Source organism: Bos taurus, chromosome 19 (genome assembly GCF_002263795.3).
Source record: "Bos taurus isolate L1 Dominette 01449 registration number 42190680 breed Hereford chromosome 19, ARS-UCD2.0, whole genome shotgun sequence".
Taxonomy (NCBI): Eukaryota; Metazoa; Chordata; class Mammalia; order Artiodactyla; family Bovidae; genus Bos; species Bos taurus.
In genome coordinates, this window is record NC_037346.1 from 7704897 (window position 1) to 7776985 (window position 72089).

At 45.8% G+C, this 72089-nt stretch overlaps 2 protein-coding genes across 3 annotated transcripts in view; both read right to left on the reverse strand.

Annotated features, from left to right (window-relative positions):
• Positions 1-12099: 12099 nt before the first annotated feature.
• On the reverse strand, positions 12100-32324 carry TRIM25 (tripartite motif containing 25). Its single transcript, NM_001100336.1, is given in 9 exon segments — positions 12100-13098; positions 14813-14911; positions 14990-15067; positions 15423-15449; positions 18273-18332; positions 20375-20546; positions 23205-23438; positions 26664-26759; positions 31697-32324. Coding segments are annotated over 9 exon segments (1896 nt in total). The 5' UTR covers positions 32297-32324; the 3' UTR covers positions 12100-12568.
• A 28101-nt stretch (positions 32325-60425) lies between these two features.
• Positions 60426-72089, reverse strand: part of COIL (coilin) — a 21355-nt gene continuing 9691 nt past the window's right edge. The window contains 6 exon segments of one of the 2 annotated variants that reach the window (NM_001038512.2): positions 60430-61386; positions 62618-62706; positions 65651-65720; positions 68631-68678; positions 69171-69257; positions 69376-70486. In NM_001038512.2, coding sequence (NP_001033601.1) covers positions 61321-61386; positions 62618-62706; positions 65651-65720; positions 68631-68678; positions 69171-69257; positions 69376-70486 — 1471 coding nt within the window. In that variant the 3' untranslated portion in view covers positions 60430-61320. 2 annotated transcript variants of the gene reach the window in all.

The following is a 72089-nucleotide window of genomic DNA, read 5'->3' on the forward strand; positions in this document are numbered from 1 at the left end:
TAGCTTCTGCTTCCGTTAGATCCATACTGTTTCTGTCTTTTATTGTGCCCATCTTTGCACGAAATGTTCCCTTGGTATCTCTAATTTTCTTGAAGAGATCTCTAGTCTTTCCCATTCTATTATTTTCCTCCATTTCTTCGCATTATTCACTTAAGCAGGCTTTCTTATCTCTCCTTGCTACTCTTTGGTACTTTGCATTCAGATGGGTATATCTTTCCTTTTCTCCTTTGCCTTTAGCTTCTCTTCTTTTCTCAGCTATTTGGAAGGCCTCCTCAGTCAATCATTTTGCCTTTTTGCAATTGTCTTTCTTGGGGGATGGTTTTGATCACCACCTCTTGTACAATGTTGATGAAATAGGAATCCAAGTTCTTGTTCATGAAGCTGAAGGATGAACTTTAAGAACACACAAACACTCAACGTAACAAGCAAATAGGATTTATTAAAGAGAAGGAAAGTGCAAAACTCTCAGCACAGACACTGAGATGGGGTAAAGAGTCCCCCAAAGGTGGGACTTACAACAGTTTATATCTTTACCATTATTAATCTGTACATCTTTGATTGGCTCCTTTCCTTAAAACAGGTCATTTTTAACCAATCAGTTTAAAGGTCAACTTAATATCTCTATGGCTTCTCTTAATCCTCGGATTGAAGAAATGCCCCCTGGCCATTTTACAATGGAACAGAGGTATGGGCTAAAGATTAGTGATCACCAGTTGTTTTTCCCTCAGGCACATGGAACAGAAGTTAATCACAGCCTTTCCCTGGATCTGAGTGCTGATAATTTATCAGACAAAGGACACATTCCAGAAATTCAGGACAAGGGGTACAGCTTTAGGTTAATGGTGTGAGATGTTTATTGAAAACAAGACTGAGGTCTCAGAGTCCTACACTGATGGCCTAGCAATTTCTACCTCATTACAGACCTCTGTCCATGGTTCTTCAGGCACTTAGTCTATCAGATCTAATCTCTTCAATCTATCCCACTGTATAATCGTAAGGGATTGAATTAGGTGATACCTGAATAGCCTTTCAACAGTACATGAACCATGAACTTCCAGATGTTCAAGCTGCATTTAGAAAAGGCAGAGGAACCAGAGATCAAATTGCCAATATCTGTTGGATCATTGAAAAAGAGAGCTCGAGAAAAATATCTACTTTTGCTTTATTGACTATGCCAAAGCCTTTGACTATGTGGATCACAACAAACTGGAAAATTCTTAAAGAGGAATATCAGACCACCTGACCTGCCTCTTGAGAAACCCGTATGCAGGTCAGGAAGCAACGGTTAGAACTGGACATGAAACAACAGAGTGGTTCCAAGTAGGAAAAGGAGTACATCAAGGCTGTATATTGTCACCCTGCTTATTTAACTTATATGCAGAATACATCATGAGAAACGCTGGGTTGGAGGAAGCACAAGCTGGAATCAAGACTGCCAGGAGAAATATCAATAACCTCAGCTATGCAGATGACACCACCCTTAGGCAGAAAGTGAAGAAGAACTAAAGAGCCTCTTGATGAAAGTTAAAGAGGAGAGTGAAAAAGTTGGCCTAAAGCTCAACATTCAGAAAACTAAGATCATGGCATCTGGTCCCATCACTGCATGGCAAATAGATGGGGAAACAGTGGAAACAGTGACAGACTTTATTTTTGGGGGCTCCAAAATCACTGCAGATGGTGACTGCAGCCACGAAATTAAAAGATGCCTACTCCTTGGAAGAAAAGTTAGGACCAACTTAGCATATTAAAAAGCAGAGACATTACTTTGTCAACAAAGGTCCATCTAGTCAAAGCTATGGTTTTTCCAGTGGTCATGTATGGATGTGAGAGTTGGACCATAGAGAATGCTGAGTGCCAAAGAATTGATGCTTTTGAACTGTGGTGTTGGAGAAGACTCTTGAGAGTCCCTTGGACTGCAAGGAGATCCAACCAGTCCATCCTAAAGGAGATCAGTCCTGGGTATTCATTGGAGGGACTGATGCTGAAGCTGGACCTCCAATACTTTGGCCACCTGATGCAAAGAACTGACTCATTGCAAAAGACTCTGATGCTGGGAAAGATTGAAGACAGGAGGAGAAGGGGATGACAGAGGATGAGATGGTTGGATGGCATCACCAACTCAATGGACATGAATATGAGTAAACTCCAGGAGCTGATATGGACAGGGAAGCCTGACATGCTGCAGTCCATGGGGTCACAAAGAGTCACACACGACTGAGTGACTGAACTGACTGACTGAATGGTCTAGCGGTTTTTCCTACTTTCTTCAACTTAAGTCTGAATTTGGCAATAAGGAGTTCATTATCTGAGCCACAGTCACCTCCAGATATTGTTTTTGCTGACCGTATAGAGCTTTGCTCTCCCCTTACTTTCTTTATAGTAGTTTTATCCTTAGCTAATACTTTGTGTATTATCTGTATCCTCTGCTAGAGTGTAGGATCCATGAAAGCAGGGGTTTGGGGTTTGTTTGTTTGTTTCCATTGTGTCCCCAGCATGAGAACAATGCCTGGCACATAACAGGAACTCAAAAAATGCTCACAGAATAAGTCACCTGTCCATGAGGCCACTGTAGCAACAGGAGCATTGTTTCAAGGGGGGTGGTGGGCCAGGGTTCCAGGTGAGGACGCACTAGTGAACCAGAGCCGTACCTGGGGGAGAGTGGGGACAGGACAGGTCATACGGAGGTGACACAGCACAACCCTGTGACACCCTCCTGGGTGCAAGTTCTCTCTGTGTCCACTGTTCTTATTGGTAGGCAATAGGTTTCATTCAGCCTCCTTAACCTTCCCAGAGTTCCAAAGGGCAGATTCAAACAGTTGCTAATCAGGGAAGGGAAGGAATACAGAAACAGAGGAGGAGCAGTCAATAAATAATAGTACAGCCTCGGGGCAGGGTCCTGATTCCTCCTGATGAATACACATAACAGTATCTTTGAGTTCTTCTGCTCAAACAAAGGTCTCTACCAAGGTGGAGGACAGTAACTTCTCGATACCTCACCATCAACCAATCAGAAGAAAGTCACACGGCCTGCAGCGCTTACCCCAAAATTTGCCTATAAGAAAACCTTCTCCCAAACCATCAGGGACGTCAAGGTTTTCAAGCACAAGCCACCCGTTCTCCTTTCTTGACACTGCCATAAACCTTTCTCTGCTCCAGACTCTGACGTTCCCATTTATTTGGCTTCACTGTAGCAGGGAAGAGCAAAATCTGACTCTGTATTGGATCTGTCTCTCTGAGTTTTTTCTCATTGCTTTTGTTATTACGATCACACATGATGGCCTGCCCCAGGAAATGTGCCCCTCTGTCTGAATGTTAAACTAAAGTGACTTTGTTTATCTCAAAGACAGACCATCTGACCCTGCCCACCCGTGAAATAGCTACAGAAAAGAATAAATTGACATATCCCCTCCCTGACGCTGGTCAAGCCAGGAGATGTTTTGTAATATTAACTGCCATTTTACTTTACGTTCTCGTCTTCCTTTTTGTTCTATAAAAGAAACTGGCATCCAGACCCCAATAAAATGGTTCCTGGGGGACCACTAGCCCTCCCCCTTCTTGGTCTGCCAGCTTCCCAAATACAGTTGTATTTCTTGCCTCAACACTTCACCTCATGATTTACTGGCCTGTTGTGCAGGGAGCAGAGCAAGCTTGGGCTCGGTAACATCACTGTGCATCAGGCACGTGTACTTGTGTTCAGTAACAGAGGAGCAGCTGTCCTACATGGAGCAGCTGAAGATGAACCATGACCTGGCAGGCAGACCCTTGTGTCAGGGGAAGCACACGGACTGCAACCGCCCACCCTGGCCAGGCACCAGAGTAACCACTGCGAGAGCTGTTTTATGACAGGAGGTCCTGGTAAGGAACACGGAACTAATAGGCCACCACCTATGGGAAGAGTTTGGGAAAGATCAAAAGGAGACACCACGTGTCTGACCACCTCCCAGAATCCTCCTCGCTGGCATCCATGTTGGCTGAGCAATGCGTGCACCACCAGGGAGGGCCTTGAGTCAGAATGATTGGTCAGAGACAACCCAAAAACTAATCCCATCACCGTAAAAGCCAAGACTGCGAGCCACATGGGAGAGCTATTCTCCTGGGTTCCCTTACCCTACTGCTCTCCACCCGGGTGCCTTTCCCAATAAAATCTCTTGCCTTGTCAGCACATGTGTCTCCTCAGACAATTCATTTCCGAGTGTTAGATAAGAGCCCACTTTCGGGCCCTGGAAGGAGTCCCCTTTCCTGCAACACTTGGGCTACAACAGAATTAGCAAGTTAGTGCAATTTTTCATTAAATATTGGTGCTTTTTACAAAGTGTAGTGGCAGGGGAATTCCCTGGTGGTGCGGTGGGTAAGAACCTGCCTGCCAATGTAGGGGCACAAGTGAGATCTCTAAACCAAGGAGATTCTGCATGCCAAGGAGCAACTAAGCCCGTGTGCCGCAGCTCCTGAGCCTGTGCTCCACAAGCCGCAACTATTAAGCTCCGTAACAAGAGAAGCCCCGCAACGCGAAGCTCATGCACTGCAACGAAGAGCAGCCACCATTCACAGCAACTAGAGAAAGCCTATGCAAGGCAATGAAGACACAGCACAGTCAAAAATAAAAAAAAATTTTTTAAGAAAGAAATGTAATGGCATAATTGGCAGCATACATGCATGCTGAGTCGCTTCAGTCGTGTCCAACTCTGCAACCCCATGGACTGTAGCCTGCCAGGTTCCTCTGTCCATGGGATTCTCCAGGCAAGAAGATGGAGTGGGTTGCCATGCAGCAGAGGGAAAAGGGAAAGATTAAAAACACACAAGAGAAAAGATGACTGTGGAATAGAATTCCAACCTCTACTTTTCCATTTCTCTGAGTCTCCATCTTGACATAAAATTAGGAATCATCACTTCTATTACCCTTTCTTTTCCTCATGGTAGAAACTACTATTTCCTAAAAGTGTTCAAGAGTGCCCAATACCACCGTAGTTTTTGATAGTTGGCTACCTTTCAGAAAGATGACAAAGGTCACTGCGTGCCACTGTTGCAATCTGCTAAGCAAATCTGACGAGGCATACTAAACAGCTAGGCGTAAAGAATCATGAGTCATTATGAATCATTTAGGGTTAGAAATACAAAACAGAAACCACTCCACCTAACAGGTGGGGCTCCTATTTAATAGACCAAAGGGCTGCTCACAGAATAGCACAAAATTGTGCAGCAACCCACAACAGGAAAATAAATGCAGCTTTTTTGTTTACACTTCATAGAATTGTGTTGCAATGACGTCACTGGAATCTATTTCCGACTAAAGATAGTTGGCACTTCCTACACCATTAGAAAATTTAGACTTACAGGTTTTAAAACTTACAGTTTTCCAAAAAGGGAACACAGCACAGATTGCATTCAGCCTTTTCTAAGTGTTGTATAAAGAGATGCCATTTCTTACAGATAAGCAATGACTGTTTTATAAAGTGGGAATAAATTTTTGAGCTTTTTTTTTTTAAAGTAGTTTCTGTTAAAAAAAAAAACAAAACGTTGATTTTGGCATGGCATTTTAAGAAATTAGTTTTTGTGCTCTAAATAGGTGACACGATTCTTTTTATAACTTCAAGGGTTATTATATCTGATAGTCCCAGTGGCATCAGAGGGTGATTGATAATCTAACATTATTCATGGATATTGGTATTAAAAGTCAAATGCCATTTGTATGTGTATCTGGATCTTTTACACAAAGATGAATGTAAAGTTGCAAACTGAGTAATTATAAATATATATAAATGTTCCCTTATACTCAAAACAACAACAATATTTTCATAGAACAATACTAAATTATTACAGGTGTTGGCAAGCTGAAACCAGTGTGTAAGTGAAACAGGAAGGAAGGGGGCATGGCCTAACCTTTAAAAGAATGACATAGCCATTGAGTATGTGCTGAAAACTGGTTAGAACCAACTAGGTTCTGGTTGGCAGAATATATCACTTTCAGTGGCCCTGGGCCTCATCATGTGTTCATCATCATATATTAGCATGTGTTAAGTGATACACTCATCAGCACCTTGTCAGTTTCGAGGCCAACCATCAAAGACCAAAAAGTGGGTGGTGGCCTAATTCCTGCAAATATCCACCCGTTCCTCAAAACAGTTGGAATAACCCTCCCACTTATTAGCCTATGAAATTACCCACCCCATAAAAACTAACCATGCCATACTTCGAGGCTCTCTCTCACCTTCTAAGATGGCCCACACACTGTGGTGTCTTTTTCTAAGTAAATCCACTTCTTACTGATCACTTTGTCTCTCACTGAATTCTTTCTGTGATGAGACATCAAGAACCTCAGATTCATTAAGCCCCGAGACCAGGTGTGATCTCGGTTAAAAGACTGTGGGTTCAAGTCCCAGCCTGGGTTTTGGCCGGGTTAAAGTCCCCATATGAGTCACACGGTTTCATCTGTTTTCAAGGAGAAAGAAGTGACTCAGAGGATTATGACAGATTTTTTTCCCCAGAGATGACCACAGCGTTATTTCCCATTCTACATGCTCAATTACATTAAAAGTAAATAGTCTAAGCATACCAATTAAAAGCAGACTGTCAGATCTGCAAGACCAAAATACACGCTGTCTATAAAAACACACTTTAAATAAAATGACACAGGTTAAAAGCAAAGGAATGAGAAAGAGATATGTCACACTAACATTAATCAAAAGAAAATTAGACTGTCTATATTAATATCACAAAAAGTGGTTTTTCAGAGCAAAAAATAGTAGCAGTGTAAAAAGGGTCAGTTCATAAAGAGGTCAAATCACCAAAAGGACATCAAAATCCTAAGTATTTATACAGTTAGTAAGGCAGCTTCAGGCAGACCCAGGTTCAATTCCTGGGTTGGAAAGATCCCCTGGAGACGGAAATGGCAACCCACCCCAGTATTCTTGCCTGGAGAATCCCACGGGCAGAGGAGCCTCGCAGGCTCCTCCTGGGGTTCCAAGAGTCAGACATGACTGAGCGATTAAGCACAAGGCAACTTCAAACTACACAGAATGAAGACTGATAGGACTTCAAGGAAAGATAGACACATTCAAAGTTTCAGAGATTTTAACACCCTTCTCCCAGTGATTAATACAAGTAGACACAAATCAGTAAGAATATAAAAGACCTTGGAGAAGGCGATGGCACCCCACTCCAGTACTCTTGCCTGGAAAATCCCATGGGCGGAGGAGCCTGGTGGGCTGCAGTCCATGGGGTCACTAAGAGTCGGACACGACTGAGCAACTTTACTTTCACTTTTTCTCTTTCATGCATTGGAGAAGGAAATGGCAACCCACTCCAGTGTTCTTGCCTGGAGAATCCCAGGGATGGGGGAGCCTGGTGGGCTGCCGTCTATGGGGTCACACAGAGTCAGACACGACTGAAGTGACTTAGCAGCAGCATAAAAGACCTGGGATTTCCCTGGTGATCCAGTGCCTAAGATTTCATGCTCCCAGTGCAGGGGGCCTGAGTTCGATCCCTGGTCAGGGTACTAGATCCCACATGCCGCAACTAAGGTGAGAGCTCACCTGCTGCAACTGAAAGACCCCACACACCACAACTAAGACCCAGCACAGCCAGATACCATTTTTTAAGAGTGTAAGAGACCTGAACGTTTATCAACCAACTTGAGCAGCTGACACAGAACCCTCCACCCAACAACAGCAGCATAAACATTATTTTCTTTTTTTTTCATTTATTGAAGTATAGTTGATCTACAATGTTATGCCAATCTCTGCTGCAAGCAAAGCGACTCAGTTATACAGCATATGAACATTCTTTTTTACATTCTTTTCTATTGAGGTTTATCCCAGGATGTTGAATATAGTTCTCTGTGCTATACAGTAGGACCTTGTTGTCCATCCATTCTATCATATTTTGCATCTACTAACCCCGAACTCCCAGCCCATCCCGTCCCCACAAGCCTGTCCTGTGTCCATGAGTCTGTTTCCATTCTGCAGACACGTTCAATTGTGCCATATTTTAGATAACACATATAACTTACGTCATACGGTATTTGTCTCTTTTTCACTTCACTTAGTGGGACCACCTCTAGTTGACGCATGCTGCTGCAAATCACATTTTTCATTTTTAACGACTGAGCAGTATCCCATCGCGCCACCTGTTCTCATCCATCTCTCTGCCGATGAACTTTTAGGTTGTTTCCATGTCTTGGCTATCGTGAGCAGAGCTGCTATGAACACAGGGGTACGTGTATCTTTTTATAGTTTTATCCAGACACATGCCTAGGAGTGGGACTGCTGGGTCATACGGTAATTCTACAGTATTTTTAGTTTTCCTAGGAACCGCCCCCGGAGAAGGCAATGGCAACCCACTCCAGTACTGGAAAATCCCATGGACGGAGGAGCCTGGTAGGCTGCAGTCCATGGGGTCGCTAAGAGTCAGGGATGACTGAGCGTCTTCACTTTCACTTTTCATTTTCATGCACTGCAGCAGGAAATGGCAACCCACTCCAGTACTCTTGCCTGGAAAATCCCATGGACATAGGATCCTGGTAGGCTGCAGTCCATGGTGTCACTAAGAGTCAGACACGACTGAGGGACTTCACTTTCACTTTTCACTTTCCTGCATTGAAGAAGGAAATGGCAACCCACTCCAGTGTTCTTGCCTGGAGAATCCCAGGGAAGGGGGAGCCTGCTGGGCTGCCGTCTCTGGGGTCGCACAGTTGGACACAACTGAAGTGACTTAGCAGCAGCAGCAGCAGGAACCGCCCCACCGTTTTCCACTGTGACTGCACCAGCTTACATTCCCAACAGCAGTGCAGGAGGGTTTCCTTTTCTCCACACCCTCTCCAGCATTTGTTATTTATAGACTTTTTAAAGATGTTCATTCTGACTGGTGTGAGATGCTACCTCATTGTAGTTTTGGTTTGCATTTCTCTAATAATTAGTGATGTTGAGCATCTTTTCATGTGCACATTGACCATCTGTATGTCTTCTTGGGACAACTACTTATTTAGGTCTTCTGCTCTTTTTAGATTGGATTTTTATTGTTGTTGCTCTTGTATGAGGTGTTGGTCTGTTTTGGAAATTAAGCCCTTATCTGTTACATCATTTGCAAATATTTTCTCCCATTCCATAGGTGTCTTTGTTTTGTTTTCTTTAGGGTTTCCTTTGCTGTGTACACGTTATTTTATTTATAATCTCATGGCTGGTCTCTCTGATGACCAGCCCCGATCCTGGATCATCTCACCTCTTAGCATAACCTCAGATGTGATCCAAGGGGCTGGTGAATAACAAGGACATTCCTATTGCCGAGGGCAATTCCAAGGATTTAGAATCTCCCCACCAGGAACAAGAGACAACAGCCAGTCAAGTTATTATACAACAACCTCAAATCCACACCTCCCACAACTCCCTCCCCTTTTCAAACAAAGATAAAATCCGGGCCCCCTGCTGGTTAGTTTTGTTTCATTGTTTTTAAGTTTTTATTATAGGGATTTTCAAACAGAGACAACAGCAGAAGGAATAATACAGTAAACACTCATCTTTCCACCACTGTTTCCTTGATTACTCACTCATAGCCCTCCCCTGCCTCCCTACCCTCATCCTCTGATCATCCTGAAGCAAAGCCCAGAAGGACATTTGGCTGAGAATTCGTGGCGAGCTTCCTGAGGGGCTGCCCCACCCACGCAGCCTCAACTAGGCTCCAGCTCTGCTGAAACCTAGCAGGCAGCTGAGTGGGGGGTACCCAGAGGCCCTTGGGCACCTCATTTGCTGACTCCTGCATGACAGTTAAGGAACACTTTCTACACACACTGTAATGTGTGCAAGAACACCCAACACCGCTTTATTGCACTCAAAGCTTCTAAGGCACGTAAGCCAGCCTTGGTCCTGGTATTTCTCATGCCTTTCCAAAGAATGGTGTCTACAACACTGATAATGTCCTAAAGAATCAACGCATAAAAATACAAGCTGAAGAACACAGGCTTAAATACTCCTAATTAAAACCAATGCAGGGTCGGACAGAATAAGGTAAGAAATAATGTATCGGTATTATTTTATAGATCACAGACCCATCTCAAAATAATTAAAACAGGCAAACCAATCAACCAGTCTTTGAACAACAAAAACTTGACCCTGATCTTTGATTTATCATGTCAGAGTGGTGGAGACAGTCCCTGCTACCTAGGTTGGGAGAACATTTGTATGTTTATCTGGCAAGTTCTGACCCTCCCCCAGGGTACCAAGGGGCATCTACAAGGTACCTCCTCCAAGACAGGATGGCAGGAGCAGTGAGTGGATCCATCCAACACCTGCCCATCTGACTTACTCTGCAAAACAGGAAGTCAAATGAATGCAAAGTTCCCCCAAGTCTAGGACTTGAGCACTGGGTACCAGCCCTGCAAGGCAAGAGGGGACATGAAGTCTCACCACTGGACACAGTATGGTTTGAGACAGCGAGGGCGTGCTCCTCAATTCATGTCTCCAAGGCACCCGCGTAAGCCTCAGCTTGGGTTACCTGCTTGCCTTTCATCACAAGAGGGGCTCAGGCTCCTCTGTCCTGAGCTGGACGATGCACTATCAGGGAAGCGCCCCCCCGGCTGCCCTCATTTCTAGAGGAGAGCCCAAGCAGGACCTGTGGTTTAATCTTGGGCACCCTCCTCAACCCAGCTGTTCCCCAAGCATGAACTGGCTCTGAACAAGGCTTTTGTTTCAGGAGATCAATGAAGGTGCTTTGAACCATCTCCAAAAGCAGAGAAGAATCACCAAAGAACTTTTCTTCCTAGTAGCAAAGGAAGAAAATCTTCAAACACCCACAGTTCAGCTATTGCAGGGGATCTTCCCTACAAAGATGAATTCTCTCCCAAGGAAGTAATAGTTCGTGTTGGAAGGTGACACACATCAACACTTCCGTCGGGAACATCAAGTGCTCTGGGCCTAACTAGAATGCCCTGGGGATCCTGCCAAGACCAGAGATGAGCTGACATAATATCAAACATCTATATGGAAGGCCTGAGGTGCATGTCTCCAGTGGTATGGTCCTTTTCAGACCATTAGGAGTAAGGAGCCTGACTTCAGCTCCCCTGCTGGGAAAGTCCAGAGCAGGACTCATTTCTTCACAAGCTGTTACATTTCTCCCACTTTGGGGATGAAAACTTACATACTGACAATGTCAGGATGTAAGGAGCTCGGAAAATTCCAGCCATCCACTCCCTCCAGCCCTCAGTGGACTGAGGCTATTTCCACTGCACAGAAACACTGCAGGAAAAATAGCCCCTTGTACTTGATCCTGGCAGCTGGTTTCCTCCCTGGTTTGTCTTTCTGACCCTTCTCCTGGTCAATTCCTACATCTGCATTTGGCTCAAATGAGGAAGAGTAGAAAGGGTTCGGGCCTCTCTGACTCACAAGAGGACCAGCGCTGGGTTGAACAGGAATGTTGCTGCTTCCCATGGATCTGCTAGCAGGCCCTTCTGGCCACAGGTAAGCACCCCAGCAGGTGACTAGGGTGGTCCTGGAGGCAGCCGCACCGGGCCTGTCTGCGTGGCAGCAGGCTTAGCTAACCGATCAGCTCTGCTGGCCACGGTGGGGTCTCCACCAGCTAGGGCAGAGTCTCACAGTCCTGGAGGAAGGAGGCTAGCACTGAGGAGAGCCAGTCAGTAGGCGAGACACTCTGATGAGAGCAAAACTGCCGACTGCTAATGCCCTCTTGTGTAGGGGGACCGCTGCTCCACAGCCTGTGCAACCAGAAGGTTCTGGGGCCGCAGTCAAAGCCAAAGGCATCTGCGGAAACGCCTTTCATAATACACGGGAGTGGGTGGGGCTTCTGGCCACATGGGGACTGGGTCATGCTGACCCGGAATCACAAATTCAACACAGGCTGATTCAGATTATGGTTTGAAACCTTAGACCGAAAGTGTGGACTCAACATTTTAAAACCGTGGATGGGGTGATGAGGTGCAGGACAGGAAGGGACAACAGAGGGGGAAAAGGACATACTTCTTTGGGAAACTCCGGTCTGGGTGGAGACCTGCTGTGGGTCGCTTCCCTCGAGCACAGAAAATAATCCGAAGTCTGAGCATTCATCCCAACTCCCACGTGGAGGCAGTGGAGGAGAATGAAATTCACTAACTTTGGCTTTTTTTTTTTTTTTAATCTACAGACCCAAATAGCTCTACAAAGAGTCATCAGAACTCCAAGATTTGAAGGCTACTTCGGAGAAGAAAGAAGCAGGCACCAGAGGCCTGAGGAATAACCCACAGTGGCTACAGATTATGTCCAGCAGGAAAGAGACGCTTGTGACTTTGACTCCCCGGAGACCCGCTCAGCCGCCTGGAGATCTACCAGAACCGAGAGGGGTGCATCCGGCCAGAGAGGCACCAGGAAGTGGGAGCCTTCCTCACCCACAAGGTAAACACCCCACCCATCCCCGGCCAACCCTGACCTCTCACCCCATCTGCCCAGCCTCCCGCCCTCCGCAGGTCCCCTCCCATCCCTTTGGCCCTGGGGGACCTAGGGCAACTTCCCGGGGGTCCCACCTGCAGCACCCTCCTGGGGGGGGACCTGGAGAAGTGCGCGGGTGGTCCGGCCGAGCATCTGTGGCCGGCCTACTTGGAGGAGCAGATGGAGAGCGTGGCACCCGTGGAGAAGAGCCAGAAGGCGGGGTACACGGCCTCAGTGAAGTCCACCTTGTACTTGTACAACAAGTGGACCTTGTCAGCCGCAGCAAAGAAGAGGACGAAGCCGTGATCGCAGTTGAGAAGCACCCCGACCCGCGTGGCCTTGGTGGAGGGCAGGGTTTTCTCCACATTGTTGTGCCAGGCGGAGATCTTGGTGTTGAACCACTCCACACACCAGGATGCGTTGTTGCGGCCAAGCCGGCTTTCGGGGCCCTGCCGCTCCATGCTGCCGTAGCAGATACCCACCCCGCAGAAGTTGTTCTTCTGCAGCTCCACCTCCCAGTAGTGAATCCCTTTCTTGTAGCAGTGCAGCCCCAGCACCTGCGAGCAGTATGTGAACCTCTGGGGATGCGGCCGGTAGTTCAGGGATGCGTCAGCCACGGACGCGACGGTGTAGTTCTCGGACAGGGCCACCTTGCTGTGGGCGGTGTTGTAGTCCAGGACAACTTTAACCACATCTAAGGAAGCATCAAGGAGTCAATCACGAGGAGCTCCAAGCACTCTCACGTTTCATCCTTTCCCTGGCTGGTAGTATTTATTCATTTGTTCCACCCATCCATTCAACCACCCTTCCCGTCCATTCGTTCTGTCCAGCTCGTCAGACATTTGTCCATGTCTCTAACCACCAATCAAGCCATCTGTGTGTCTATTAGTCACCCATCTGTCTGTCTATTCCTCCACCCAGAACCATTTACTGAGCCCCTGGCTTATGCCAGGCTCTATACAGGACGCACAACCATGAACCAGATGTGGTGCCTGGCCTCGTGGAGTTCCCACTCCCAGAAGTAAGGCAAGCGCATCAGTAATGACAACAGTGAAGACTCCATGCGCCACTAAAGGGCAGGCACTCTACTGGAGAGACACAGCCATGGGGGTAACGAGACAAGGGAGGGGAGAGCACAGAGGAACACTTACTTCATGGGTGGACTGGAATCTGAGCCAAGCAAAAGGGAGATGAGAAGAATTAAACAGGAGAGCAGAGGAGGGAGAAAGGCTACGCTGGACAGAGGAGACAGTGAAGGCAAGCATGGAGTGACGAGGATGACAGACATGTGCTGGGAACACGGAAGGCTGGGCAGCTGGGAACACAGAGGCTGCAGCAAGAGAAGAGGGACCTCTGAAGCCACGAGTGGCGAGCCAAAGGGTCTCGACTTTAACTGGGGGCAGCGGGCAGCCAACTGAGGTCTGCCAAGCACAGCAATGACCTGAATAAAATCCTTGATCAGGACACAAGCCTGGCCTCCACCTCCTCCCTAGGACACAGCCCTCCCTGCCCTTCCACTCACGGAGGACCCTGGACCAATGACAGACAGCAGGGCTTGAGAATTTGGGAAAATCCTGAGCTTGAGAATTTGGGAAGCTAGAGACCAGGGCTCTCTGCCACCCCCTGGCTCAGGGAAAGATACTTGGCACCTGGCCCTGGGCCTCCCCCAGGGCAAAATGAATGGCCTGGGAAAATGTCCTCTGAATACCCTAAGTCCCTAGAACTTCTTTCCCCTGCTTAAACAGCTGTACCGCAGAGTGCAGGGGGCTCCACAGACATGTGACTCAGCACCTCCCCCAGCAGCTGGCATCAGTCATGGGGGCTGGGGGCAGGGGAGGCCTTTCCCAGCCAGGAAGCTCCAGGGAGGCCGGCCCTGATAACCAAGTACCAAAGTTCCAGCAATGGGTGAACCACGCCCACTGAGCCAGGACCACGCCCACAGCACCAGCAAGGGTGAGCCACGCCCACTGAGCCAGAACCACGCCCACAGCACCAGCAAGGGTGAGCCACGCCCACTGAGCCAGAACCACGCCCACAGCACCAGCAAGGGTGAGCCACGCCCACTGAGCCAGAACCACGCCCACAACACCAGCAAGGGCGAGCCACGCCCACTGAGCCAGAACCACGCCCACAGCACCAGCAAGGGCGAGCCACGCCCACTGAGCCAGAACCACGCCCACAGCACCAGGAGGGCCAGAGCGTACTTTGCAGAGAGAGATTTCTGCAAGAAAGCATTAGCGGAGAGTGCTCCGTGGGTTAAAGCTATGGGTGGCCCGAGGCCTGGCCTGGAGGAAGGAACTGCCACCACTTCCAGGCTGGAACCACAGAGGAGCAGTAAGGACAGCCTCCAGGGGACAGGCTGACCACGCCAGACAGAGGCAAGGACAATCAAGGCAGCAGCTACTCACACTCCAGGAGCTCCGGCCTGGACTTGGTTAGGAAGTTCTCCAGCACCTTGGCGTTGAGAGACGCTGAGGTCGGCGGCACGGGAGGGGCTTTGGCTGCACCTGGAGGAGGAACAGAAAACCATTTGCTAAACAAATTCAGAGCAGGCATTCCACTGTCCACGGCCCACCAGAACTCACCCTCCTGGACAGTTAGTTTGGGATTCACTAAGTGTTCCGAGGATCCAAAGGTGACAGGCTTGTTGAGTAAGGCAGAGCCTGGGATAAGGGAAGAGAGGTATGAGTTGGGGAAACAACAGAGTGACCTGATGGCCTGGAATCCCTCCCACACTATTTCTCAAGAGCTGCCTCCACAAACACACACCTGGACCGCCAGGGTGACACAAGAGAGTCCAGACAGGGCAACATGCATCATACTGGTCTCGTGCACGTCCACTTATCCTCACCCCCAAGCCCAGACCCAGCGGCCAGCACAAGTCAAAGTCATGGAGCCCACGCCCATCTCAGACCCTCCCCCAACACACACCAGCCCACAGCTCAGCTTTCCTTGCTGGCATTTAGTTCTGCACTCGGGCACTCAAGGAACTAAAAGATGCAGAAATGCATAACTTACCAGGTTTCCTGGGCTTCTTCTCTTCTTCTGAAAAACAAAATTTTCAGAATTAAGATGTTTCAAAGCAGAAACAACCATACTTTCAAACACCATAATAATAATCGCTATGTGAAGGTGACCCATACAAACAGAGCTAGTATGTTTTAAGTTGAAAAATGTAAGGGGGTCAACAGGCAAATTAATCTACAGTCCAATCATGGTTTTGGTGGGGAGGGGCTAATAAGGAGCATGAATGGATTTCCTGGTGAAATGGAAATCTTTATCCCGATTTGCATAATGGGAACACAGATGTATCGGAGAAGGCAATGGCACCCCACTCCAGTACTCTTGCCTGGAAAGTCCCATGGATGGAGGAGCTTGGTGGGCTACAGTCCATGGGGTCGCTAAGAGTCAGACACGACTGAGCAACTTCACTTTCACTTTTTGCTTTCATGAACTAGAGAAGGAAATGGCAACCCACTCCAGTGTTCTTGCCTGGAGAATCCCAGGGACAGGGGAGCCTGGTGGGCTACCGTCTGTGGGGTCACACAGAGTTGGACACGACTGAAGCGACTTAGCAGCAGCAGCAACACAGATGTGTGTGTTTGTTAATCTAACTTTACTTTTAAGATCTGGACATTTTACTGTAGGTAAACCATATCTCCACAAAAGAAAAAATGCAAAAACAAACACACAAAAAAACCCCACATAGAAAACCAGCCAAAAAAAAAAAAAGTGCTTGCCAGATACCACTATAGTCTTTATAAAGTATCTGCAGTATATATCTATGGGGACTGAGTTTAGCTAAAACAACTATCCTCAAAGCACACACACCAAGCCAGCAGTGTCAGCATCACCTGGGCAGCTGTAAGGACTGCAAATTCCCAGACCCCTCAGACCAGCTGAAACTAACAATCTGGGTTACTAGCCACTGGACTCTGATGTGTGCTCAAGTCTGGAGGGCCGGAAGATTTCGGGTCCACTCTTCACCACCACGACTGAAATGAAAAGGGGAGTCCTGGATCTCATCCCCGCCGGCCTGAGGACCTTGCACATTCCAGACCAGCCCCACCGGACCCGCCCACGGCCCCACCTGGCCCCTGGCCGCCCCTTCCTCTCACTCAGAGCCCTGTCTCAGGGGTCATTTTCACTCTCCCCATCTCCCCACCTGCGTCTCCCCCCGACTCCCACTGGACCAGCATCTTGGGAGGACTCCAGGCCGTGACCTCGGCTGTGGGCACAGGGCTCCCTCCCAGTGACCACGGGAGCCTCACCCACACTGTGACGAGTCCACCCACGAGCCAGCCTGATGCCAGCATCCTCGGCTCACGCATGCAGAGCAGGCTTGTGGAGGGGGGGTGGTGGGAGGGAGGCTCTCTGGGCCGGAGCCTTGAGAAGGACACAGGTTGGCAGTGCGCGTCACCTCGTCTTCACATCGGGTGCTCTGCACGTGTCAGGCTCCCGACGGCCCCCTCCTCCCCTGCCCCAGGCATGCCAGCCCCGGACTACACTCCACTCCAAAAGCACACACTTGTCTGCCAAAGACAAGCACTAAATACTAACGACAAGCAAACAACAACAAAAACTAGCCCAGGGTTCTCTCAGCCCCTCACCACCCCATGGCGTCGAGCAGCCCTCCTCCGTCCTCACCGACTCTTTCGGTCAACAGTTTGATGACATTTATTGCTGTTGTCCCGTCGCTCAGTTCTGTCCCACTCTGCGACCCCACGGGCTGCAGCACACCAGGCTCCTCTGTCCTTCACTGTCTCTCGGGGTTTGCTCAGATTCATGTCCATTGAGTCGGTGATGCTTTCTAACCATCTCATCCTCTGCTGCCCCCTTCTCCTCCTGCCCTCAATCTTCCCCAGCATCAGGGTCTTTTCACTCCATGCGGCCAGAGTGCTGGAGTCTCCGCTTCAGCATCAGGGACATACGCCTGGCCTTTAAAGAGCTTTCGCCATCAGTGTCCCACATAAACCTCACACAACAGTCCCGTGAGGTCAACGCCGTTATGGTCTGCATTTGATACATGAGGAACCTGAGGACCATTCTGCACCCAGCCCGCATCTCAACAAGGGTTCCAACATCCCCAAGTGAAACTGAAAATGACAGTCACTCAGTCACGTCCGACTCTTTGAGACCCCACGGACTGTAGCCCCCCAGGCTCCTCTGTCCGTGGAATTCTCCAAGCAAGAATACTGGAGTGGGTTACCATGCCCTTTTCCAGGGGATCTCCCCAACCCAGGAGTCAAACCTAGGTCTCCTGCATGGCAGGCAGATTAGGTGCCATCTGAGTCATCAGCCAATTACCCCCAAAGTGGAGGACAAAAGTTGATCTTTAGGGACTCAGGGAGAGGTAAGGAAGGAAAAATCTTCTTTTTATGGATCAAAGCACCATATGTAAAAGACCCACCATATGTGGGGTATTAAACTTCATGTATGGGGTGACTAGGAAAATTCTGTCTAAAAGGGCTTGAGGGGTAAAAGCAGAGGGTAATAATGGAGAAAAGGCTGAGAGGCTCTGTGAGGGCTGACTCACGTCACACCCAGGACTGAAAAGAGACAGCCTCTGCTCGGGGTGCTGCCCCCCAGGCCAGAACTTGGCATCACATTAAGTATTTCTCAAGACGAACCAGCTTTGGTCACGTTGCCATCCCAAGCAGTGGGAATATCCAGCAGGTCCTCCCAGGAACCCTGCAACCTCCCCGCATCAGGGTCGGTTGGTACTTGCCCCCAGACGCTTCCAGGCCACCCAGAACCCGGGGTGGGCTGGGCCCCCCGGGAGGAGCCGTGACATCCTCTGGTGCCTCAGCCTGAGCGCTGATGCCCACGGCTGCCGCCGCCCACGGGGATAGAGGTGCGACTACTTACTCACGACCTTCTTCACAGGCTTCTTCTGTGTGTGTGGTGCGCAGGGTCCTCCAGCGTCCCCTGGGCCAAAGAAGGAGAGGTTAGTTTAGGCAGCTCTTCCACACCCAGCCAAGGAGCCAGCCTCACGGTGGAAGGGCAGTGAGCTGCAGGGAGCTTACAAAGGTGACTCCCACCAGCCTTCCCCTCTGATCACTTACAAGCACTAGAAACGAGGCAACAGAAACACAAATTTGGTGTGTTCCCTCTCTTCTCTGCCTTAAAGTGTAACTGGGGTGGAGTCTTTGCCAGCACTCCGCTCCACACCGCTGACCTGTCTGCGAGCTGTGCTTGCTCTCCTGAACCGTGGGGAAGATTCCTCACCCAGGGGGCGAGACCAAGGCGCCTGCTGTGCCCAGGAGGTTCCTTTCCCCCGGGAGTCTCTCACCACTCTGTCCCCAGGCCAGCGAGCACAGGTGTAGCAGGAAAACAAACACACGGGGCTAATGCACCAAATTAGCTTCCCCTTGGCCACGGCCGCGGCACACCGGTTGCAGAGGCTCTTCAGCAGGGCCATTCGGCCAGCCAGGCTGGGACTCAGGCCTGCTCCCTGGATTACAGACCAAACACCCAGCGTGTGCTGGGCTCTGTGCCAGGCACTGGGGACAGTTCTGGAAGAAAAACAGACCCAGCCCCTGCTCTCATGGGTCACAAGCTGGCAGGGGAGGCAGACGGCGATGGCAAGGAGGAGTAAAACGACAGGTGTGAAGGAACTTCCCAGGTGGCCCAGTGGTTAAGCATCCACTCTGCAAAGCAGGGGACGAGGGTTCAAGCCCTGGTTGGGGAACTAAGCCTGTGAGCCTGGGCACTCCAGGGCCTGCAAGCCACAACTAGAGGGTCCGTGCGCCTCAATGCAGGAGTCCGCATGATGCAACTAAGACCCAAGCAGCTACGTAAATATATAATATTTTTTTAAGCGACAGGTACAAAAAGGACCCCAAGGAAGGATAAGGACCTGGGACCTTGTCTGAGGAGCCGGAGTGGCAACAGGGAAGGTTTGCTGAGAAATGTTAACGTTTTAACTGATCTCCAAGGGAGACAGGAGTCACCTGGTGGAGTCTGAGCCCTCTAGGCGGCGAGGAGGGGGGATATACAAAGACCCCGGGGCAGGGATGTTAACATATTTGAAGAACTGAGCGTAAAGGGATGTACTGGGGGGAGGGGGCCGCTTCAGGGCTGGAGAGGTGGACAGGGCCTGATCAGGCAGGGGCTTAACAGCCAGACTCAAGAGTGTGGTCTGCAATCTAAACAAACGAAATTCTCCAAAGAGGAGGCAGGGGAGAGGGTGCCAGGAGAGCAGACTGTCATCCTGAGGTGCTCTCTCCAGCTGCGACAGGAGCAGCTGCAGAGGAGCTCGTTAGGAAGTTGACGCAGGTGATTCAACCGAAAGCAGGCATGTGGCGGCTGCAGTGGAATGAGCTGAGTCCGGAGATATTTAAGAAGAAATCTGACAAGGGGCTGGATATAAGCAGAAGGGCATGGGGTGGCGGTTGTTTAGTTGCTAAGTCGTGTCCAACTCTTTTGCAACCCCATGGACTGTAGCCTGCCGGGCTCCTCTGTCCATCGGATTCTCCAGGCAAGAGTACTGAAGCGTTGCCATTTCCTTCTCAGGGGATCTTCCCAACCCAGGGATCAAACCCATGTCTCCTGCTTGGCAGGTGGATTCTCTACCACTGAGCCACCTGGGAGGCCCCAAGGAAGGGGATATCAAGAAAGAATTTCATGTTTCTCTGACCTCCAAACTAGCTGCTTCCTTACCAAACAACACTGACAACCCAGAATCCACTCAGCCCATCTGAGCCAGCCTCAGATTCAGACCAAATAAAAGCCTATCCAGAAAGGCCCTTCATAACACCTGGCCACAAAAGACACTTTAGGAAGGATGGCTACAGTCTCAGGATGAGGTGAAGACTGCCCACCGCCTCCTAGATGAGGGCAGTGGTCTTTTAACATCTGAAGCTCAAGCCCCAGTGCTCCAGAGCAGGACTTCCCTTCCCGAACCGCAGAGGGGACCCATCCCGTTTCTAGAACCCCAGTGGAAAGCCTGAGAGGCTGCCGACAGTTACCTGGGATGGTGAGCTCCTCAGGCTTCTTGTCCTGGGGCTGTCTGAGGCACCGCTTCAGCTCATTCTTCAGGTCGGAGGTGCCCTGATAGATTTCCTTAATCAGCTCGTGGTTCAGCTCCACCTTGGGGACAAAGACTGGCTTCGTGGTGATTCCCTGCAGCTTTGTCGCTTTCTGCAATGAGCCAGGGGGTTAGTTCAGGCAGGTCTGATGAAGCTAGGGCCCGGACTCAGGCCTCATGAACCCCGGAAGGAGCTTCCCCGTGCCCGTGGGCACTCAATCTAATCAGCCTCTCAAAAGTGGCTGGGGGTTGAAGTGCCCCTTTAAGACAGAGCCATCTGGAGGTGGAAGAGCCCTCACCTTACAAAGGGAAAAACTGCAGTCAAGAAATGACAGGTGTCCTGCCAGGACCTCTGCCGATTAGTACCAAGGACACAACTGGGACCCAGGCCTCCTAACCCATGGATAATGCTCTTTCCACCACCATCGCCCCTCAAAGACCAGCTCTGAATGCACGTTCTGAACACAGAACAGGAAGGCCCCGAGGGCTGCAGGATTCAGCCACACATCCAGTGAAGGAGAAGAATCTTACGGAAGGTCTCCCAAGCTTGGAGACCAAATCAGATCATATGGTATCAAGAGGCCCAGACGTGGACTCAGAATCCTTCTGGGAGAGCTCGAGGCAACTGGATCAACAAACAGGAGTGAGCATGTGAGAAGAAAATGCCATCCTGCCCAGGCGTGGCTAGAAGACCCTGCACACAGGAGAGAAGGTTCCTGGGCACTCCTGTGCCTCCCCAGGGCCTGAACGTGGAATCTGGGCCTTTGAGGTGTCAAAGCAGCATGCCACCCAGTCACCTGGGCTCCCAGAGACACCCGTTGAGTACCTGGCACTCTGCTGTACAGCAGACACACTGGGAGGGTGAAGGGCCCCTCTTGAAAGGCTCAGACAGCCTTCAAAACAGACAAGGAAACAAGCATGTCTAGACTGAGGTCATCAAGGGAGAGAGCAGAGGCAGGTCACACGCTCTGGATCACCAGCAGTGGGAAAACAATGGGATCCCAGGAAGATGGGGGAACTGGGGCTGCCCTGGACAAATGACAGGGTTTACGAGGCAGAGGCCAGTCTCAGAGTTCCCTGCCCACACTCAGGGCCTCTGAGGAGCACCCTGCTGTGGTCAGAGCCCCAGGCATGGGCTGGGGGTGGCTCGCAAGAGATAAGACTGCTGGCAAAGGCAGGCAGGTCACCGAGGGCCCTATGGGCCACGCTGAGGAACACAAAGTCAGAAAGGGTGTCCATGCTGTAGAAAGATACTTCCGGGGACCATGCAGAGGCGGGATGGGAGGAAGAAGGTGGAGGCCTAATGCAGGCAGCATCCCAAGATGGACCCCGAGCCTCCTGACTGCCCTGGGTGCACACGTTACACATCCTCGCCCCCAGATTAAGGGCAGGACAGTGAGTATGAAAGGGTATCACTCCTGTGAGTAGGCTACATTACATGGAAACACTGAATGAGTACTGCGGATGTAAGTAAGATCCCAAATCTGTTGATTTTGAGTTCTTCAGAAAGATGATTCTTCTGGGTGGGCCTCACCGAATCAGGTAAAAGCCCTTAAAACAGAAAGTGGGCCTTCCCGGAAGGAGAAATTTTCTGCTGGTTCTGAGGAAACCAGCTGCCCAGTCGAAAGAGGACCACATGCTGAGGAATCGTGGCAGCCTCTAGGAACCTCAAGGACACAGGGCCCTCAAGCCTGCACCATGAGGGACTGAACTCTGCCAACAAGCATGTGAGCTTCCCCAGAAGGAAGCGGCAACCCCCTCCAGCATGCTTCTCTGGGAAATCCCATGGAGGGAAGGGCCTGGCGGGCTACTGTCCGCGGGATTGCCAGAGTCAGACACAACTTAGCGACTAGAAACAGCAACGGCAGAATATGCTCCTTTCTTCAACAGGACAGACTTCCTATTTATGAGTTATTAGAACTCACAGGTACCAAACACACTGGAACCCAACAAAGGAGAATTAGGCTCTTTTCTAAGGGGGAGAGAAATGCATGTCTTGGGGGAGATGTCCAAGGGACACAGGTATTCTGTCTGTGTTTGTCAGACAGGCAAAGGAGAGACATCAAAGAGCAGAAAATACTGAAAAATGGGTCTTGAGCTAAAACTTCCCTGAAGTTGGTAGATTTCTGGGAGTATGAAGCCCTCTGAATGAAGAGTTTAAGCCGTACACAAAGATGGAGCTCAATTAGGACTGGATATCCACAATGACCTTGCTTATTCCAAGTGATTTGACCAGACACTGGCTGAAGAGAGCTTAAGCCTAAAAGGAATTAGTAACGTTGTCACGAAGATTCTGACAGATGTGAATAACAGAAAGAAGAACTCTGGGGCAATCCAGAAGAATAAAAGTGGAAAAGAGGCTGAACGGATACAAACTGCTGACTGTGTTGATTGAATCTCATCCCAGCTATGAATTCAAACAGTAGATCTATCATTTCAGAGAAACAAATCTCTTTTAATAAAGAAAAATTACACAGTGGAAGAAAAAAAAAAAAGCATGTCAGCTTAGAAGACAACCCTGAGCTCCAAAAGGAACATACAGCCTAGTGAGACCACAGCCTCAGCCACACAGAGTGTGAGGTAACGGACAGCTTTTCTTCTAAGCCACGCAGTTTGCGGTAAGTGGTCACAAAATATAGAAAACTAATATAGCCTGTGTGTCTCGGGGATGCGTCCCAAAACCCCTTACCGCCCCAACCCCTTGAGAGTCCTGCTCCACACTGTAATGCAAGGCAGAAAGAGGATTCAACAACGTGCTCATCATGACCCACCTCCAGAAACTCAAACTCGTCCCCCTTAGTCAGGGCCAGTTCAACCTCCTCCTTCAGGGTCTGGATCTCACTCCTCTTCTTGAGGATGATCTGGTAAATGTTGTCGAACTTGCTGGTGACCCTCTTCTCCTCTTCCTTTATCTTCCTTGTGGTGCTGGCCTCGGAGGCATCAATGAGAGCCTTCATCTCCAGGTATTCCTGTCTCAGCTGGTCCAGCTTCCTATGTGCAGCGTCCTGAGAGGCCAGGACAAGAGGGCATCCGTCAGACGGGCAAAAGGGCTGGGCCTGACACACGGAGCACCACAAGCTCTCACCTGGACTTCACGGGAATTCAGACGGGTGCAACCACTTTGGAGAGCAATCTGACAAGATCAGTGAATTTCATACCTTATGACCTAAATCCTAGAGGAAATCAACCCTAAATATTCATTGGAGGGACTGTTGCTGAAGCTCAAATACTTTGGCCTCCTGATGCAAAGAGCTGACTGATTTGAAAAGACCCTGATGCTGGGGAAGTTGAGGGCAGGAGGAGAAGACAGATGCTTGGATGGCATCATCAACTCAGCAGACATGAGTTTGAGCAGACTCTGGGAGATAGTGAAGGACAGGGAGACCTGGCGTGCTGCAGTCCATGGAGTCGTAAAGAGCTGGACATGACTGAGCAACTGAACACCACCATTACCACCAGCACCTTAGGACCCAGCAATCGAGTCCAAAGAAGGTACTCAAGAAATAGACTCTGCTCCTGAGACACCCGAGAATGCTCTAAGCAGCACTGCTGAATAGCAAAATCAAGGAAACAGGCTGAGCGTCAGTCAGCAGAAGACTGAAAATTATTCCCTGGGATGGAATATTAACCTATGATAAGGGAAAAACAACTTATAGAAGACACACAGTAAGAGGCACCGGACACAAGACTTAGAAAGAAATAGAATGGCGCACGTCTGCGCGCTCAGTCACTTCCGTCGTGCCCAACTCTTTGCGACCCCATGGACTCTCTGCAACTTCTGGACGAGAGGACGAGGGATACAAAAAGGGAAAGACGAAGCCAGGCCTATATTCTCTTTGGCAATATTTTACTTCTTAAGCTAGAAAGCGGTTCGTGAGTAATTTTTTTAAAGGGCATGAAGCTGCCCTAGACAATTTCCTCTAGAGCTACACTACATGCAGCTGAAGTGCCCTTGAACTATGGCCAGTCCAAGTTAAGATGTGAGATAGTGTAAAATAAGAAGAGTATGAAACATCTCATTAATACCTTATATTGATTAAAATAACACTTTGGATATACTGAGTTAAACAAAATATACTAACAGAACTAGTCTCGTGCATTATTCAGATTAAAGTTATATATAAGGTTCGCTTTATATTTCTACTGGACGGCACTGCTCTAGAAGCTGCCGTTTCCTTTTACAGGTTTGGTAACCTCATCAGCTCAGAATCGAACGTGACAAAGAGAAACACACACAAGAGGGCCAGGGAGACTGGAATTCAATTTTTTTTGGTGGGGGGAGCCACACCATGTGACATTCAGGATCTTAGTTTTCCTACCAGGGATTTAAACCCAAGCCTCCTACAGTGGAAGCTCAGAGTCTTAATCATTGGACCACCAGGAATTCCTGAGAATTCAATTTACTTCTTAAACCAGTACCTGACCCTGCCACTTCCAATGTGACTATCAATGTCCCCGAGTAGTCATCCTCCTTCTCCCCTGTCAGTAAGAAAACACCCCTGGGTTCAGATGGGCACACGGCTGCCCAGCCACAGACTACATCTCCCAGCATCCCCTGCAGCTGGTCACGTGACTACGCTGCTGCCTAGGCAACGCAAACAAAAGTGACAAGTACAACACTCTCCCCCCTTGTCGCTCCTTCTCACAGGCTACAGCAAAGATCTAATGGTGTCCCAGTGGCAGCTAGACACGAGGAAGGGCAGGAAGAAGGCAAGGTCCTGAACCCTGAAGGGTCACAGGCCGCAGACCATCCCATAGCCTGCCTGGGTTACTCAGGTCCAGCCCTGAGCCATCACAGTGAGGAACTCACACAGCTATCTTATTTAAGCCTCTGATTCGGAGGGGTGTCTCTGCTACAAGAACTTAGCCTGCCCGCCAATCAATACAGGTATTCTCATCTGCATTCTTTCACTTAAGCCTCAAATTCACCTTCAGAAAGAGGTTCTGGAAGTAGATGGAAAAACTAAGGCTCAGAGATTTGCCAACATGACCACAGCATCACAGGCTAGTATTCTAATCTAGATCTCATCTAATCTAACCACAGCGGTGGCAATGAAACCAGATGCTGCCACCCCAGAAAGGATGCTTAAAAATCAAACCTTCTCTCAATATAAAAGCACTGTAACCTTATAAAAATTACAAACCTGGAGGGGAAAAAAACCTCTATAATTCTACCACTCCAACACTTGCTCTACTGCTCCTTGACTATATTTCCTTCCAGTCTTTTTTCCTACACTTTCTGTAATGGGTTTAATGGTGGCTCCCTAAAAGTTACATCCATGTTCCAGAACCTGGAAATGTGATCTTACTGAGAAAAGGAGTCTATGCAGATGTAACTAAGGTAGAAATCTGGAGCCAAGATGATCCTGGCTTACCCAGGTGATTCTAAATCCACTAGCAAGTGTCCTTATTAGCGACAAAGAGCAGACACAGAGGGAGGAGGCGATGTGAAGATGGGGGCAGAGACTGGAATGATGCAGGCACAAGTCAAGGAATGCCTGAAGCCACCAGAAGCTGGAGAGGCGGGGACAGACTCTTCCTCGGAACCTTCGGAAGGAGTGTGGCCCTGTCGACACTTTGGATTTGGACTACTGGCCTCCTGGAGGTCATTTTACAGATGATAAAACTGAGGCAGAGGGGACAGCACGGGGGTCAAGTTCACAAAGATAGAACGAGCTGAGACAGTGGCTTCAGTAAGTGGCAAATGCGGTCGTTCAAACCAAGCCTCTGCCTGCAAACAGCCAGAAAACTGAACTGTGAGAGACTACATTTCTCGGAACCCAAGTGTGTGGTAATCTGTTACAGTAGTCCTAGAAGACAAATACACTTTTTACAAACAAATAGATGCAAGAACTTTCCTGGTGGTCTGGCGGTTAAGACTCTGCTTCAAATGCAGGGGACATGGGTTCAATCCCTGGCTGGGGAACAAAAGTTGCTCCATGCTGCATGCAGCGCAGCCAAAAACTAACTAAATAGATAGATGCAGCTTTTGCTTCCTGTTTCTCTCCCATTTAAACGGTAATTACTTTTTATGTTGCTATGTTTTAACCTTAATTTTCAGTGATTCCTCCCACCCAGGTTGGACTCGTAGTCTATTAAGAATCTCTCTGGGCATGTAGATTTTTGCATGTTTTGTTGAATTCTGACTCTGTGAGTGGACCCAACAGGAGCTGTTCGGATGCCAGAGCTGTGCTCGCCTCCCCGGAGGGACGGGGCGCCCCATCTCTCACCTGCACCTCCTGCTGCCTGGCTCTCACGTCCTCCAGCGCTCTTGACGCCCCATTGATCTGGCCGTACATGACAGTCAGTTTTTGCCTCAACTTGTTCTGCAGAGAAAACGAACTGGGTAAGAACACACCTTGTCCCAGCCCCCCAGAAGTGCCCAACACCAGGGACCCACAGCTGTTTCCACCACCCAAGTCTCGCCTGCTTGCAGTTTTCTGACACATGCTCGTATTTACTGCCTCCATCCTTTCAGGGGGACAGCACAGTGAAGAAGTTATAAGGACAGGACTTGGAGCGAGACATAGCAGACTCAGTTCTCAGCTGTCCAACTGTCTCTCACCTGTTTCTCTGGTCAGGAAACAGATATAGCTGTTCCTACCCTGCAGGGCTAGAAGGACAATTAACTGAAGCAGTGTCAGCCCTCAGCCTAGTGCCTGGATCTTAGCAAGGACAAATGTCCTTAGTAAACGTCAGCTTGGATTATTACGAGCTTCTTCACTAGAACCCATTTTACAGATGATGAAACTGAGGCAGAGAGGAAAGCAAGGGGGCCAAGCTCACCCAGACAGAATGAGCTGAGACAGCCGCTTCAGTAAGTGGCAAATGGAGTTGTTCACACCAAGCCTCCCACTACAAACAACCAGCAAGCAGACAAAATACTGGGGGAGGGGGGACCTACTGAAAACCAATGGGGGGCTAACAAAGAAAGGGAGGACCACAGGAGAAGGAAACCCAAAGAGATAAGCCTGGCATCTGGGGTTCTCCCAGGGCCATCTGCCAGTTCGGGAACACAGCTGGGAGAGCCTCTGTGCGCCTTAGAGAGGCAGGGAGACAAAAACCAAAGTCCACGGCTCACCTGATAAGCCCCACAGACCGAGCCCTCCAAGGACTACACCCTGGAATAAGGATGAACCGGCGGCAAACCAGCTCAGTCCCTGAAACTGAACTAGGGTAATTCAGAATCGCTAGGCCCCAGGTCACGTTCCGATGCACCAAGGCAGCTAATGCCACCTGAAGCCCCCAAGTATTTTCGTAAATTTTCATAATCACCAGCCGACTTGCACCCAACTCAGGCAAAATGCTGCAGTGTAGAAATGGGTAGGAAAATCACCACCACCTCCACCGTAATAACGGCAGCTGGTGTTGGTCATGAACTTACTCCAAGTCAGACACTGTTCTAGTACTTTCCACATATTAACTTCGTAAAGCTAAAAACAACACTAGGAGGTAGGGGATTATCCGCCCTTTACAGATGACGTCGCTGAAGCAGAATAATTAAGGGGCTTACCTAGGCCACATCACTATTAACTAGTGTTACAAGATGCTGGTATTACAATAACAGACTTATGTCCAAACTAAGCACACAGGAAATTTCTAGGGGAAAAAAATGCACGTCCCTTAACTAGCTGGCTCAACAATACTCTGGCCTTCCCTTCCTGTCCTCTGGCTCTCCCAGGTCACTGACCTTCACCCTGGATTTGAATAACCAGTGACAGTCACATGGAAAGGCTGGAAGCACAAACCAAGGCCACACCAACTCAACCTCGAAAGCCCGAGTCACTCATGGTGTTTCAGATGTGACTTCTGTGACAATAACCTCTGACCCAGCCTCTAGCAGCGGCCAAGATAAACTGCGGCCAAAGGCAGAAGGCCAGCCCTGGGCACATCCAGCCTCACGGGTCTCAGATCTGGAAGAGACCTCAGGACTCCTGGGGGCTGCCAACTGTTTCCAAGACCCACTCTCAGTGGTCATTCTTGTAGCTGTTCAGTCTCCCAGTCGTGTCTGACTCTTTACAACCCCATGGACTGCAACACATCAGGCCTCCCTGTCCCTCACCATATCTTGAAAGATTTTACACATATTGATCAAAGGCATGCAACAGTCCCTGTTGGTACACAGGGGCCCACATGGCTATAGACCAAAGGAAAGCCACCCAAGGCCTTTGAGAGCAGCCAATCAAGGACAGGGAACATTTCAAAGTTCTGAGCATCCCTTTACAGGCTGGGGACTTCGGTCCTCCAAGTAGGCACCAGAGTCCTGAGTCCACCTTACCCCAGTGATCAAACCCAGCTGGGCTGGCTCTGCAGCCAGTACTGACCAGCAGCAGGGCTGGGAAAGGAGACGGGTTAAAGCAGGAGTTCCCAACCCTGGGCTGTAGGCCGGTACTGGTCCAAGGCCTGCCACGAACCAGGCCGCAGAGCAGGAGGTGAGCAGTAGGCAAACAAGCGAGGCTTCATCTGCCGCTCCCCACACTGCCTGAACCACCTCTCCCTGTCTTTCACGAAACCATTTCCTGCTGCCTGCCAAAAAGGTGGGGGGCCGCCGGGTTAAAAGACGCAGCAGGCCAAGAGATGGAGGGCAGGCAAGGCTTGTTAAAAGGATTAAAAAGCCGAGTGTGTATGGCATACAGATAATCTGGGCACAGATTTCAGCTCCAGGCCCTGGAGGTCGAGTGGAAGCTGTGGCTCCAGACCAGACTACAACGGGTCCTTCTGCCCCTCCCTGCCTTCTGCCTCCTGGATAAGAACTGCTACCAGGCCTTCTGAGCAGATCTAGGCCGCCCAAGTCCTCAGGCCCACACGTCTTGAGAAGAAGAAAATCTGGGCAGTCTAACACCCTCCATGCGGCAAACTCTCCTCGGGGAATTTCTGAGTAACAGAAATGTTAGCAGGAGCTGCTAGCGAGCTATAAAAATGCCATGCATGGGGAATTCCCTGGTGGTCCAGTGGCTAAGAATCCACCTTCCAATGCAAGAGACACAGGTTCAATCCCTGCTCAGGGAACTAAGATCCCATATGCCAAGGAGCAACTAATCCCGTGCACCACAACTAGAGAGGCTGTGTGCTGCAACTAAGACTGTCAGAGCCAAAACTTAAAATAACTATTTTTTTTAAAAAAGCAACTCTGATCTCTGTCAACTGAAAAGAAAAAAAAAAAAAAAAAAATACACAGCCTAAAAGCTAAGAAGTGAAGTGTTAGTTGCTCAGTCGTGTCTGATTCTTTGCAACCCCATGGACTGCAGTTTGCCAGGCTCCTCTGTCCTTGGAATTCTCCAGGCCAGAATACTGGAGTGGGTAGCCATTCCCTTCTCCAGGGGATCTTCCCGACCCCGGGATTGAACCTGAGTCTCCTACACTGAAGGCGGATTGACAGCTGTGTTTAAAACAAATAAACAAAACCCGCCATTTATGGATCACCTCATTAATCCTCCCAACCACCTCCTCAGATAGGCATCATTATTGGGCCCTTTGATGGGTTCCCAGCCAGGAAGTAGAGCCAGAATTCAAACCCAGGTCTCAACATTCAGCTCCGGTCAGAGTCCGAGTCAACCAGCTGGGCCCTGGGGCCTGCCTAAGAAGAACTTCCCAAACAGCTCAGCCCCGTGGAGCCTCCTGGCCACTCTTGGATGTGCAGAGGGAATGCTATTAATTCCATTTTAGGGATGAAGAAGCTGACCCTCAAGAGAAATGCAATGACTTGCCCTGAACCACAGCTGATGTACGCAGAGCAGGCCTCCAGGCTCTGAAGGCCAGGCAGGTTCTTTCCTATAACAGGTGGAGACCCAAGAGGGCTGGGCCTGAGACAGTTGTACCTCCCAAGTCAACGTCAGGCAAGGCCTGAGGGACTCAGGGAAGCAGGCCGCAGGAACCCAGCTCAGCCTGGACAGGCAGACGAGGCAGGGAGGGTCCTGCCCAGGCCAGAGCAGCACCTGCCCCCGAGCCGTGGAGCCACTGCAAAGGTCCCCAGGCTTCACATCTCTTTAGACAGCACAAGGACAGCCCCGGTTTTCCCTGAGAGCCTGGGAGAGAGAAAAGAACCCAGGCCTGACCCTGAAGTTTGACTGAAGCAAGGAAACGGAGTGGGACTACGCCTGCTCAGCCTCTGCCTCCATTCCAGACGGGACATCAGGGTCCTCGAACCACTGAAACCATCTCAGACCAAGAAGGGCCCTGAGGAATCCACCTGATCCCCCTCCTCACACTGCTGATGAGGACCAACCCCAGGCAACCACTGAAACCATCTCAGACCAAGAAGGGCCCTGATCCCCCTCCTCACATTGCTGATGAGGACCAGCCCCGTGATTTAAAGTGGCTCAGGCAGGAGAAAGGGCACAGCAAGCGTGCGGCTGGGCCTCCTGTCCAGGGCTTCCGGGGACCCTGCCCACCCTCCCCCTCATAATGGTTGGTCCTCCCTGGTCACCAGAAGTCTCTGGCTCACAAAGACTTTATCTCACATGACCTCAGAAATGTCCTGTGCTCTGAATTCCAGGACTTGGCTTTGAGGCTCATCCACCAGAAGAAACAGCAACAATGGTGTCAGACCAGCTGGCCAATGACCACTTGGCCACTTGGGTTAACTCAAGTGAAATGAACTTCTCTGAATGTCCATTTCCTATTTCCTCAGCCGTAAACAACTCATTATACCCACCACCTGGGAGCTAGGGGAACTTAAGAGAACCGAGGTAACCTCTAGCCCTCATATTTGATGTTCAAAACCCTCTACTAAACATGTCAGACCACTGCTAAAGTGAAAGTGTAGTCACTCAGTCGTGTGCCACTCTTTGAGACATCAGGGACTGTGGCCCGCCAGGCTACTCTGTCCATGGAATTCTCCAGGCAAGAACACTGGAGTGGGTTGCCATTCCCTTCTCCAGGGGATCTTCCCGACCCAGGGATAGAAGCTGAGTCTCCAGCATGGCAGGCAGATTCTCTACCATCTGAGCCACAAGGGGACCCCCAGATAACTGCTAGACTTAATGCAAACAACATGTCACCTGTGTCTTAAGTAGTTAGTTCCCTCTGTAAAATGGGCGAGTGGGGTGAGCCGCGAATACGAGGGCTGTATGTTCTCACGGCCTTTTCTACCAGGACACTAGCTGTGCCCCTGCCCCCATCTCAGGCACAGCAAGGCCTGAGGGTGCCCCTCCACCGCCCCCACGGGAATCCGCCTGGTCGGCCACACTGCCCACAGCGGGGCCCTGTGCGCCACCCAGCCGGCCCAGGCTGCCTCTCGGCGCCGCCGCCCGCCGCCCCCTACCTCCAGGTCGGTGCTGGCCTCGTTGAGGGGCGCAGGGGAGCAGGTCTTGTGGTCCACCACGCAGACGTGGCAGATACACTCGCTGTGCTGGGGGCAGAAGAAGTCCCGCAGGCGGTTGTGCCGGGCGCACTTGCGGCGCATCAGGTCGCGGACAGGCGGCTGCAGCGGGTGGTCCTGGAAGGCGGGGCTGTCCAGGTGCGGCCGCAGGTGCTCCTGGCAGAAGGAGGCCATGCACACCAGGCACGTCTTGACGGCGGTGGCCTGCAGGCAGTGGTCGCAGGCCACCTGGCCGGCCGCGCTGGGGGCGGCGGCACGGGTGGGCGGCGTCCAGTCGTCGGCGGCCAGCGCGGGCCGGGCCTGCTCGGCCTGCAGGAACTGCTCCACCACCGCGCACAGCACCGTGTTCTTGCGCAGCTGCGGCCGCGCGGCAAAGCCGGTGCGGCATTGCGGGCAGAGGTACGGCGCGCCCTGGACGGCCCACGTCTCGTCCAGGCACGCGCCGCAGAAGTTGTGGCCGCACGGCGTGGTGACCGGGCCCTTGAAGGGCTCCAGGCAGATGGAGCACGACAGCTCCTCGGCCAGCGGGCACAGCTCCGCCATGGTGTGTCGTGGGCGCCCGACGGGACGTGCGGGGACGCGGCGGCGCAGTGGCCCCGAGGCCGCCGAGGAAACGAAACCAAGAGGCGGGGCGGGGCCCCGGCTTCCAGGAAGTCACGTGGGGCAGGCGGGGCGCCCCGGGCGGGGGCGTCCCGGGGTCCCCGAGGTCCCGGCCGCCGCGCTCGGGCCCCGGCGACGGGCGCTGGGTGGGCGCGGGGCGCGCGGTGCCGGACCCCGGGCGTTCAGGCCGGCCTCTCGGCCCCCGGGCCGTTCCCGCGGCCGCGCGGCGGAGGAGGAAGCGGGCCGTCGCGAGGAGTGAACCCCGGGTCCCGGGCACGCCGGGGCCCCCGGGGGGACGCGCCTGCGCGGGTCCCTGCCCTCGGGGAGCCAGGCCGGACGCCAGCCGCCCCCGCGAGCCAGGCGGGCTTATCGGACGGACCTGTGAAAAAAGCTACAGCAAGGGCTTTCCGGGTGGCCCGGGACTCTCTTCCTTTTTTAAATTTTTATTTATTTCATCCTTCCTTTCTTTTCCCTGGTTCTGAGCCCTGGCGTTTGGGCAACACGATCTCCGCAGGCAGGAACTCGTGATCACACTCTGAGGCTTCAACTTGGGAGATTTCTTTCCCCGCCGGACGATGTAACACGCTTTCCCCTCTACGCCCCGCCCCGCCTTCTAGTTTCCTGGAGTTTGGAGATACCCCAGTCTCAACAAAAATCTCCTGTCTCATACATACCCACTTTCACGCGCGCCTGTGCACGCACACAAATATAATTTTGAGACATTGTTCTCAAAATTGTTTATTTAGTTATTTTCTTCTAATTGTAGATTTGTTTCCCTGGCTGCTCTAGCTCGGTGCAGGACAAGTGTGTGTACATTAGGGGAGACGTGTTCAAGAGAGGAGATGCGGAGCGAAAGGAAAGGTAGTGCTTTGGGAGGATTGAACTGGAGTTTACTTTGGGGACAGGGTGGGCGCCAAAAAGGGAGGAAAGGCAGCTTCTAATTCTGATCACTACCATTTATCAGTACCTCTGGGTGCCAGGCGAGTCATAGATATCCTTATAATCTCCCATAATCCTTGTTAGCACTGCAGGAGGGACGTCATTATGTCCATTTTATAGATGAGGGTCACGTGTTTCATACAAAAGAGGACTGGGGTACTAGCTCAAGATTGCTTTATTCAACATCCTAATTCCAGCTTTCTATTGCTCCAGGACTATTTACCCCATTTCTTCTCTTGCATATGACGATGTTATTTGCATGAGAAAAAGAAGACTGAAGAGGGTAGGAAATTAAGATATATTTAGCATCTAAATCCTTGAGGTATAAATACCTTATGGTACAGATGAGAAAGCTGAGGCTTAGGAAAACTAAATAACTTGTCTAAGGTAATGATTATTGGTATCCAGACTATGATTCCAAAAACCAAGTATGTCCTACTGTAAAATGTTGTCCCCCATGGGGAGCATTTTCCAGGAAATAAACATTATGAAATTCCCTCTGACCTAGCTCTTGTGGGTGAGGTGACCTGACTCATGCCAGAATGCTTGTAGAACTCTCCTTCCAGGAAGAGAAGTTTAGAAAGGCTGATTAGTCAGTGAATTACATTAGGAGGGACATGGCGTTATTAACAAATTCCATGCAGTGGCTATTTACTAAGACCTACCTAAATACATTCCATTATGGAGAGAGAATATACTTTGTATTATTTCAATCCTTTAAGTTTATTGAGACCCAAATGTGGTCTACCTTGTTATTGGTTGCTATTTGCCTAGTTTCTCTTTTTGTGTCCTTTTATTTTCAACCTATTTGTGTCTTTGAATCTAAAGTGTGGTTCTTGTGGACTGTATATGGTCAGATCCCATTTTTTTGTGATCCTGCCAATCTCTGCCTTTTAATTGGAGCATCTGGCCCATTTACATTAAATTCCTAAGAAAGTGAAGTCAGTCGTGTCCGACTCTTTGGGACCCCGTGGACTGTAGCCCACCAGGCTCCTCCGTCCACGGGATTTTCCAGGCAAGAATACTGGAATGGGTTGCCATTTCTTTCTCCAGGAGATCTTCCCCACTCAGGGATCGAACCTAGGTCTCCCACATTGTAGACAGACACTTTACCCTCTGAGCCACCAGGGAAGTCTCTAAATTCCTAAGAAGATAGGATTTATATCTGCCATTCATATCTGCCATTCACTACCTATTTTTATGTCATATATCTTTTGCACTTCAGTACCTCCATTACTGGGTTTCCCTGGTGGCTCAGCCACAAAGAACCCGCCTGCCAGTGCAGGAGATACGGGTTGGATCCCTGGGTTGGGAAGATCCCCTAGAAAAGGAAATGGCAACCCACTCCAGTATTCCTGCCTAGGAAATTCCATGGACAGATAAGCCTGGTGACCTACAATCCATGAGTCACAAAAGAGTTGGACGTGACTCAGCAACTAAACAACTTCCCAATTACTGTGTTAAATATTTTCAAGTAAACTGTTTTATTCTTTTGTTATTTCTTCCAGTATTCTTTCCTCCCTCCTTCTCTCCTCTCCTTTAGGAATTTCCATCATGTGTATGTTGAAGAGCTTGTTGATATCTCACAGGTCTTTGAGCCTGTATTCATTATTCTTTTTCTTTTCTACTTCACCGACTGGATTGTCTCAATTAATCTATGTCCAGATTCATGAATTCTTTCTTCTGCCTGCTCAAGTCTGATGTTGAGTCCCTCTAGTGAATTTTTCATTGCAGTTATTGTACTTTCCAAAACTGGAATTTTGATCTGGTTCTTTTTAAGAAATAATAATAATTTCTGTTTCCATCCTGATATAGTAAAGAGACATCACTCTCATGCTTTATTTCTTTAGACATGATTTCCTAATGTTCTTGGAACATATTTTGCATAACTGATTTAAAGAATTTATCTAGAAAGTGCAACGTCTGTGCTTACTCAGGGACAGTTTCTGTTTCTTTTTCCTTATATGGGCCATGACTTCTTCTTTGTGTGTGTCATCAATTTTTTGTTCAAAACTGGACATGGACATTTAAAATAATACAGTGTGGCACTGTGGACACCACATTCCCCCATTCCCGGGGTTTGTTGCTGTGACCATCTGTTGTTGTTATTTGTTTAGTGACTTCTGAATTAATTCTGTAAAGTCTGTATTCTTTGTCATGTGTGGCTCTAAACTCTGCTTGTTTAGCTTCATAATCAGCTAACAATTAGATACCCATTTCCTTAAGTGCCTAAAACCAGTCCCAGTGTTTTCTAAGGAGTTATTTGCAGACCATTACCTTTTTAGACTACCATGGAACTAGGGTGGGGATATTGGGAAAAGGTCAAGTTAAAACCCCACAAAACTTGCTGTTCTTACCAAGATTCAGCCACTTTCTTTGAGTAAGCATTTTTCTGAGTTGTTGCAAGCTTTTTGCTGATTTATAGAGTGCTAAAAACATTTATCCTGAGAATTTTTGCTAGTTTTCTTTTATAGAGGCAGAATTTTCAGAGGTCTTTATTTCTACCATATAACTCTTTTAATGTCAGTAGAATCTGTGGCGGAGAAGGCAATGGCACCCCACTCCAGTACTCCTGCCTGGAAAATCCCATGGACGGACAAGCCTGGAAGGCTGCAATCCATGGGGTCGCTGAGGATCGGACACGACTGAGTGCCTTCACTTTCACTTTTCACTTTCATGCATTGGAGAAGGAAATGGCAACCCACTCCAGTGTCCTGATATAAGTAATCTGTGTTTTCTTTCTTTTTTCTTGGTTACTCCATCTACTAGGTTATTAATTTATTAATTTTTTCAAAGAACCAGCTTTTGGCTTTAATTTTCTCTACTTGCTGTTTTTTTCATTGATTTCTTCTCATAGCTATTATTTCCTTCTATTTACTTTTGGTTTAGTTTGCTCTTCTTTTTCAAGTTTATGAAGTTGGAACATCAGATCATTATTGTTTAACTTTCTTTTCTAATATAAATGTTTATAAATCTCCCTCTATGCATTGTTTTAGTTCTATTCCACAAGTTTTGATATGTGTATTTTCATTGTTACTTCATTCAAAATATTTTCTAATTTCCTTTGTAATTTCTCCTTTGTTATTGTAATTTCTTTGTAATTACTTATAAGGATATGGCTTCATTTCCGAATATCTAGTGCTTTCCTGGATATCCTGTCATTAATTTCTAATTTAATCCCATTTTAGTCCGCTCTATTAAGATGTTTGTCTTTTGAAATATGTTGAGACTGACACGATGTTAATTTCGTCTATGTGATGATGAACTTGTCTATTTCTTACTTTGTATTTTCCCCTCCCCCCGTGTATTCTGAAACTTTGTTATTAGGTACTGTTATGCATTGAGTTGTGTCCTTACAAAATATATGTTGAAGTCCTAACCCTTGGTGTCTATACATATGACCTTATTTGGAAATAGGGTTTTGCAGCTGTAATCAATTAAGATGGGGTCATTAGGGTGGCCCTAATTTGGCATGATGTAGGAAAATGCCATGTGAAGACAAACTCAGATGACACTGAGGACAGAGACAACTGCTGTAGCCGAAAGCCAAGGGACACCAAAGATCGCTGGAAAATCATCATAAGCTGGGAGGAGGCAAGGAGGGAGCCTCTCTTACAGATGCCGGAGGAAGCATGGTCCTCTGATTCCTTGATTTCAGACGTTCAGCGTCCAGAACTGTGAGTGACTACATTTTTGTCCTAAGTCTCCTAGTTTGTGGTACGTTGTAATGGCAACCCTAGGAAATTAATACGAGTACATACACATTAAGGTTTTTATATGTTTCGTGGTATTTAACCCCTTGAAAGTCCACATTTATGTCTCATAATAATCTTTCTCTTAAAATCTACTTTATTGGGACTTCTCTGCTGGGGATGTGGGTTCAATTCCTGGTCGGGAAATTTAGATCCCACATACGGTAGAGCAACGAAGCCCAGGCACCACAACTCCAGTCCACACACCACCGCTGGAGCGTGTGTGCACCACAACAGAAGATCTGCGTGATGCAACCAAGATCTCACATGCCACAACTAAGACCCAGTGCAACCAAATAAATAAATAGATGATACATCATTTAAAAAACAAAAAAAAAATCCACTTTGTCCAATGTCAGCATAGGCAAATAGTTTTCTTATCTTCCTACCTGCGTGGTACAGATTTCTAACCTGTTAATTTCTGTTTCTCTCTGTCTTTATATTCAAAGTATGTCCTGTAGATTGAACATAGTTGGGTCTTCTTTTTACATCGAGTCTGACAATCTCAGCCTTTTAATTAGAGTGTTTAGTCCATTTGAATTTAACGTGTTTATTGACTGAAATGTACCAAAATGTTACTTGTATTTGGTTGTGTCTTTGGGTTTTCTCTGTTTTTCCTCTTTTCTAGTCTTCTTTTGGACTAATCAAAGATGCTGTACATTTCTTTTTCGTTTCTCTTTTGGCCTTTTGCTTATACTTTTTTTTTTTACTTTTTATTTTATATTCAAGTATAACTGGTTGACAGTGTTGTGTTACTTTCAGTGTACACCAAAGTGATTCACTTATACATGTATCTATCATTTTTCAAGTTATTTTCCCATTTAGGTTGTTGCATACCATTGACCAGACATAACATAGCACATTCCCTGTGCTATATACTGTAGGTCCTTCTTGGTTATCCATTTTAAATATAACAGTGTGTACATGTCAATCCCAGACTCCCTACCTATCCCTTCTTTTTATTATATTTCTCATGGTTATTCTAAGGATTTTAATATGCAGCCTTAATTTATCACAGTCTGTTTATAGTGAATATATTAAAATGAATAAATATATAAAATGTGACAGTCTTAGTACATTAAACTTTTATTTACCACTTCTTATGCTCTTGTTGTCGTGTAAGAGCCTGACGTGACTTATCGACCGAGTACACATGCACTTTACATATACATACCTAATACCTGCACAGTACTGTGAAAGTCATTAAACAAGGAAGTCATTAGACTAGGGTGACTCCCATGCTTTGGCAGCCAACGTAAGGAAGCCGCAACCTAAGCCAGAGTCAATTTCTGTAAATACCTCAAGGTTAAGAAATCAACACTTGAAAGCAACCAATCACAAACTCCACTAACTAGACTTTCCCGAATAATGCAACTGCCCAAACTAAAACCAGTTAAGCGACCCCCTTGCTTTGCTCCTGTGTCTGCCCTGTGGGAGCCTTTCCCTTCGTCCCTGCTGGTAGAGCGAGTGCCCTCTGACCACTTTCAGTTTGGCACTGCCTGATTTAAATTGTTTTCTCCAACGAACTCTTCACAAGTTTAATGTTCCTCAGTTAATCTTTTAACAGTATTATATTATTACATTTACTTTAAGCAATCACCTCTCAAAGGAAAATACAGTTATACGTAAAAGATAGATCTATTCTCCACAAATTCACTATTGCCATACTCTTCCTCCTTCCGATGGCAAGTTTACTTCTGCATATCCTGTAGTGCAGAACTGCTGGCAATTCTTTCATCTTTTATTGATCTGAAAGTGTCTTTTTTTCATCTTCATTTTTAATGGGTCGTTTCACAGAATATGTAATTGTTGGTTGACTTTCCTTTCAACGCTTTAAAGATGTCATCCTGTTCTCTTCGGCCTCTGTTGTTTCTGATGAGACATCAACGTTCATTTGTACTGGGGCTCCCATCCTGTTCTTGTTCAGTTGCTGACTTATGTCTGACTCTTTGTGACCCAATGGACTGCAGCACACCAGGCTTCCCTGTCCTTCACTATCTCCCGGAGTTTGCTTAGGCTCATGTCCATTGAGTCAGTGATGCCATCCAACCAACTCATTCTCTGTCACCCCCTTCTCCTCCCGCCTTAAGGTCTTTTCCAATGAGTCTGCTCTTTGCATCAGGTGGCCAAAGTATTGGAGTTTCAGCTTCAGCATCAGTCCTTCCAATGAACATCCATGACCGATCTCCTTTAGGATGGACTGGTTGGATCTCCTTGCAGTCCAAGGGACTCTCAAGAGTCTTCTCCAACACCACAGTTCACAAGCATCAATTCTTCGGCACTCAGCTTTCTTTATAGTCCAACTCTCACATCCATACATGACTACTGGAAAAACCATGGCTTTGACTAGACAGGCTTTTGTCATCAAAATGAAGTCTCTGCTTTTCAATATGCTCTCTAGGTTTGACATAGCTTTTCTTCCAAGGAGCAAGCGTCTTTCAATTTCATGGCTGCAGTCACTGTCCCCAGTGGTTTTGGAGCCCAAGAAAATTAAACTTGTCACTGTTTTCATTTTCTCCTCATCTGTTTGCCATGAAGTGATGAGACTGGATGCCATGATCTTATTTTTTTGAGTGTTGAATTTTAAGCCAACTTTTTCACTCTCCTCTTTCACTTTCATCAAGAGGCTTTTTAGTTCCTCTTCACTTTCTGCCATAAGGGTGGAGTCATCTGCATATCTGAGGTTATTGATATTTCTCCCAGCAATCTTGATTCCAGCTTGTGCTTCTTCCAGCCCAGCGTTTCTCATGATGTACTCTGCATAGAAGTTAAATAAGGAGGATGACAATATACAGCCTTGATGTACTCCTTTCCCAATTTGGAACCAGTCTGTTGTTCCATGTCCAGTTCTAACTGTTGCTTTTTGACCTGCATACAGGTTGCTCAGGAGGCAGATAAGGTGGTCTGGTATTCCAACCTCTTTAAGAATTTTCCACAGTTTGTTGAATGTTTTTTACTTCCTCTGGTGAGTTTTGAGATTATCTCTTTGTGATTTTCAGCGTTTTAACTATGATGTGCCTAAGTGTCTTTTTTTAAAAATATCTTGCTTGGGGTTTGCTATTTATAGCTTCTGGTGAATGATGTCAGATTCGTCATCTCTGAAGTAGAGAATTTAGCTTTGGGACCAGAGACACAGCTTCAGGCACTCAGAACTTCGGAAAAAGTTTTATTACAGTGAAAAAGAGAGAAAGCTTCTGCCATAGAATTCAGAAGGGGCAGAGAGTGCCCCACTCACTAGTCTTATCAAGACCTTATATACTTTTTTCAGTTGGTTACTAACAAAAGAAAGGTCTTGCCAGACCTACTCCCACAACATACATTTTAAGATAATAGGATTAGTTAGAAGGTTCTTGTTAAGAAGGAGAAATATGTCCTTGAGCAAGATAAAATTGTTGTTTTATAATCATTAGTACAGAATTTAAGGAAAAACATGCCCTTGCACAAGATGAATTGTTTTGTTGTATAATCATTAGCTCTGGGCTTAAAGAAAGTTAGTCTTAGAAGAAATAGATTGTTGCAACTAATAACTCAGAGCTTAAAAAAAAAAGTCTTATGTAACTAAGACAAGGAATGTAGAAAAAAAGTTTATCCCTTTTCTCCTCGAGGGCCCAAGATCACTTTCTCCTCCTCCAGGGCCCTGGGCTCCTTATCAACCTATGTAAGCATTGACTCTCTCATTAGGCTTCTTGGATTTGTAACTTGTTTTTTTTTTTCCAAATTTGGGCAATTTTTTCAGTTTCTGTTTCTTCCAGTTTTTGGCCTCATTTCCTCTCTCCAGTTAAATACATGTTAGCTTGCTTGATATTGTCCCATAGGTTACTGAGGCTTTGTTACTCTTTGTAAGTCTCATTTTTTCCTCTTCTTTACCTAGTATTGTTTCTATTGACCTGATTTCAGGGTTTACTGATCCTTTCCTCTGAAGTCTTTGACTTGCTGTCCCAGGTGGTGTGGGTGGTAACAAATTTGCTTGCCAGTGCAGGAGACACATGGGATGTGGGTTCAATCCCCTGCAGTAGGAAATGGCACCCCACTCCAGTACTCTTGCCTGGAAAACTCCATGGACAGAGGAGCCTGGTGGGCTACAGTCAATGGGGCTGCAAAGAGTCAGACACCACTGCGTGACTAAGAGGAGGTGGGTGGGAGCCAGAGGTGGACATTTCTTATGTCTTTTTCAATAACAGATTCTTTCAGAACATTTCGTTTCTGATGTTTTTGATGCTGTTTTCTACGGGGGCCGTAAGCTTAGTCCTAGTCCACCACTTCGGTAATCCAGCACCACCCTGTCTCCTGTTTTTTTCCCACTCTATCTTCTAATCCTAAAAATGGATTAGGATCAAGAGAATAAGGAGACAAGCCACAGGATGTGAGAAAATACATGTACCTGATGAAAGACTATTTTTCAAAGTATACAAAGAACTCATAAAACTCAACAATAAGAAAACAAACAACCCAAATTAAAAAATGGACCAAAGACCTGAACAAGAACTTTATCAAAGAAGACATATAGATGGCAAATAAGTATATGAAAAGATGCTCCACGTGATCTGTCATCAAGGAAATGCAAATTAAAGCAACGAGATACTGGTTTACATCGATCAGAAAGGCCAAAATCTAAAACTTTGACAACACCCTCCAGGAACTCTCAGTCATTGTTGATGGGAATACAAAAATGGAACAGCTATTTTAGAAATCAGTTTGACAGTTTCTTACAGAAGTGACGTACTCAATACACAATTCAGCAATCATGCTCATTGGTATTTACCCAAAGGGGTTGAAAATCGGTGTCCACACAAAAACCTGGACGCAGATATTTATGGCAACTTTATTCATAATTGCCACAACTTGGAAACGGTCAAGACGTCCTTCAGTAGGTAAACGGGTAAATAAATGTTGGTGCATCCAGACTATGGAATAGTATTCAGTACAAAAAAGAAATGAGCTGTCAGTCAAGGCATGGAGGAAATGTAAACATACATTATTAAATGCAAGAAGTTAATCTGAAAATGCTAAATACTGTATGATTCCAACTGTATGACATTCTGAAAGTGAAAGTCACTCAGTCATATCTGACTCTTTGAGACCCTATGGACTACACAGTCCATGGAATTCTCTAGGCCAGAATACTGGAATTGTTAGCCATTCCCTTCTCCATGGGATCTTCCCAAGCCAGGGACCGAACTCAGGTCTCCCACATTGCAGGCGGATTCTTTACCAGCTGAGCCACCAGAGAAGTCCAAGAATACTGGAATGGGTAGCCTATCCATTCTTCAACAGATCTTCCTGCCCCAGGAATCGAACCAGGGTCTCCTGCATTGCAGGCAGATTCTTTACCAGCTGAGCTACCAAGGACATTCTGGATATGTCCCTGGTATGACATTCTGGATCAGGCAAACTATATGGAGACAGTAACAAGATGAGTGGTTTCCAGAAGATTTTTAAGGCAGTGAAATGGAAACCGTTCACCTCATATTGGGACTTAAACCCATGTGCCGGGACTCAAACCCAGCCAAAACCCAGCTTGGGACTCTTACGCATGTGGCTGGGACTTGAACCTGGCCAAAAGCCATAGTTTTCCAGTTGAGATCATACACCTGGTTTGAAGACCTAATGAAACTCAGGTTCTTCTTCCGTTTTGCTTGTGCAGGGTACCCAGTGCCGCGTGGAGCATTCTCTAGTTGCGCTGAGCAGGCTACTCTTTGATGCCGTGTGCAGGCTTCTGTGGCAGTGGACTTTCTTGGTGGTGGAGCACAGGCTCTGGGCTTCAGCAGTGGCCGCTCACAGTAGTGGCGGTCTGTGAGCTGGGCTTCAGTAGCTGTGGCTCCTGAGCGTGAGTTGCTCTGTGGCATGTAGAATCATCCCAGACCGGGGACTGGACTCATGTCCTCTGCATTGGCAGGCAGATTCCTGTCCACCGTACCACATGGGTAGTCCAAAGCTCAGGTTCTTGATGTCTCATCACAGAAAGAATCCAGTGAGAGACAAAGTGATCGGCAAGAAGTGGATGTATTTAGCAAGGAACACACTCCAAACAATGTGGGCCATGTCAGAAGATCAGAGTGGCCTCGAAATGTGGTGTGGTTAGTTCTTATGGGCTGGGTAATTTCATAGGCTAATGAGTGGAAAAATTATTCCAACTATTTTGGGGAAAGGGCAGAGATTACCCAGAGAGGACAATGGCACCCTACTCCAGTACTCTTGCCTGGAAAATCCCATGGATGGAGGAGCCTAGTAGGCTGCGGTCCATGGGGTCACTAAGAGTCGGACACGACTAAGCGACTTCACTTTCACTTTCATGCATTGGAGAAGGAAATGGCAACCCACTCCAGCGTTCTTGCCTGGAGAATCCCAGGGACGGGGGAGCCTGGTGGGCTGCCATCTATGGGGTCGCACAGAGTCGGACACGACTGAAGTGACTTAGCCTTAGCAGCAACAGAGATTACCAGGAATTGGGGCCCCACGCGCTTTTTTGATCTTTGATAGTCGGCCTTGGAGCTGTCACAGTACCTGTGGGTGTGTCCCGTAGCTCGCTGCTGTGTTACAGTGAGCATATACTGAAGATCCAGGGCTAGTCAAGTGGGCTTGTCTGCCATCTTGGACCCATTTGATTCTAATCAGTTTATGTTGTGTCCTAAGGCTATCTCATTCTTTCAAATGTTATGTCCTACCCTCTTCTCTCCTATTTCAAAACTAGTCTGTGATACCATTAATGGTCTATTTTGATAAATTGATTAGGAGTCAAAATGGTGCTGGATTAAGCAAATGCTAGAGGAGTACGTCAAGGCTGTATATTGTCACCCTGCCTTATTTAATTCATATGCAGAGTACATCACGCGAAATGCTGGGTTAGATGAAGAACAAGCTGGAATCAAGATTGCTGGGAGAAATATCAATAACCTCAGATATGCAGATGACACCACCCTTATTGCAGAAAGTGAAGAAGAACTAAAGAGCCTCTTGATGAAAGTGAAAGAGGAGACTGAAAATGCTGGCTTAAAACTCAACATTCAAAATACTAAGATCATGGCATCTGGTCCCATCACTTCATGGCAAATAGATGGGGAAACAATGGAAACAGTGACAGATTTTATTTTCCTGGGCTCTAAAATGACTGCAGATGATGACTACAGACATAAAATTAAAAGACACTTGCTTCTTGGAAGAAAAGTGATGACCAGCCTAGACAGCTTATTAAAAAGCAGAGACATTACTTTGCCAACAAAGGTCCATGTAGTCAAAGCTACGGTTTTTCCAGTAGTCATGTATGGATGTGAGAGTTGGACCATAAAGAAAGCTGAGTGCCAAAGAATTGATGCTTTTGAACTATGGTGTTGGAAAAGACTCTTGAGGGTCCCTTGGACTGCAAGGAGATCAAATCAGTCAATCCTAAAGGAAATCATACCTGAATATTCATTGGAAGGACTGATGTTGAAACTGAAACTCCAGTACTTTGACCACCTGATGCAAAGAACTGACTCCTTGGAAAAGACCCTGATGCTGGGAAAGATTGAAGGCAGGAGAGAAGGGGACAACAGAGGATGAGATGGTTGGATGGCATCACAGAGTCGATGGACATGAGTTTGAGCAATGCTGGGAATTGGTGATAGACAGGGGAGCCTGGCATGTTGCAGGCCATGGGGTCGCAAAGAGTCGGACACGACTGAGTGACTGAACTGAACTGAACTGAGAGGGAAAGCCAACTAAAGGAATTGTAACAGGCTTAGGGGAACTTTCAGTAGAGTGTGCATTGATTATCTAAAACTAGACAGCTTGTATATTCCTAGCACATAAGCGCATTCTCTTAATTGGACTCTCAGGAAGTAATGGTTCTAAGAATTCAAAACCTCAAATAATTGCTTAACAACAAACAAACACGATGGCCATTTTGGAGGCCAGGGGTTTATCATCCTCAGTAGTCTGCCTGAGACTACTTTTATAAATTAGTTGTATTTCACGAGCTGCAACAAGAGAACCCACCTTAATGCGAAGCCTGTGCACCGCATCTAGAGTAGCCCCCACCTTCCGCAGCTAGGGCAATCCTGCGTACAGCAACTCAGCCAGAAATAAATTAATTTTTAAAAAGAAAGAAAATGTAATCTAGGGCTGATCTTTTTGGTTTTAAGAAAATTGCTTTAACCAGGACTTATGCCTGAGTGGAGGCCGGTTCACAGCTACAGAAAGGTAAGCTGGAGATCCTGAGCAGAGCGGAGTTTTCCTGAAAAACAGTTTCAGATAAAGGGGAAATCGAGTGCCTGGTGTTCTGTGTCCTAGTGCTGTGAGTCTTTAACCCTAGCTGTGCACCAGAATGACCTTGGAGCTTTGAACAACACAGAAGTCCAGTCTCCCAGGGGATTCTAATGTATCCCCAAAGATGGGGACCACTGCCCAGAGCATGAGGACGTTTCAGGTAGAAAAACCCAAAGCAGTTTCTACCGATCACTGGCCACAGCCACAGCTATTAGTTAGCCGCACATACTGGACCTGACTGTGAATGATGGAAAATCCTGGTGAACATGGAGGAAAAATGCACTCACAGGCAGTGAAACCTGCTGCACCAGATTGTGGGAACTTAGCCAATGAGTCTTGGAGGACCCCTGCCCACAGGAATACCTGAGCCCTTGCATCCAGGGCGCCGTGGGCATTTGCCGTGACTTGGATTTATGGAGGCTGATTAGCCATCCTAGCTCACCCAGGCTAGCCAGGTCACAGGGCTCTTGTTGCTAACACTGGAGAGGTCCCAGGCAAACGGTTGAGTTGGTCACCCCAGTGGTTTGGCCTCTTCTCTGTAGGATCCAAGAGGGAAGGGGTTGACTTGGCCAATGGAGTCAGGCCTGAGGCCGAGAGGGGGACATTTACTGGTGGCTTCCTCTCTAGCTGGGCTGTAAGAGGCAGCGTCCTCTCCTCCTACCTCTGTTCCAGTCTCCCTGAGACATTCCTGTATATGTTCTGGATTCCAGCCCGGGCCGTCAGAGCCTGGGAGCCTCTGGGGCCTGGAAGAAAATGGAATTTCCCCCAAACTCTAAAGATCTGCTCTGTTGACCTCTGTAGGACCATGACTTTCCTCCAGAGTCAGGACGTGGGGCTTTGAGACTCACTGCCTTTTGCCTGGAGCCTTTGTTCTTGAAAGTCAGGTGGATCGCCTCTGGGGGAGAAATGAGACAGGCTGGGACCTGGCAACCCTTTGCTGCAGTGCTTGTACCTGGGAAAAATCCCCTTCTTGAGCAACAGAATGCAAAGAAACTTTAAGAATAACAGAAAACAAAGAAACTCTGTAAGAGTTTCCCTGGTAACTCAGATGGTGAATAATCTGCCTGCAATGCAGGAGACCAGGGTTCGATCCCTGGGTTGGAAAGATCCCCTGGAGAAGGGAACCGCAACCCACTCCGGCGTTCTTTCCAGGAGAATTCCACTGGCTACAGTCCACAGAGTCACAAAGATTCGGACATGACTGAGTGACTAACGCTTTCACTTTCATAAGGGACTAAAAATAACGGTGTGCGTGTGCAGTTGGAGGAAATTATGGACTACAAAATACAAAAAGGCCAAAGACACAACTCCACTTCTGAAGAGCTGGGAGCAGAAGCACGGTGCCCGGAGTAAAAGCAGGGTACTGCTCTTGCCCTCTGCACACAACATGACCAGTCACCCCTTCAGCCTGGACACATCCCTGCCCTCTCCCCATGCACGGAACCACCTCACCCCTGCTTGGGGAGTGAGCAAGGGAACCTGTGACTTGTTCTCACTCTCTCCTGCTGCATCAGGAGCCCCCGTGAAGCCTTGCCTGAAAAGAAATCAGTTGTATTTCTATGCATTTTACTTCCAAGGGTATTCATTGTGTCCTTGGAAACCATCTTAACATCTAGTTAGCCATTCATTGTGGACTTAGAAATAAAACGTCTATAGAGGACTGCTTAATTAAGTAAATTAATACATCCAAGTGATGTGATAGTTTACAGATCTTCATAAAGATGTAAAATATTTAAGGACATGGGAGAATAAGATTAATACTTTCAAAATAACATTTTTTGTTTGTTTTTGAGATGATTGTGTTTTATTATCGCTTTAATTCCTTTAGGAAAACAGTTTACTAAAATGTTTTATTAAAATTATAAAACATTTGGTGAAAACATATTTTTAACCTTGTTTCCCCATCTTTTTTTTTTTTTTTTTCTGTTGAGGAACATCAAAGACACACCATTATTTTGTTTCTGTTATATTTTCTTATATTCTTTTTTGTGTTCTATCCATTGTTCTAGAAGTTTTTAGCCATTATATAGCTACATCATTTGGGAATATTGGTTAAACAGCTATTTGTACATAGTGATTTTATATTTCTAGATACTAATGTTTCCCTTTTTTTTGCAATACAGTTGATTTACAATGTGTTAATTTCTACTGTAAGCAGTGACTCAGTTATACATATATACATATATATACATATATATATGTATGTATGTATATATATATATATATATATATATACACAGACAGAGGATGAGATGGCTGGATGGTATCACTGACTCGATGGACGTGAGTCTGAGTGAACTCCGGGAGTTGGTGATGGACAGGGAGGCCTGGCGTGCTGCGATTCATGGAGTCGAAAAGAGTCGGACACGACTGAGCGACTGATCTGATCTGATCTGATATATAGAGAGTCCCTTGGACTGCAAGAAGATCCAACCAGTCCATCCTAAAGGAGATCAGTCCTGAGTGTTCATTGGAGGGACTGATGTTGAAGCTGAAACTCCAGTACTTTGGCCACCTGATGAGAAGAGCTGACTCATTTGAAAAGACCCTGATGCTGGGAAAGATTGAAGGCAGGAGGAGAAGGGGATGAGAAAGAATGAGATGGCTGGATGGCATCACTGACTCAATGGACATGAGTTTGGGTAAACTCTGGGAGTTGGTGATGGACAAGGAGGCCGGGCATGCTGCGGTTCATGGGGTCACAAAGAGTCGGACATGACTGAGTGACTAAACTGAACTGAATATACACACACACACACACATACATATACATTCCTTTTTAATATTCTTTTCCATTGTGGTTTATCAGTTATTGAATATAGTTCCCTGTGCTATATATAACAACAGTAGGACCTTGTTGTTCATCCTTCCTATACGTAATAGCTTACACCATGATAACATTTTTAAGACAAAGCAGCTTGCAAAAAGTATATACAGTTTGATGCTGCTGCTGCTGCTAAGACACTTCAGTCGTGTCCGACTCTGTGTGACCCCATAGACGGCAGCCCACCAGGCTCCCCCGTCCCTGGGATTCTCCAGGCAAGAACACTGGAGTGCGTTGCCATTTCCTTCTCCAATGCATGAAAGTAAAAAGTGAAAGTGAAGTCGCTCAGTCGTGTCCGACTCTTCTCGAACCCATGGACTGCAGCCTACCAGGCTCCTCTGTCCATGGGATTTTCCAGGCAAGAGTACTGGAGTGGGGTGCCATTGCCTTCTCCGCAATTTGATGCTAGTTTTATTTAAGTGTATTTGTGTGTAGAAAGAGGTTACACATCAAAATGTTGAGTTATTTGTGGGTAAGTGTATTATGGGCATTTTTTTCCTTATCATTTATGTGTTTCTATATTATTACAAACAACACATATATTGTTTTTAAGTAGAAAAAGGTATAGTTTTAAAAATGAGTTGAGTCATATGAACAAAAAGGAGTTAATGTTAAAAATAGGATAGATTGTTCATGATATTAAGCAAAATTTTATTATATTAAAGTGGAATCATAATAATCTTCTCGTAATGTGCCCGCCACCCTGTAAAAAGTAAGTAGTAAGTGGACATTTTCTATAGTTGACCCTTCTTCTATAGGAAGTGGCCAGCATGACTCTTAAATACCAGAAGCTTTGTATCCATTTTTTTAGGGAATCCTTATAGCTTTGAGTCTGTGTTCTCCCTATTTCTTCAGATGACAAAGGGAGGCTTGGAGCAGTTAAGTGACGTGTCCACGTTCCTCTGACTTTTCTAATTACTTTTATTTCTTTATTTGGCTGTGCCGGGACTTAGTTGCGGCATGCAGGATCTTCGATCTTCCTTGCAGTGAGCCAGATCTTTTTAGTTGTGGCACACGAACCCTTGGTCGCAGCGGGTGGGATCTGGTTTCTGGGCCTGGGCTCGAAGCTGGGCCCCGTGCCTTGGGAGTGCAGAGTCTTAGCCACTGGACCAACGGGGAAGTCCCAAGTTCCTATGACTTTTACATGAGACATCTGCTAAAACAAACAAAACTCCTACATTATAAGATTCTGAAATACACACTTAAGTGGCTTAAGATCCTTGTCAGTATAGCATGGTGGTTAAAGACACCAACACTGGCTCTGGAGCTCAGCATAGCTGATTTCAAGTCCCAGCTCGGCCGCTTATTCTGTGACTTCTGGGCAAATTACTTGGCTTTCTGGTGCCCTCGCATGTCCGCTATAAAAGGGAGGCAACACGATTTAGGGTTTCTGTGAGGATTAAATGAATAAAGCACTTAAAACAATAAGAACGCAATAACTGACACATGTCAGCTGGAGTGCAATGTCACGTCCATCCTCTTCCACGCTAGGAGCCAGATCACTGCTCGGCTGCAGTACTGTGACTGGAAAGAAGGAGCTCCTGTCTGCAGGGAGCCCTCAATAGTTTAAATCGCCATGGCCTCTGAGGGTGTGCATGCATGTGTGTGTGTGTGCATGTTTGTGTGTGTGTGTGTGTGTGTGTTCAGTTGCTTGGTCATGTCTGACTCTTTGTGACCCCATGGACTATAGTCTGCCAGGCTCCTCTGTCCATGGAATTTTCCAGGCAAGAATACTGGGGTGGGTTGCCATTTTCTTCCCCAGGGGATCTTCCCAACCCAGAGATCAAAACAGAGTCTCCTGTATCTAGCCACCTGATGGCTGGAGCGTTAATAGATCCCTTAGTTAAATGAGTCAAAGGAAATTCTCGAAAGTTGGAGTTTTTCTTCTGAGGTCCTTGGATCCCCACCGTTAACAAGTAACACAGTAACATCAGGGACATTACCTTATAGTTGTACCTCATTTGAAAACAGAGATGGTATCTCCACTTTATCCACCAAACTTGTCTGTCGCCAGAAATTAAATCTGGAATTAAAAATAGTAGATTAGCTATATTTTTATTACTGTCATTACTGTAATTACTTCAGTGGCATTCTCAAGACTGCTGCCCAAAGGAGATTCTAAGAGAGTTGGCTACAGCAGCTTTAATGCAGTAAATGTTTGGAAATCCAGGGCTTTTGTAAGACAACATTTGTTTAAAAAAAAATGGGACGGGGGGATGATGTTACCTATATTTCTTCTATTTCTGTATTATTGTTAAAAAATTTAATATGACCAGGTATGACACAATAAGACATTTGAATTTATACTGAAGGGGAAAAAAAAATATTGCACTGATCATTATCATAAAGAAGTTAAAAAAAAAAAAGCACCAAAACCCTTATTCATGTTGCACACACAGCAGCTCATTCTAATTATCTGTTAATAGGCCCAAAACACATTGTTGTATTCAATTATGCTTGGCTTTTTTTACTTACTGATTTTATAAGAGCATATTCTTAACCGAAAGGGATTCCACTCCAAACCTTTTCAGTTCAGTTCAGTTCAGTCGCTCAGTTGTGCCTGACTCTTTGCGACCCCATGAACCTCAGCACGCCAGGCCTCCCTGTCCATCACCAACTGCCAGAATCTACCCAAATCCATGTCCATTGAGTCAGTGATGCCATCCAACCATCTCATCCTCTGTCATCCCCTTCTCCTCTCACCCTCAATCTTTCTCAGCATCGGGGTCTTTTCAAAAGAGTCAGCTCTTTGCATCAGGTGGCCAAAGTAATAGAGTTTCAGCTTCAATACCAGTCCTTCCAATGAACACCTAGGACTGATCTCCTTTAGGATGGACTGGTTGGATCTCCTTGCAGCCCAAGGGACTCTCAAGAGTCTTCTCCAACACCACAGTTCAAAAGCATCAATTCTTCAGCGCTCAGCTTTCTTTATAGTCCAACTCTCACATCCATACATGACTACTGGAAAAACCATAGCTTTGACTAGACGGACCTTTGTTGGCAAAGTAGTGTCTTATCAAGCATTTACTATGTGCCAGGGCCTGTGCTAAATACTTTACGTGCATTATTATCCCATTCAATCCTCACCATACTCCTTCTTTTTTTTTTTTTCCAAGGTGGTAAGAAAAACTTTATTCAAGGTAAGAGTACTACAGTGGGGTCTTATAATCGGAGAGAGAGATTGAGCTTAAGTCTGACCCCAGCAGGGACACAGCTGGGATTTACAGCTAAGAACAGGGTGGGTCCACGGGGTTGCAAAGAGACACTGGGAGACTGAAAAGCAATGAACAGCAACAGGGTGGGTGTCAGTGGGTGGAAACTTACTCAGAGGACCATAAGGGTGAGGGTGGGTTCTGGCTCAACTGAGAGTGATAAGATACTGAGGCCTCACCATACTCCTACTGGTGGTTACTGTGATGAGGAAATTGAGGTTCAGCAAAGTTAGATAACTTGTCTTATGGGGAAATGACAACAAAGAGAAGAAGACAGAGCTGTACCTGGTTCATCAGACTCTAGTGCCCGTGTTCTAACCACAAGTATCTCTGTTATTTCACCACCTCTGAACCTGCTGTTTTAGGGTAAAATGGAGTTTGGGCTTCGTCATTCCAAAGGTGGCTTCTAGCTTTAACATTTTATGACCCTACAATGATCAAAGATTGGGTGCTTAGATTCTAGTAAAGACTCACAGTTCAGACCAGAGCTTTATTTCTCCCTTGAGTCCACTGGGACATGAAGGAGATGATGTTCTCCTGGCTGATCCATTCCCAGCTTGGTGCCTAGACTGTTTAAAGAGCTGGGTGTTAGCTACAACCCCACTCTGATTCAGGCAGTGAATCTTTAGAATGAACATTTTAAAGAAGGATACATAAATATAACTTGAAAAGTGAAATGAATCTATCAACCATGAAGAATGTTGTTCAGTCATGTCCAACTCTCTGCGACCCCATGAACTGCAGCATGCCAGGCTTCCCTGTCCATCAACATCTCCCAAAGCTTCCTCAAACTCATGTCCATTGAGTTGCTTTTCCTCTATTTCTTTGCATTGATCACTGAGGAAACCTTTCTTAGCTCTCCTTGCTATTCTATGGAACTCTGCATTCAAATGGGTGTATCTTTCCTTTTCTCCTTTGCCTTTAGCTTCTTTTCTTTTCTCAGCTATTTGTAAGGCCTCCTCAGACAACCATTTTGCCTTTTTGCATTTTTTTTTTCCTGGGGATGGTCTTGATCACTGCCTCCTGTACAATGTCATGAATCTCCGTCCATAGTTCTTCAGGCACTCTGTCAGATCTAATCCCTTGAATATATTTGTCAATCCACTGTATAATTGTAAGGGATTTGATTTAGGTCATATCTGAATAGTGGTTTTCCCTACTTCAATTTAAGTCTAAATTTTGCAATAATGAGTTCATTATCCGAGCCACAGTCAGCTCCCGGTCTTGTTTTTGCTGAGTGTATAGGGCTTCTCCATCTTGGGCTGCAAAGAATATAATCAATCTGATTTCAGCATTGACCATCTGGTGGTGTCCATATGTAGAGTGTTCTCTTGTATTGTTGGAAGAGGGTGTTTGTTATGACCAGTGCGTTCTCTTGGCAAAACTCTGTTAGCCTTTGCCCTGCTTCATTTTGTACTCCAAGGTCAAATTTGGCTGTTACTCCAGCTATCTCTTGACTTCCTACTTTTGCATTCCAGTCCCCTCCAATGAAAAAGACATCGCTTTTGGGTGTTAGTTCTAGAAGGTCTTGTAAGTCTGCATAGAACCGTTCAACTTCAGCTGCTTCAGCATTACTAGTTGGGGCATAGACTTGGATTAAATGATATTGAATGGCTTGTCTTGGAAACAGAGAGAGATTGCACCCAAGTATTACATTTTGGACTCTTTTGTTGACTATGAGGGCTACTCCGTTTCTTCTAAGGGATTCTTGCCCACAATAGTAGATATAATGGTCATCTGAATTAAATTCACCTATTCCAGTCCATTTTAGTTCACTGATTCCTAATGTGTCAATGTTCACTCTTGCCATCTCCTGTTTGACCACTTCTAATTTACCTTGATTGATGGACCTAACAAACAATAGAGTGGGAAAGACTAGAGATCTCTTCAAGAAAATTAGAGATACCAAAGGAACATTCCATGCAAAGATGGGTACAATAAAGGACAGAAATGGTACGGACCTAACAGAAGCATAACATATTAAGAAGAGATGGCAAAAATACACAGAAGAACTATACAAAAAAATATCTTCATGACCCAGATAACCATGATGGTGTGGTCACTCACCTAGAGCCAGACATCCTGGAAGGTGAAGTCAAGTGGGCCCTCAGAAGCATCACTATGAACAAAGCTAGTGGAGGTGATGGAATTCCAAATGCACAGAACTATTGAGCTATTTCAAATCCTAAAAGATGATGCTGTTAAAGTGCTGCACTCAATATGCCAGTAAATTTGGAAAACTCAGCAGTGGCCACAGGACTGGAAAAGGTCCATTTTCATTCCAATCCCAAAGAAAGGCAATGCCAAAGAATGCTCCAAGTACTGCACAATTGTGCTCATCTCACTTGCTAGCAAAGTAATGCTCAAAATTCTCCAAACTAGGCTTCAACAATACATGAATCATGAATTTCCAGATGTTCAAGCTGGATTCGGAAAAGGCGGAGGAATCAGAGGTCAAATTGCCAACATCCATTGGATCATAGAAAAAGCAAGAAAATATCAGAGAAACATCTACTTCTGCTTTATTGATTATGCCAAAGCCTTTGACTATGTGGATCACAAGAAACTGGAAAATTCTTCCAGAGATGGGAATACCAGACTGCCTTACCTGCCTCCTGAGAAATCTGTATGCAGCTCAAGAAACAACATTTAGAACTGGACACAGAACAAAGGACCGATTCCAAATTGGGAAAGGAGTATGTCAAGTCTGTATGTTGTCACTCTGCTTATTTAACTTATATACAGAGTACATCATGTGAAATGCCAGGCTGGATGAAGCACAAGCTGGAATCAAGATTGCCGGGAGAAATATCAATAACCTCAGATATGCAGATGACACCACCCTTATGGCAGAAAGCGAAGAGGAACTAAAGAGCCTCTTGATGAAAGTGAAAGAGGAGAGTGAAAAAGCTGGTTTAAAAATCAACATCCAAAAAACAAAGATCATGGCATCCGGTCCCATCACTTCATGGCAAATAGATGGGGAAACAATGGAAACAGTGACAGACTTTATTTCAGGGGGCTCCAAAATCACTGCAGATGGTGACTGCAGCTATAAAATTAAAAGACGCTTACTCCTTGGACAAAAAGCTATGACCAACCTAGGCAGCATATTAAAAAGCAGAGATGTTATTTTGCCAACAAAGGTCCGTCTAGTCAAGGCTATGGTTTTTCCAGTAGTCAGGTATGGATGTGAGAGTTGTACTGTGAAGAAAGCTGAGTGCCAAAGAATTGATGCTTTTGAACTGTGGTGTTGGATAAGACTCTTGAGAGTCCCTTGGACTACAAGGAGATCCAACCAGTCCATCCTAAAGGAAATGAGTCCTGAATATTCATTGGAAGGACTGATGCTGAAGCTGAAACTCCAATACTTTGGCCACCTGATGCCAAGAACTGACTCATTGGAAAAGACCCTGATGCTGGGAAAGATTGAAGGTGGGAGGAGAAGGGGATGACAGAGATGAGATGGTTGGATGGCATCACCCACTCAATGGACACGAGTTAGAGCAAGCTCCGGGAAATGGTGAAGGCCAGGGAAGCCTGGCGTGCTTCAGTCCATGGGGTCGCAAAGAGTCGGACACTACTGAGCGACTGAACCGACTGAGTCAGTGGCCCCATCCAACCATCTCATCCTCTGTCATCCCCTTCTTCTCCCACCTTCAATCTTTCCCAGCATCAGGGTCTTTTCTAATGAGTCAGTTCTTCCCATCAGGCAGCCAAAGTATTGGAGCCTCACCTTCAGCATCAGTCCTTCTAATGGAATTTCAGGGCTGATTTCCTTTAGGATTGACTGGTTGGATCTCCTTGCAGTCCAAGGGACTCTCAAGAGTCTTCTCCAACACCACAGTTGAAAAATATCCAATGCTAATACTCATTAGTGACTTTTCTTTCTGAAGGTTGAGTTGGAGTTTTTTATGTATTTATTTTTAGGGGACCTGCATGGAGGATCTTAGTTTCCCCAACCAGAGATTGAATCCATGACCTCTGCTGTGGAAGCATGAAGTCTTAACCACTGGACCCTCAAAGAAGTTGGAATTTATTATTATTATTGGCCACTCTATGTGCCTTGTGGGATTTAAGTTCTCTGACCACGGATCAACCTAAGCCACGGGTCCTGGACACTCAGGGAACCGAGCCCTAAACACTGGACCACCAGGGATTTCCCCAGAGTTTATTTGATCAATCCGTTTCTGTAGGCTCATACTAAAGTCTTAAGGATAGACCAATACTTTCTGAATGTCACATTTTACAAGCATTATTTTGACCTTTCACTATCAATCTAAAGGTGGGTTGGTCTCATTCTACAAATGAAGGCACTCACCCTTTGTCACCTAGCTCAGACTTCAAAGCCCATTTTCTTTCCTCTATAACTTTGCTTAGCAGTTCTTCAAGTGCAGCCTGTGAACTCCCTGCAGGTAGGTCCTTTAGACACTTTCAGGGGTTCTGTGAGGTCAAAACTCCTAAGACATCACTTGTCCTTTCACATGTTGATGTTTGCTATGATGGTGCAAAAGCAACCAACTGCTGCCCTTGAGCACCAACCTAGCTAGTGGGGTCCTCAGTTTCCTGCTCACAGTGGGGGGCAGGGGGAGGGGAGGGAGACAGTTGCACTTAAGAATGGCCTTGATGCAGCAGAGACAATTGTTATTAAATCGTGACCCTTAAAGGCTTCATACCATAGTATAGCGGGGTTGTCCCAAGGAAAACCACGTGTGCAACTGGTTGCACTGTGAGCTGGACTACCCCATTTTTCATGGAACACCATTATTACTTGAAATAACTACTGACAGAAAACCAGTGGTCATGCAGACATGGGTATTGCCAGACATTGTCTTGACAATGAATGAAGTGACCTTCTCCTTCAAGAAGAATAATTGTATGTATGTGTGTGTGTGTGTTAATTGCCAATGAAAAAATTTGAGCTTTCAAGCAAAAATTACAATTTTGGAAAACTTCCCAGTACTAAAAGACCTTTCTGGTGAGATCAGATATTTGGCAGTATTAATAAATGTAATTTTAAAATTCTGCATAATTAAATGTGTCAAGATTTGACAGATGGTGGATTTCCAGCAACCCTCCCAGCAAGGTCTGATCACAAACCCCAGGGGTGGGGGTGTTGGGGGCTCTATCTCAGCCCCAGGGGTTGTGGCCGCCCTTCGTAACTGCTATTACCATATTTTTAAGAGTTCTATTTCCTAATAGCCAGTCCCTCATGACTCCAGCTCTTGCTATAGTTAGTAATTCTCTGGTTGAATTACCGTGTGTTCTCTGTCTCCTGATTGGATTGAGACTAGTACAGTTGGCCTTGCAAGCAAAAGCTGAGAACAGTCACCAGGGAAGAAAACCAAACCTTAACAGTCACTGCTGAGAAGCAAAGGGAGCAAGGAGAGGGGCACGATCCACCGTCCTCCTCATCTTTGTCAACAGCAAGAGCCCCCAAAGGGAGGGGGTGCAGTTTGAAGAAGAAAGTTTGGAATCGCTGCTTTTAGATATAAATAAGAATTGAAAATTAAACCAAATAGTACCCACATCTCCAGCAAGCTATTTTTTTCACCTGTGAAGAGTGTGATGTCGTCCCTTCAAAACAGTTAAACGAGTAGGAAGTGAATGACCCAACCAATTGAGGTTTGAAAGTAACTAAATAAGAAGTCATCAGGTGATGAATTGACCATCGCAGTGTCCATGATGAGGACAGCAGAGAGGAGATCAATCTTATCAGTGACGGGGGTGGAACTGGAGAGCTTGAAGCTTTCACAAGTAGAGGGGAAAGATCCAGCGTGAAATGGGGCCAAGTCGGGGTCTTTTTATACAGAGCTGGACACCTGAGGGCTCAGGCAGTTTAGAACTTAACAGCGGGGACTTCCCTTGTGGTCCAGTGGGTGAGAATCTGCCTCCCAAGGCAGGGAACATGGGTTCAATCCCTGGTCAGGGAACTAAGATCCCACACGCTGCAACTAAAGAGGCCTGTGCACCACAACTAGAGAAGCTCCCACACACAGCACAACTAGAGAAGGTCCCTCACAGCACAACCAGAGAAAGCCCGCACGCGCCACACGTAGAGAAGCTCCCACACACAACCAGAGAAAGCCCGCACACACACCTAGAGAGGCTCCCACACACAGCCAGAGAAGGCCCGCACACACACCGAGAGAGGCTCCCACACACAGCCAGAGAAGGCCACACACAAGACCCAGCAGGGCAGCACAGCCAGAAAAAAAAAAAGTTTCCATGTTTTTATTATTTACAGTAGCCAAGAAGTGGAACAACCTGTGTCCATCCATGAATGAATGGATAAAAGAAATGTGGTAGTACATAGAATGGAGTATTCTTCAGCCTTGAAAAAAGATGGGAATTCTGCCTTATGTGACAACACAGATGTACCAAAGGGCATTCGTTATACTAAGTGAAGTAAACCAGTCACAGAGGGACAAATACTGCATGACTCCACTTACACACTGCATCTAGAATAATCACACAGAAGCAAACGGTGGTTCCCAGAGACGGGTGGTATGGGAAACAGGGAGGTGTTGCTCAACGGGTGTGAAGTTTGTTATGTGAGATGAATGCATTCTAGAGATCTGTTGTACAACAAAGTTAACAATATTATATTGTGCACTTAAAAATCATGTTAAGAGGATAGGCCTTATGCTGTTCTCACTACAAGAACAAAACCAAAAAAAGGGGTATAGGAAACTTTTGGCAGTGATATTTTTTAACATTTATTTTTAATTGGAGGATTAATTGCTTTACAATGTTGTGTTGGTTTCTGCCATACGACGACATGAATCAGTGGTGATAGAAACACTTATTACCTTGATTATAGTGATGGTTTCAGAACTGTGTGCATGTCTAAACTCATCAAATTGAACACATTAAAGATGTGCAGTTTTGGTATATAAGTTATATCTCAATAAAGCTGTTTTCTTTTAAAATTTTTTAATCCAAACCAAAAATATATATTAAAATTTGATTTTTTAAAAAGAGAACTTAATGAACTTAATAGTGAGTGGACAGCCTGAAGATGGACGAAACTGGGTCGTGGGGCCAGAAAGGCAATTAGCCAGATTCATATGAGCTCCCAAGGACAAAGGCAGCAGGGGGGCGAGCACTCAGGCCAAGACGGAGCCGCTTCAGGGACGGCCGTCATCCTGCTCTGAAACGACACTAGGCTCTCCCTCTTCTGTTGGGTGGTCTTTGGCAACTTATTCGATACTGAGTTGAGAAGAGTTAGCAGAGTCCCTATTTTGAGCCCAGACAATAATCCTAGAATAATACTGACTGGCATCAAGAACTGTGCTTCTGGGACTCCCCCGGTAGAGCAGTGGTAGAGAGTCTACTTTGCAATGCAGAGGATGTGGGTTCGATCCCTGGTCAGGGAACTAAGATCCCGCGTGCTGTGGAGCAACTGAGCCCCAACGCCACAAGTACTGAGCCTGTGTACTCCGGAGCCCACGTGCTGCAACTAGAGTCCAAATACTGCGAGGAAGACCCCTCATGATGCAACTAAGCCAAATAAATAAATACTAAAAACAAAACTGTTTCTGGACCACGAGTCAAGGCGCAGTGAGGCGGATTCGGTCCTAAGCATGGACTTTTTGCCTACATTCTCACCTCTCCTCTTCCCTCTCACTCCCGGGATAATTCTGTACATGATGATCCAGGGCACACATGGGTATATGTAAATTGTTTCTTTCATAAAGCAAACTGAAATTTATTTTTCTATCCTATTTCATTTTTCAAAATGCAGGTAATGACCCCCTACATTGATACCAAGACTGGAGGCCTGCTATTCACTTTGACCACCACCACCACAGAGGAAAAGGTGACTCATGAACTGATTATAATCCAAAGAAAAGATATCCTGAGGTCTTTTTTATTTTTAAACTGAGGTCTAGTTGACACATAACATTAGTTTCATGAGTATAACATATTCAATACTTACATACATTGCAAAATGACCACCACAAAAAGTCTAGTCACCACAGTAACATTTTTTTCTTGTGATGAGAACCTGTAAGATCTACTCTCTGAACAACTTTCAAATGCAGTATGCAATACAGTATTATTATCGATACCATACTGTATATTGTACCCCAGCACTTATAACTCCAAGTTTATACTTCTGACCTTCTTTACCATTTTGCCTACCTTCAGCCCATGCCACTGACAACCACCCATCTGTTCTTTATATCTTTGTTTTGAAATTCGATAGGTGAGATCATGTAGTATTTGTCTTTGTCTGATTTAATTCATTTAGCATTATGCCCTCAAGATCCATCCATATTATCACAAATGGCAAGACTTCATTCTTTCTTATGGCTGAATAATGTATGTATACACACACACCACTTCATCCATTCTTCATCCATCCGTGGGTATCACTGACTCTGTGTCTTGACTATTGTAGATAATGCTGCAATGAATATGGGGATACAGCAATCTTCTTAAGTCAGTGTTTTTGTTTTCTTCGGATAAATACCCAGAAGTGAAACTCCTGGATCATATGATAGTTTTATTGTTAATTAAAAAAAAAAATCAGGGGGCGCCTCCATACTGTTCTGCATAGTGAATCTACATTCCCACCAATGGCGCACAGGGGTTTCCTTTTCCCCACGCCCTCTCCAACAGTGATTATCTCTTGTGTTTTTGGCGGGAGCCACCCCAACAGGTGCGAGGTGGCGTCTCGCTGTGGTTTTGACTTCCCTGATGACCAGTGGTGCTGAGCACTGTTTTCACGCACCCGTTGGCCTTTACCATTTGTCTTGTTTTCTAAACCCTGGAAAGAAAGCATGTTTACACCAGGACCCCAGAACCAGGATTCCATCATTCACGTTAATCTCACTCTTTCTGGAGTCATACTTCTCGTTTAAAAATCAGTAAATACCAACTTTGATGCACATCAATGTCATGCAACTTAAAAGTAGACAACATTTCCTTTGATCCAGTTGCTCCCAGATCTAGTGAACTCCACAGAACTAGACCTTGCGACATCAGAGTCTCTAGTCAAGGCAAACCTTGTTACAGAAAATTTTAATCTTCTGCATTATTATAAAACAAGGTAACAATCTGCAAAACCCAAACAAGATGACTCAGCAGGAAAGTTGAGTTCAATATGATTTTATTTAAAAATCTGCAAAGCCAAAGGAGGGATCTGATGTTTTGTTAAAACAATTTTCACAGTATATATTTCAGCCTTTTTTAGCTTTGTGTTGAATAATAACAGAAAAGGAAGTTTCTGTTCAAGACCCTCACTCCAGCACAGCACACTTAGCCAGGCGCCCGGGATCGAGTGGCTGGGCGGGTCACCCTGGCCTGAGCTCACAGTGAATCCACCCCCTCGAGTAGGGCCCCAGTTCTTCCCCAGGCACACAGACTTATTTTCACTGCTCTCCACAGGCCCTGAGAATCCTTCATCTTAAAGGTGAGAAAAGTGTGAAAGGATTCCTTAACTCATTGCCTGTAACAAACCCAGCTACTGGTTAACTCCTGACAATCACAAGTATAAAACACTTGAAATGTATAAGATGTTCCACGTTGAATGGAACAACTTAAATTTTAAAAAATTAAGTCAAGTAACATGCTTTCATGTTTTAAAACGTTACTTAATAAAACTTACTGAGACAAGATATACAGCACTTTCTGTATTTGGTATTACAAACTCCTACTGACGATAAGCTACTTGATGGTTGAAAAAAATAAAAAGGAGAAGAAACCGTACGTATTGTTTTTATAAATGATGCCTGAAGGAATGTCTTGTTGTAAATTTTGTTACTAAGATTAAGCCTGGAAAAAAAAAGATCTACAAAAGCAACACCCATGTTCTTTTAAATGATGAGGTAGATTTTTTCCTATGCAGCAAATGGAAGATAACCGAAAATGCATACAACTCACAAATCTTCTTTTAAAAAAAAAACAGTTCAGGTTATAGTCACTTTCACAAATAAGACATTTATAAACCACGAGGTGGAGAGGTCATACTCAGGGAAGCTCCACACTTTATGTGTTACTCGGAGATTCAATAATCAGTCTTGGATCAATTAACTCTCTCCAAAGAACGGTTATCTGAGGAAAAACAGAAAATATTCAGTTTAGAGACGTCATTTTGAGGTCATATGAATTTTAGTCAGTTAAAAACTTCAATTTCCATTTGCAAAGAATGCTTGAGGACTGGAAGTAATTTGAGTCCCAGTAAATTCAGTTCAACTAAGGTAGAAGGCCTTGTTTACCTAGAACACAGCTAAATTTTATATTAAACATATTTCCTCTTTCTTTGATTTAGAGCATGGGCTGGGGCCGGGTGGTACCAGCTGGTTACCAAGGAGTCAGAAGGATTTGCCCAACCAGTCTCTATGGACAGGCAGTCTGCAGACTTCTTGGGAGGCAGATACGGCCCAGAGGGTTATCACTAGGCTGCTGATGCCCTTTCATTCAGCTCTATGGTTCTTTTCCTGTGCTGCCTAAAAACAGAGGAGTTATTTCACATTTTACCAAGAGAAAGCAAAGCTAATGAAGGCCATCTGGATGAATAATGAGAGCCATCTAGTGTCCAAAAACGTAATTACAGGCCCTACTTCAGGCCTCCAAGAGGAAAGCCTCCAACATTTAATTTTCCAGTGTAGTTTCCAAGAATACATTTCAACAAAAAAGTGGGGCTGCATATATTGCAAATAAAGAAGTACGGGATACGGGGCCAAATCTGCAGGGCCTACCACAGACCCTAAAAATGTGCTTTTGGAGTAAATCCCTGAGTGTCATCTATCCTAAAGACAAAGCAAAACATACAGTCTGGTTAGGGTTTCCACAAGTTTATATTTCAGATAAAACGTGACTTTGCAATACTAAAACTTCAGAATAATATCATAACATTTCAAATATAAACACCTTAAGAAGCGGTTTCTTAAATATAAATTCTATTCACTTCAATGCTACCATACTCTAATGAGGCAGCCATTCCAGCATCTCTGGAAGTCTGGCTGCCAACAAAGCTCTAAACCATATACTTCCTAAAATGGCAATTTAAGGACTTAAACAAAATCAGAAGACAGATTCATCATTGCATGTCATTCTTCAAAATTATCTGCACTGTTCTAAGTCAGAATCATGGTAACTCTTGGGAGGTAGTAGTGACTGTAAGGAGACGTGGTGGAGACGTCTGGAGACCCCCCTCCAAGGCTGGGACCCTCTCTGATTTTATGCAGGCAATGCAGGAAGCTGCAGTGTCACCTTCCAGCCCACCAGCAGCCAGTCAAGTGAAAGGATAGCCCAGCAATCCCGAAAAGAGAAGCACGCCTACCCTCTTCTCCTGCGTCACCGCGTACTCCACTACCTCAGCTCCATTTTCGTTGTGATAAACCAAATCAAATTTCCCAGGTTCTTTCATGGCTGAAACCAGACGGTAGGAAGGAGAGACAATAAGTCATTTCCCAGTAGTGAAAAAGTTCCTCTACAGGGAGTTCATATCATTAGAAAAACCACCACAAACGAAGTGTCCCTTGACGTGGAGGCTGGTGCACACAGGAAAGCATGGAGTGCTCAGTGACAGGAGATGCTGTGAAGCCTGTGTCAGCAGACGGGCTTCTCAGGCACTCGTCAGTGACCATCCTCCCTTCACAGAAAAGAAGGGAGCTGATACACTAGCACTAGCAATCCCAGAAAAGCATGTGTGACCACAAGATAATCCCCACCCCCCCCCAGAACTGGTTTGTTTCAACAAGAGAAGGTAATGTGAATTCTGCAAAATTCTTGTATCTTGCTATGTCTGCAGAAATTATACATGCTTCCTTGGTAACACAGCAGTCTTCATTTTATATGGTAGGGTGGGGCTATAAAAATGACCACACAAGCTGAAATCATGCAAAACAATCTTAACCAATGGGGAAACTTATGACTGTCTCATGATCTTCAAAATTTGTCAGAACATTCAAACCTTTACTGTATAGGGAAATGAAAACACAGTAAAACTGCTATTTATGTAGGATACTGACCTAATTTAAAACAGAAAAAATGAGAATTAGAGAATGCTCTGTGTCCACACATATCCCAGGTGGTTTGATCAGCGCTCGCCCCCTTGCCGTCTGACCACAGTGCAGAGCGAGGATCTTTTCCATGCCTGGCACAGCTGTCACACTCCCTTCTGTTTGGGTCCACTTCCAGCAAGTTATCCTTTGAGTTTTGAATGTTATGAGATAGATCTGAGAGTTTCTTTTTCACAGTTTTGTTCATTTTTTTGCTGATGTAATTTCTAGGACATCCTTATTCCTTTCATCATGACCACTTTCCTCACTGATGTCAAGAAGTTCACAGAAAGCTCAAAGTCAGCATTTCCACAGTGAGCTATTTCTTCTATGATTTCACTTAAATTCAATTTGGATGTTACTTTTAGCATCATCACTTTTTGTTTCTTTGTCATGCTTTCATTTTTGTTGGCCAAGTCCCTATTTCAATTCCCACTTTGTAAAGTGACACGTGGGTTTATCACTGAGACCAGGAGGCACCACAACACACACTGGGCTATGGTGTGGGGACTGGGTAACACGCGCCGCGACCCACTGCCAAACAGTGAAAGAGGTAAGGCGACGGGTCACTGATCGCAATGGGCACCGTGACTGGGCAGTGATCCGTGGGCTGGGGAGCTGGTGGTACTTCACACATTCACTCACAGCTAACAGGGGCTTCCCTGGGGGTCCAGTGGCTAAGACGCCACACTCGCAATGCAGGGAGCCCAGGTGTGACCCCTGGTCAGCTAACTAGACCCCACACGCTACAACTGAAGATCCTGCAACTCAGATCTACAACTAAGACCTAGCGCAGTCAAAGAAATAAACAAATATTTTTAAAAAGAAGAGTTAATATACCAGTGTCACTGGAGACTGTTCTATGTAACAAAACCATGGAAACTGAAATTCATTAGAACTATGCAAAGTGAGGACTACCTGTATTTCTGCTACAAAACAGATCAAGTGTTCCCTGATGCTCCCCAAAACAAAAGTTCTAATTGGATATCATCACTGTCAATCACCTGACAAGAAGTGATCAGGCTGTGTCCACAGAATTTGACCACGGACAAACCTCTGTCCAACATTCCTAAGGAGGATTTCTTCAAATGAAATCTAACCAGAAGAGAGCTGGAAAACCAGTGTAAGGTTTTTTGTTTGTGTTTTTTCTGGGTGCCCTCACACCTTGCAGGATCTTAGTTCCCCAACCAGGGATTGAGCCCCAGCAGAGAAAGCGTCAGACCCTAACCACTGGACCACCAGGGAATCCCCTGAAAAATCTTTTTGAATGATTCTTACATACTACTGTCTTGACTCTTTTACTATCTTATTTAAACATGAACAGAAAATAATTAATTCCTTGCAGTCTGCTAAAGAAAAAGGGATCGCCTCTAATCTCTGGCCAGGGACCCCTGCAAACACAACCCAAGTTAAGCCATACACAACAAAAGCCCTGTTATTCCAGGGTTTCAGAACTAAAAATGGGTGGGGTGATTCAGGCATAACGCAGGGAACCATTTAAAATAATGCATGAGAGTGTGACTACACTTATATTTCTGACATTTTATTTTGATTTAACACAGAGAAGTACATTCATTTGCCAACCTTTTCAAACAGAGCTAGTAGGTCTTATGAGTCACTGACTGGAGCTGTCTTTCTTTTATAAACTTTATCCCTAATGCATATATGCAATTTCCAGTTTTTGAGTTTTGAGGGGTTTTGTTTGGTTTTCTGGTCATGCCGCACAGCATGGAGGATCTTAGTTCTCCCACCAGGGATCAAACCCACACGCTCTGCACTGGGAGCATGGAGGCTTAACCACCCAACTGCCAGGAAAAGTCACGAGGTTTTTTGTTTTTGTTTTTTAAGTGGACGCAAGAATATAAAATTAGCAACACAATTTAAGTGCAGAATCTTCTCAGATTTTTATCAAATTCCTCCCAAACTCTTATAGCTAACCCATCACATGTAATTCAAAAGCAAAATTTTCAGCAACAATCCTGAGTCACCATTCAATTTGTTTCATAGACAATTTTTTTTGCCATCAATTTTCATTAATTTATGTAATTTTATGAAATTACATGGTTACAATAATAAGAACAACGTGCCTAACAGTTTGGGGAACAAACCCAACAACTCTCAGCAGACACGAAACCCCACTAGCCGAAGCGCCGCACGGCCCACCCCCAGGCCCTCTGCGCTGACGGAGGCAGCAGAGGGCACCATAACCAGGGCGGCCAAGGAAGACAGCGGCTCCTGCGCATAGAAGCTATTCAGAAACCAGTGCGGAGGTGAAGAGCCTACGCTTTCAAATATCTTTCTAGAAGACTCACCAGGTAAGGATGAAAGAATTTCTATGTCTACTTGCTGGGTCTCCGGGTTATGGCTTAATATTCTTCCTTCCTTTCAAAAATAAAAGTCCAAGTCAAAAACCAACATGTGAAATATGACGAATGTGCTAAAACCTCTTAAAAATAGTTAAGATGGTGAGTTTTATGAGAATTTTATTTCAACAAAAAATTTTTAAATAAGTCAACATGTATTTGAAACTTAACTCCCACAGCAGGCCACATTTCTCTGGTCTAAATCATCCCTGGTGCAGGCGCTACACAGCTAGGAACAGCCCTAGAGCCCACAGCCTCTAGTTATCCAAACCAGCCTGCCCTCCAACCCCAAGGAGGCCCGGATGGAAGCATCTCACTCCTGCCCCCGCCTCCCGGGCACAGCCAGCTGTTGGCACCTGGAGTCCTGCCTGGCGTGGCCTTCTCCTTTCTCTTGGGAAATGTAAATAATAAATTCCTCTCTTCAGTAGCACTGACTCTGCTGTGTTATCACTCAGTCACCTCCATAAATTAAAATCCCATGGATACATATTAGACAGGGTCGGGGGGGTTGGGGAGACTACATTCTTTGAAGATAGCTTTGACTTTTATTTTATTTTATTTTATTTTTATTTTTTAGCTTTGACTTTTAAAGACAAGCTTAATGAATAAAGCTAATGATCTAGCTGGATAACAGCATTTGACATCAAAGCAAAAAAGTAACACTGATTTTCACTCTTGAAATGGTTTGGAAAGCAACTTCAAAAAAGTCCTAAAAATACTGGAAACAAAGTGGCAAACAGCTTTCCAAAATAACTGTAATGACCAACATCTATTTAATACGCATTTTAAAAATCTGTATCATCTAGAATCAATGACTGATACAGGTTGTGGGACATATAAATTCCAGGTTTATTTCCATTTCCTCACATACTGCAGAATTAAATTAATCATCTGTAGTAGGGTGAAAAAACATCCTCGTCTGCCCAAGACAGGTCCATTTATGTTTCCCTTCAATATAAATTATCAATACAATAGTAATCCTTTTCATTTGCAAGTGTTCTGATGTAGATGATAAGTTATGTGGTCACCTATATTAAGGAACTAAGATGAAAAGATGGAAATACACCAATTACCCAGAACTAACCAACCAAATCTCTCCGTGAACTGATTCTTCTTCTAGCCTGCTTTTGAACAAAGATTCTTAACACGATTTTAAAAGACTTCCAAGGTATCAGTTCAGATTGATTCACCGTTGTACCTTATCTATATTACTATGTTAACATTATCGATTATTTCCTTTAAAAATGGACTTACATTCTGAATCGCACATCAAAATAAGAAAGTATGCATTTTAACAAGATTTTAACAAAATTTTGAATGGGTAAGAAAGGGAAGAAAACATGTAATTCTATAATCCCACTGAGTCACACTTTTGCTGAACTGTGATGAAGTTCATATGCCAGTATGAAGTCCCACACAAATATTAAATGAGGAAATTCCAAGGATAATATGTGTGAATTACCTGTGGTTAACTGGTAAGGCAAAAGAAACCATATTAGATCATAGGAACCAATAGGAATGCTGGGCTGGATGAAGCACAAGCTGGAATCAAGACTGCCAGGAGAAATATCAATAACCTCATATACGCAGATGACACCACCCTTATGGCAGAAAGAAAAGAGGAACTAAAGAGCCTCCTGATGAAAGTGAAAGAGGAGAGTGAAAAAGTTGGCTTAAACTCAACATTCAGAAAACGAAGATCATGGCATCCGGTCTCATCACTTCATGGCAAATAGATGGGGAAACAATGGCCAATAGATAGGGAAACAATGTTTTCTTGAGCTCCAAAATCACTGTAGATGGTGACTGCAGCCATGAAATTAAAAGACACTTGCTCCTTGGAAGAAAAGCTATGACCAACCTAGACAGCATATTAAAAAGCAGAGACATTACTTTGTCGTCAAAGGTCCGTCTAGTCAAAGCTGTGGTTTTTCCAGTAGTCACGTATGGATGTGAGAGTTAGACTATAAAGAAAGCTGAGCACCAAAGAATTGATGCTTTTGAACTGTGGTGTTGGAGAAGACTCTTTCTTGAGAGTCCCTTGGACTGCAAGATCCAACCACTCCATCCTAAAGGAAATCAGTCCTAAATATTTATTGCAACTCCAATACTTTGGCCACTTGATGTGAAGAATTGACTCACTGGAAAAGACCCTGATGCTGGGAAAGACTGAAGGCAGAAGAAGGGGACGAGAGAGGATGAAATGGTTGGATGGCATCACCGACTCAAGGGACATGAGTTTGAGCAAGATCCAGGAGCTGATGATGGACAGGGAAGCCTGGCATGCTGCAGTCCATGCATGGGATTGCAGAGTCGGACACGACTGAGGCATTGAACTGACTGAACCAATAGGAATTCATAAATATACGAAATAGATCCCCATGCCGAAAATAATCAAATTTTCTGGCTGAGTCTGTGCGTGCGTGCTCACCCGGCAGGCTCCGCTGTCCACGGGATTCTCCAGGCAAGAACACCGGAGTGGACTTCCATTTCCTACTCCAGGGGATCTTCCCGACCCAGGGACTGAACCCATATCACCCGCATCTCCTACACTGGCAGATAGATTCTTTACCACTGAGCCATCTGGGAAGCCCTTTCTGACTAAGAGCTATTTTATTTCCTTTCAAAGATGAGGATCATGGGGAGGGATACTCAAATAACTTTGTGTATCTAAGCTGATTAGAAAAAACTGAGTAAAAAAAAATTTGTTATTCTCATTCTATATTCCTCCTAGGTATTAAGAAAAGTAACACTGGGAGACTTCAAAGTGATATTATTAAAAAGTTTACATTTTGATAATATTTTTATTTTCTACTTTATGGCACTGTTTACTCCGTAAAAATCTGTTATCTGTAATTAGCAGTATCAAACATGATTTTAGCTTCTTTAATGTACTGACATTTGGTTATTTGTAAATAAAGACCCTTACCTTGTAGTCAGAGACATCAGGAGAATAATTGGATGTTAGTTCCAAAAGCTAAAAAAGAAGAAAAAAACTCACAAATACAGATACCCCGTGTTTCCTTTTCCTTACTCCTGAGAAAACAAAGCATGCCATGTTTGGGTGCTTACTCCACCACTCAGGAAGCCCTACCAAGGGCCTGTAGCAAAGCAGGGGTTCAAGTAGGAAAGGTTCTTTGGGGGGTTTTGGGAGGTTTGGAGGTGACATGTAGAGCCTTTTTTTTATTGAGCACTTGCTGTGTTCCAGACATCAGGCTGAGCCATTTTTATTCACTCGGAAAATAATTACTGGGCACCTACTACATGCTTGGCAAGAGAACATGAAAGATAATGATTCAGGAAGAGTTTTTAATAAATATAAATTAGTTTAATAATTCATTAAATTTTATTAACATAAATTATATTAATTTATAAATACAAATGTAACCTAATGTGCTAATGAATAAGTTTATTGGGAAGAGGAACAAACTCTTTTGTTGTTAACTGTTGTTGTTTTTTAAATATATACCTTAAATGCAATCTTTTCTCCGACTTGAGGGGCAGCTGCTAACAGTGGTAAGAGACTGTAGTCCTTCTTTTGTGTCTCTATGGGATTCTGAAAAACAGTATTAGTCATGAGATTTCGTTACTGGTGAGAAAACGTGAACCCCGACATCAACTCCAGACACACAACACGAGGAAAGGGGAAGACATGAGCTCACAGTAATACTTACCTGGATGATGGTAGATGAGTTTGTCACCATTTCATTCAACTGCTGTTGCTTCTGATAGTCGGCGTTTCTATTTAAAACATAGGGAACAGCATGCCCTCGTCCTCGACCTCTCCCCCGCATACCCCGGCCCCTCGCTCCCTTCCAGGAAAGAAGGTCCTCTCCTCTACCCCAACCTCTTCCCAAACTGGCGGGGAGAGTCACGTTGGGAGGAGGACAGAGGACTGTTTGGGTCCGACTGCCACTGTTTGGGTCCGACTGCTTCCATCCAGCGGTGTTTGGAGCCTGTGATGATGGCCCTGGACAATTTCTTCCCACAAAGAGGCCTACAGTTTTTAAGAACTCTGCAGTACACTCTGGGGTGCTTTTTGGCATCACGCATTGATCGTCTGACTCTGAACTAGAGTCTGAACTAGATGATGATGTTCTGGAGGTCTTGCCCTTGACAGGGACAGAAGTAAAACCAGTTTTTGGAGCCACTTTGTTTGCAGCTGTGGTTTTCACAGAGGATCCCTCCTTTGACACGTCAGTCGAGATTTTCTCTGAGGAATGTCTGACCTCCAAGATGACGTTGCTGAGACCATCACTGGTTGATTCGTGGTAAGACTCAGACTCTGAGGAGGAATCAGGACTGTCTTTTGTACGGACGACCATGCCACCTTTCCTTTTGGCTTTCACAAGGCTGTTTCTAGCAGGAAGAGCTTTAGGGCTGCACTTCTGGATGGTCCACTCTTTCACAGACTGTGCTTTAGAAGACTTGGGAGTCTTGGCATGTTTTTTATATTCACGTTTCTCCTTTTTCTTTGGCAGTTTTTTTTCAGTCTCTCCATCATCAACCTCCACTGCATCACACATGGCTTTGTTTTTCCTCTTGTTTTTTTTACTCACACTCTGGTCTGTGGTGGCTTTCGGTTCTAAATCCAAGGTCTTCTCACTGTTATTGTTCTCATGCCTCTTCCAATGCTTCTTTGAATTTCTGTAATCTAGTTCAGTTTCTTCATCTTCGTCCAACTTAAATGCCCGCTTCTTTGCTTTTCTAGGTGATAAACGAATACTATCCCCATTACTAACTGTTACAGGACTCTCAGCAATTCCTCTCTCTTCTAATTTAACTCTGTTAAAAGAACAAGAGAGAAAGCTTTAGTAATTCATAAGCATGTCTCCAGGACATAGTTATACTCTAACATGAGTACATCAGGCAATGAAATAAAGGTCAAATCACTTCAAGATAAAAGGCTCTTTTTAACAAAATGATCTATGGCGTCACTTATGGTCAACTTTCAAATAACTAGTTTTATTTACTGATCATCTACTGCATCCTAACATTAGATTTTCTTTCATCTAAACACCATCATGAAGTAGGTTTCTTTTCATTTTAAAACTGATCACCAAATTACAGTTCATACAAGTAACTGCCCAGGATCCACAGCCAGTAAGTCACAGAAATGTAACTCAAGCTTGTTTGTCTAATCCCAAAGTTCACAACCTTTCCACTATGTTATGTGCCTACCCTAAATGGTGACAATGCTGATTACCCGTTTTGTTTTTAGTTGTAAGCTATTTTTTTAAATCAGATTTCATTTTTATTTTGTTTGAATTTAGGGAAACACTGAACATGTTTTAAACTGTACTGACAGCCATTATAAAATTCTATAACATTTGGTGATTATTAATTTCATGTATCAACCTGGCTTCCCTGGATAGCTCAGTCAGTAAAGAATCTGCCTGCAATGCAGGAGACCCCGATTCAATTCCTGGGTCAGGAAGATCCCCTAGAGAAGGGATAGGCTATCCACTCCAGTATTCCTGGGGTTCCCTCTTGGCTCAGCTGGTAAAGTATCCACCTGCAATGTGGGAGAACTGGGTTCAATCCCTGGGTTGGAAAGATGTGCTGGAGAAGGGAACAGGTATCCACTTCAGTATTCTGGCCTAGAGAATTACATGAACTATATATAGTCCATGGGGTTGCAAAGAGTCAGACATGACTGACTTTCACTTTCAATCTGACCCTATTGACCCCAGATTGGTCAATAGGCCCTGGGGTACCCAGATATTTGGTTAAACACTGTTCTGGGTGTGTGTGGAGGGGTGTTTCAGAATGAGATTAACATCTGAATTTGTATACTAAATAGACTGACTGCCTTTGTGAGCATGTGTGTGTGCTAAGTCGCTTCAGTTGTGCCCAACCCTTCGTGACCCTATGCCCTGTAGCCCACCAGGCTGCTATGTCCATGGGATTCTCCAGGCAAGAATACTGGAATGGGTTGCTGTGCCCTCCTCCAGGGGATCTTCCCAGCCTAGGGATCGAACTCCCATCTCTTAGTCTCCTGCATTGGGAGGCGGATTCTTCACCACCAGTGCCACTGGGAAGCCCGCCTTTGTGAGCAGACGGTCCCAATATGAATGGGACTCAGAATAAAAGGCTGAGCAAGAGGAATTGCCACCCCCTGCCTATCTTTCAGCTGGGACACCAGAAGAATGTCTCTTCGTTTAGACTAGGAATCAGACTGAAATATACCATCAGCTTTCCTGGTTCTCAGGCCTTTGCACTTGGGCTGGAACTTTATCATCAGCTTTCCCCGGTCTCCAGATTGCCAACTGCAGATCTTGGGACTTCTCAGTTTCCATAATCTCATGAGCCAAGTCCTTACTGAAAACCTCTTTTCTACATCTACAGCTCATGTCTGTGTCAGCTCATATTGTTTCTGTTTCTCTGG